Consider the following 71,521-nt stretch of genomic DNA (forward strand, 5'->3'; position numbering starts at 1 on the left):
AGGGTTATTGAAGGGGCTCGGGGAGCTGAAGGGACGTGTTTCTAGTTGTGTTGGAAAGTTCATGGAGTGTGGAGAAACATTTCCCCCGGAAAGCCTTATATAGAAGATGAAGACTGGTGGGAATTAATCCACACGAAGTTCGAAAAAAGAATTATCAGCGGTACTAATCCGGACCAAATCCCAAGGAGATCGTAAACCGTTGGATTTGTATCAATTCACGAGAATATTAATGAAGGCGTGTCTTGCGCATCGAAACGTCAAGCGCGGAGCGCGAATGCCCAAAGGACGCCTCGTAAGTGAAGAAGATGGGAACTCGAATTGAAGGTGAGGTCAATGCTGCATGTAAGATCAGAGTCCGAACCACCCCTGCCCAGAGCACCGTAGAGTTAATCGTCCGACCCGAGGAGGAACCGTTTCCAGTAAAGCGGTCCGAGAACAAACCCTTCATACAGAAGAATGGAAGTGTTAGACAGAACCAAAATATTGCATGGTCCAAGGACTCAAACCTATGGGAAAACTAGATACTTACAGAACAATGGAAGTGTTAGACAGAACCAAGGCATTGCATGGTCCTCGGACTCAAGCCTATGGGAAAACTAACTACTCGGTCATACCTGGGTACTAGACAGAACCAAGGTATTGCATGGTCCAAGAACTCAAACCTATGGGGAAACTAGATACTTACAGAAAAATGGAAGTGTTAGACAAAATCNATGAATTCCAGCTTCAAGGCTTCCCTCCCCCCCACCCCCCCAAAAAAAAAGAAAAAAAAAAAAGAAGGTCATTTAGAAGAGAAGAAGAAGTCGTTTGTGTTCACATCAATGGGTCCCATGAATTTTGATATATTTACAATTGGTAGAAAAAAAAAAGAGTTTTTTTTTTTTTTTTTAAATCTGGTACCGTTGTAATAAAAGTTTCTCATGTGTACTTTTAATTTGTAATTTTTTAATTAAAATATGCCACATCATTAAAATAAAATATCAAGTCATTATCCATTAGCCGCATAAGTAACACCGTTAATAGCAGTTAGTAAAAGCACTACAAACTTGAGGGACCAATTGCGCACGCTTCAATCTTGAAGGACCAATTGCGCACACATGGTAAACTTAAGGGACCAATATTGTAGTTTCGCCTGTATAATAATAGGTAAAGCTGAGAGAAAATTCAATTAGATTTTAAATTAGAATTTAATTAAAGTCTAATTTTGTGTCATGCGTCTCATCTAATCTAAGTTTTTAAATTTTTGTGCCAAGTGAGTTAATTCAATGTAAAAATTGAATTTCAATTAGAGTTTAATTTTATGACATGTATTCCATCTAATCTAAGTTTTTAAATTTTTGTACCAAATGAGTTAATTTAATGTAAAAAAACGAGGAGTCCAATATAAGTAAACCATAAAAAACATAATTTCTAAATGATTTTATATTTATGAGCTTTTTTTTTTTTTTTCCTAATCTAAAAACAAATCAAGTTTAAAAGTCATTTATATGTATATGTGTGTGCATGTGTGTGTGTGTATTAATAAGTAAAATTGAGAGAAAATTCAATTAGATTTTAAATTGGAATTCAATCAGAGTCTAATTTTACGCCACATGTCTCATCTAATCAAAATCTTTAAAATTTTAAATCAAGTTAGTTAAGTTTAGTGTAAAATTAGATTTCAATTAGAGTTTAATTTTACGGTACGTGTTCCATCTAATCGAAAAATTTTAATTTTTGTGCCAAATGAATTAATTTAGAGTAGAAAACGAGAAGTCCAATATAAATAAATCATAAAAACATAATCATATATCTAACACTATTTATAAAATTAGAGGAAGAGAGAGTTTGAATGATTTTATATTAATGAGCCCTTTTTTTTTTAACTAAAAACAATTCATTTGGCACAAAAAACAAAAATATATATATATATATATACACATATATTAATAGGTAAAATTTAGAGAAAATCCAATTAGATTCTACAATTGAAGCCCAATTTTGAGCCATATGTCCTAAATTATTTATTTTTAAAGAGTTTTATTTCTTAACTTTGGAATAAAATGTGGGACCATATCATAAATATTCATTCAAGTGAGTTATTGTGTACAAAAACCAAAGAGTCTAAAATTAATGAACATAAAAATATTTAAAAAATAAACAATTTATATTTTCTACCTAATAACATTCTCACAAGACTTTTTAAATAATTAAAAATAATAATAAGAATGACTATCAATAATATTTAAATTATATACGTAAGATTATTATACTATGCATCTTAATGTATATCTTTTAAGTATATTCATGCATATTTAAGGGGTTACAAGCTAGTTTATATAGTAATAGATTACTAAAACCAAACTCAATTCCTAATTAATTTGGGTCAAAGCTTGATTATTGAATTATAAAAATAACCTTTAACTCCAAGAGCTCAAATGAAATACTAATAACTTAATTAGCTAATATGATCTAAAATAAAATCTAATTGACCAATAATTGACTCTTAAAATTTAGAGAAGTGCTATATTCACAACATTTTCAAGACACTTTCACAACAAATCTCAGATTGCAAGTTATTACAGATTTTTAATTTCAACAAGGCATTGCATGGTCCTCGGACTCAAGCCTATGGGAAAACTAACTACTCGGCTATACCTGGGTACTAGACAGAACCAAGGTATTGCATGGTCCAAGGACTCAAACCTATAGGGAAACTAGATACTTACAGAAGAATGGAAGTGTTAGACATAACCAAGATATTGCATGGTCCAAGGACTCAAACCTATAGGGAAACTAGATACTTACAGAAGAATGGAAGTGTTAGACAGAACCAAGACATTGCATGGTCCTCGGACTCAAGCCTATGGGAAAACTAACTACTCGGCTATTCCTGGGTACTAGACAGAACCAAGGTATTGCATGGTCCAAGGACTCAAACCTATGGGGAAACTAGATACTTACAGAAGAATGGAAGTGTTAGACAGAACCAAGGCATTGCATGGTCCTCGGACTCAAGCCTATGGGAAAACTAACTACTCGACTATACCTGGGTACTAGACAGAACCAAGGTATTACATGGTCCAATGACTCAAACCTATGGGAAAACTAGATTCTTACAGAAGAATGGAAGTGTTAGACAGAACCAAGGCATTGCATGGTCCTCGGACTCAAGCCTATGGGAAAACTAACTACTCGGCTATACTTGGGTACTAGACAGAACCAAGGTACTGCATGGTCCAAGGACTCAAACCTATGGGGAAACTAGATACTTACAGAAGAATGGAAGTGTTAGATAGAACCAAGGCATTGCATGGTCCTCGGACTCAGGCCTATGAGAAAACTAACTACTCGGCTATACCTGGGTACTAGACAGAACCAATGTATTGCATGGTCCAAGGACTCAAACCTATGGGGAAACTAGATACTTACAGAAGAATGGAAGTGTTAGACAGAACCAAGGCATTGCATGGTCCTCGGACTCAAGCCTATGGGAAAACTAACTACTCAGTTATATCTGGGTACTAGACAGAACCAAGGTATTGCATGGTTCAAGGACTCAAACCTATGGGGAAACTACATACTTACAGAAGAATGGAAGTGTTAGACAGAACCAAGGCATTGCATGGTCCTCGGACTCAAGCCTATGGGAAAACTAACTACTTGGCTATACCTGGGTACTAAACAGAACCAAGGTATTGCATGGTCCAAGGACTCAAACCTATGGGGAAACTAGATACTTACAGAAGAATGGAAGTTTTAGACAGAACCAAGGCATTGCATGGTCCTCGGACTCAAGCCTATGGGAAAACTAAATACTCGGCTATACTTGGGTACTAGACAGAACCAAGGTATTGCATGGTCCAAGGACTCAAACCTATGGGGAAACTAGATACTTACAGAAGAATGGAAGTGTTAGACAGAACCAAGGCATTGTATGGTCCTCGGACTCAAGCCTATGGGAAAACTAACTACTCAGTTATACCTGGGTACTAGACAGAACCAAGGTATTGCATGGTCCAAGGACTCAAACCTATGGAAAAACTAGATACTTACAGAAGAATGGAAGTGTTAGACAGAACCAATGCATTGCATGGTCCTCGGACTCAAGCCTATGAGAAAACTAACTACTCGGCTATACCTGGGTACTAGACAGAACCAAGGTATTGCATGGTCCAAGGACTCAAACCTATGGGAAAATTAGATACTTACAGAAGAATGGAAGTGTTAGATAGAACCAAGGCATTGCATGGTCCTCGGACTCAAGCCTATGGGAAAACTAACTACTCGGCTATACCTGGGTACTAGACAGAACCAAGGTATTGCATGGTCCAAGGACTCAAACCTATGGGGAAACTAGATACTTACAGAAGAATGGAAGTGTTAGACAGAACCAAGGCATTGCATGGTCCTCGGACTCAAGCCTATGGGAAAACTAACTACTCGGTTATACCTGGGTACTAGACAGAACCAAGATATTGCATGGTCCAAGGACTCAAACTCATGGTTAAACTAACTATTTACAGAGGAACCAAAGCGTTAGCTAGAACCGAATTGTGATGCGATCCTTAGATTCATGCCTGAAGGATAGCTGATGGTCTCATGAGATCAAATCCAGAACGGAACCAAGGTATTGAGCAAAATATTAAAGTACGGCAAGAAAAAGGAAGCATCAATAATTAGAAGCAAAATAGTGAATATTCATTTCAAGTAGAAAGTATATAGTTTCGTTACAATGCCCCTGAGGCAAGAAGCAAAATGGAATGAAAAAGAAAGCAAATAACAGTGTCCTATGCCCTATGCCATTTCCCTCCAACACTCTATGGGGCTCGGCCCCCTCAAAAGGTCCGTCAGCTGCAGATGTGTCCTCAGCGGCTCCGTTATGACTTTCACTTGCCGCTAGTAATGCAAACCCCTCCTCGGAAGCAACAGGAACAACCTCGCAAATTGTGGAAGGATAAAATACTCTCTCCACCTTCATAAGGTCAGACGAGACATCAACCCCTGCTTGGTTGAGGGTTTCATGATAGGTCTCATAACAGAAGCGCCCGCACACTACAGGAATTTGGGCTTTGAGGGTGGCTTCAGTCTTGGCCACCCCCTCGGCAAAAGCCTTCTCTTCCGCCTGTCCTGTGGAGCGCTCAGCGTCTATCCTCGCAAACACCGCCTCGTCTTTGGCCCTCACAGCCTCGTCCCTGACATACTCGGCAATACCCCTTGCGCGCTGACTGCCTCGGCCAACTTTTTCTTCAGGTCGGCGACGTCCTTTTTGGCAGTTCATAGCTGGCCCTCGACATCCTGCCACCGCTTGGTCTGATCCTCGACCTGCTTCGTAGTCGTGGTTAGGTCAGGGGCCGCATTATCTCTGGCCTTTGTCATCTCCTCCAGATTTTCGATTCCTCATTTTTAGATCTGCCTCAGATCTCTTAAGGGTCCTCACAGGCTTCAAGAACTTGTCACGCTCCTGCGCTAAAGCGTTGCCTCGGCAAAAGCCTCCTCGTCCAGCCTGAAAAGGGCCTGGATAGCCTGCCAACAAAAACAGGTGCGCTGTAAAGAGAAGGGAGGTGCTAAGCAACAAAGTTCAAGTAAGATAAACAGGTACCAGGAGACCCACCATGCCTAGATATCTCTTAAGGTTAAGGGCAACCTCTGGCCCACTCTTGCTCCCAAGTTCAGCCATGTTGGCAAGAAGGAGAAGAGACTTCTCCAGGGCATCGGCCACGAAGACCTGTAGGTATCAAAACCCTCCTCCCTGTCCGAGGGAACGGGCAGCAGGATTTTGAAGGGCTATTGTGGGGCCCGTAAGCCTGGTAGCCTGGGCCCATCTTGCATTTGGCCCAAAGCCCATGCTGAGGAGGGATGATCGTTCGAGGCTGGTGTATGAGGACTTATGCTTTTTTGGACCCCGCCGAGGACATCCCTGTCCTCGGCGTACCGAGGTTAATTTCAGGTGGGGGACAGGCCCAGAATAGGTTGTCACCTCCACACTAAATGCGCTCGTCTAACCCCCCTGGCCGCATTAATGGGGATGTAACCCCCTGATAGGGTAATATTGATGATGGTGAACCACTCGAGTACTGATAAGGCCTCTGATGGGACGGGCAGTCAGAGAGAAGGCAAATGGATGATCAACAGAAGAAAGAAGGAGATAGGAGGAGGAGAACTATATAAGAAGGGCGAGCAAAGCAGTTGGGGGAGGGGGAAAAGGGAGAAGGAATCTCCTCGGACAAGTGCCAAGGAGCTACCCTTAGTTGTAAATTAGGTTCACTCCCCCTTCAATGGTGAAAAGGTGACTTGTGCTCTGTTGCTAGTCTGTTAGGGCCTAACCCTTCGTCCCACTCTCTAGAAATGTATTATTAAGGAACCCTTCTAAACCGAGTCCCTACAGTTTCATTTCCATAAATCTAAACTTAAAGATCAAAATAAAAAATTTGAAACTTAAAATTTCAAAAAAAAAAGAAAAGAATCAAATATAAATAAAAAATTTGAAACTAAATGGCAAATATGAACATAGAGTCAAATATGACTGACCAAAATTAAAATTTTGAAACATAAAAGACTTAAAAAAAAATAACATTAAATTTTATGGCATTAAAAGTTTACTTTGGTCAAGACTTTAATATGCAATCATAGGCTTAGATCTAAAGATTTATTTTAAATTTTATTATCAATGCTTTCATTTACCTAGGCAAGATTCCGAACTCTTCAACTTTTTGTCCCACTCTTCGAGTAAGAGACAACAATAAATAAATGCAGATTTCTCCACCGACGTTTTTTTTTGTTTGGCAAGTATACCTACTCTTTTTGTTTTTTAGCACCTGAGAGATACGATCTCATTAATTACTCAAATCTTAATTTGTATTCATCATTCTATAATTAATTAACTTAGCTTAGTCCCAACTCTAAAGCTAATAATGTTGGCTCATTTAAAAAAAAAAAGGCTAATAAACCTGGCTTAAGTTTTTTTTTTGTTTTTGTTTTTGTTTTTTTTTTTGAAAATACTAAGTTAACAGAGAGAGAGAAGAAGTTTGGCTTATAACTATATCACAATTTTTTTGTCATAATTTTGACATGACATATTATAAATAATTATCTATCACTTATATATGAATTAACAATTTTTTCTTTATCACTCATACTTTATTATATCATAATCATAATTGTGATAAAGAAGTTATAAAATAGCTTATGGTACTAGATTTAAAAAAAATATATTCAAATGCAAGCCAAAAAAAAAAGTCTAGGATCTTTTAACTTTTATTAAGATTTTATTTTATTTTATTTTAAAAAGAGCTTTTATTAAGCTTTGAGTGGTATACCTTTCATTTTTTTTTTTAAGTTTTTAATTTTAATGGGCTCATGTGAAATACCGTATGTAAGTGATATAATCCAATAATTTATAAAAATTATACGAAAATTGCGATTAAAGTATATATCCATAAAAGAACTTAAAAGAAAATGAATCTCCAATGTGGGTAATAAATTTATAATAATTAAGGATAATTAAGGAACTGGAACCAATAAAAAACGTTGACTAATGGAGTGGATTTCAATTGGTCCAATCTGGACCGCACATCACGGTGAAAAAACAAAGATCGGACGGTTAAAAGAAGCTTCTGATTGGTACATCGTAAATTCCCCCCAGAAAAAGAAGAAAGATTTCTATAATACTATCTCGTTCTTCTCCGATCTCGCGCTATATTAATAAATACGCTATCAAAATAAAGAAACAAAGAATAAACTCTCACACACACACACTCTCACGTAAACCAGTTGAGAGAGAGAGAAACACAGTGAGAGAGAGAGAGAGAGAGAGAGAAGGAGGTAGGTTAGGGCAAATCTTGGTGGGTCTAGATCTTTAGAGAAACAGCCATGGCGAGAGGAGCTCTCGCTTTTCAACAACAACGACGATGGATCTCTCTGTGTCTCTTGCTGTTCTTCTTCGTCCATGTCGATGTCGCTCGCTGCTTCTACCTCCCCGGCGTCGCTCCCCAAGATTTCCAATTGGTATATGATCATTTTATCTCTCTCTCTCTTTGTTTTCTAGGGTTTCAGTTTAGATCTTGGATCCATTTTTGTTTGGATCTGTGTTGTGCAGTTGATGCTATGATTAAATTTTCTGGATTTTCTACTGTAATTATTGTGAATCGCTGCGTTTTCTTTTGCTATAAACTTATCTTACATGTTAATCTATAAAAATATATATATATATCTTTTCCTATAGGATTTGATAATTTTTTTTTTTACTTTGTATGTGTGTGTGTGTGCGCGTGTGTGGAAGGAAATTCTAAACAGTGGCGGAATTAGAAACAGTTTTGACCAATATGAAATTACATGTTTTAGGGATTTAAAATTTAGCCTGGGGAGTTGTTGACCGATGATCATCGATTCTTGAACTCTAGATCTATAAGATCTGTTACGTTTGAAGACTTATGTATTAGAAATTTGTTTTCTTGGAGCTATTGAATTCCCTGGATACTTGCATACTTCGCTGTATCTACGAGATATGTGGACATATAGGGAGTTTGTCTCAAATCTGTAGATTAAGCAGCTTACGAACAAATGATCCCAACCCTTGGTATCTGTGTTTTTCGGTATGTTGGATTTTATTGACTTCCAAAGTTTTTTCTAAAGGGGTTCCATAAGATGTGTAGATTGAGCATGCTTGCCAACAAACCTGTTATATGAATGCGATTTAAGTTTAGATATATTTCATTGAATTTGAATGCTCATGTGTATACTTTTATAGAAAGAAAAAAGAATGTTGCATATACCGGCATGGGATTTTTTGATCCAATGATATTAGAAAGTATGAACTTTTTTTTACTCTGGTTACCTAGTACTCCTGCGTTGGTAGAAATCTAGCTGTTTTAGTGGTTATATGATGATAATGAAATCCTCACATATGTTATCTCATGCTTTGGATGTTTGCCAATTGATGTAACCACATTCCTCTGTTGTGATGCTAAAACCAATTTTGGATAAATTGAGATCCTTTTGATGTTTAAAATTTTATTTTACATTGGCTGCAGGGGGATGAGTTGAAGGTGAAAGTGAACAAATTGACCTCTACTAAAACTCAGCTTCCTTACTCGTACTATTCCCTCCCATATTGTCCTCCAGAGAAGATAGTTGACAGTGCCGAGAATCTTGGGGAGGTTCTTCGTGGTGATCGTATTGAAAACTCTCCTTATGTGGTCAGTTAGATTTTTTGTACGAATTATTTTTCCTCTTGTTTAGTCAATATGTTTGGCTATTGAGCTGCTGATCACTTTTGTTTGTTGTAGTTTAAAATGAGAGAACCACAGATGTGCAATGTTTTATGTCGAGTAACTCTCAATGCGAAAACTGCAAAGGCGTTCAAGGAAAAGATAGATGATGAGTATCGGGTGAACATGTAAGGCAGTAATGTAGAGGATTTTGAATGTGAATTATAATCTTATGTGAATAAACAGCTAACTTTATGACAATTTTTTTGGTTACCTTTGTTCCATATGTCAAGGATTTTGGATAATCTTCCTCTGGTTGTCCCTATAAGAAGGCCTGATCAGGAAAATTCTATTGTGTATCAACATGGCTTCCATGTGGGTCTGAGGGGACAGTATGCAGGGGTAAGAAGTGGAGCAATTACCATTTGTTTTAACTAGTAGGCTAAAACTTTTAGCAATGTAGTCATCCAAGCAATTTTTATTTTTTACTCTTTAATATAATTATTTGCAGAGCAAGGAAGAAAAACATTTTATCCACAATCACTTAACCTTTACAGTCAAGATTCATAAAGATCCAGTGACAGAATTATCAAGGATTGTCGGATTTGAGGTCAGACCATTCAGGTAAGATTATGATTCCTCTCCATATCATCTGTTTATCAATTTCTGCTAATTTCTCTTCAATAATATTTTTTGCCTGTATAATAATGATATTTTATAATTTTTCTAAGCACAGTATCAGGCATGTATATGATGGTCAATGGAATGAAAAGACCCGTTTAAAAACTTGTGATCCTCATGCAAAAGTCTTGGTTACCAACTCCGAAACTCCTCAAGAGGTTGAAGATAAGAAGGAAATTATATTTACGTATGATGTTAACTTCGAGGTCAGTTACCATACCTCTTAGTAAAGGAAGAACTTTGCTGTTTGCCATTGGGTTTATTATGATATTCTCTTTTTGATTATCTTGCCCTTTGTTAAACCCTGCAGGAGAGTGATGTGAAATGGGCATCTCGGTGGGATACCTATCTTCTGATGGCTGATGATCAAATTCACTGGTTCTCAATTGTTAATTCTTTGATGATTGTTCTTTTCCTCTCGGGCATGGTGGCTATGATCATGTTGCGGACACTTTACCGGGACATCTCCAAGTACAACCAGTTAGAGACTCAGGAAGAAGCCCAAGAAGAGACAGGGTGGAAACTGGTGCATGGGGATGTTTTCAGGCCTCCATCAAACCCAGACTTACTATGTGTTTACGCTGGGACAGGAGTTCAGTTTTTTGGGATGATCGTTGTCACTATGATGTTTGCTGTCCTTGGATTCCTCTCTCCCTCAAACCGAGGTGGATTGATGACGGCCATGCTTTTACTCTGGGTCTTTATGGGACTGTTTGCTGGATATTTTGCAGCCCGCCTCTATAAGATGTTCAAGGGGGCAGAATGGAAGAAAATTGCTCTTAAAACAGCTTTCTTGTTTCCTGCAACTGTCTTTGCGATTTTCTTCATCCTGAATGCTGTAATTTGGGGGCAGAGGTCCTCTGGGGCAGTGCCATTTGGAACCATGTTTGCTCTGGTTTTCTTGTGGTTTGGCATCTCAGTTCCCCTTGTATTTGTGGGTAGTTATGTGGGTTTTAGGAAGCCAGCAATTGAGGATCCTGTGAAAACCAATAAGATCCCTAGGCAGATCCCTGAACAGGCTTGGTACATGAACCCAGCATTCTCCATCTTAATTGGAGGCATACTCCCCTTTGGTGCCGTCTTTATCGAGCTCTTTTTCATCCTCACTTCAATATGGTTGCAACAGTTCTATTACATATTTGGGTTCCTCTTCATTGTCTTCCTCATCCTTATTGTCACATGTGCCGAGATTACAATTGTACTTTGCTACTTCCAGCTGTGCAGTGAGGACTACCTCTGGTGGTGGAGGTCGTATTTGACTTCGGGTTCCTCTGCACTCTATCTTTTCCTCTACGCTGCCTTCTACTTCTTTACTAAGCTTGAGATCACAAAGCCGGTGTCTGGGATGTTGTACTTTGGCTACATGCTGATTGCCTCATACTCATTTTTCGTGCTGACTGGTACAATTGGTTTCTATGCATGCTTCTGGTTCACAAGGCTTATCTACTCATCAGTGAAGATTGATTAGTTAATTTTTGCAAAGTGAGGAATGTGGCTGTTTGTTACCACCTGAGGAAGCGCACAGAATTACCACTTGGGATAAGAAACACGGTGAACCCTTCTGGACCTACCATTCGGGTTCAGTTTTGAATTTTAAAATCATAGAAATTGTTATTATTGTTTAGTCTTCTCTATATACAGGTTCTTTGGCAGTTCTTAGTTTCTCCCTTCCCTCTTCCCCCTTTTCCTTTTGTTTCCAATTCTTTGTTCTCATTGTCTTCTTGTTCTGTATTAAACATTTGCCCAAATGGCCTACTTTAGAAATGAAAAACAGATTCTTGTATCAACTGCCAGTTGTTTATCTGTTTGTTGTAGCTGCAGCCGAATTCCTTAAAACCAATCAATTTATGCTTTTTGATAATACAATAAAGATGGAAGATCAATTTATGGTGCCCTGTGCTATAATTGTCCTCAAATCTGTGTAGTTTAGTAGTATATCTATTCTTCTCTCTACACTACTATGTTTATTTCTATAGTAAAAATACTTTTGACCCTTGTTCGAGGTGGATCGGTCAAAGATTATCTATTGCAACTTTTAGCCAAGCATAGAGGCCTGAAGATAAAAGATGACACGGGCAGTTTAGCTGACAGGTTATTCGATTGAAACTGTTTAAGCAAAATGAACTCCTTACCTTTATAACTAGCTAAATTTAAGGCATATTGGCAGTTGTGAATGCCACTAAGTTATAGCAAAACACATGTTTTAAGCTGTTATTGGTAGTTGTCAAATGTTATACCATTATGTTATAGCAATACTCAAATGTTTTAACTTCAAACTGGGGCAGTACTTAGGATGGGACTTGAAGACCTTAAGACTCCTGTACTGACAATTACCTTGACTTTGAAAACACCTTCATTGCCAACACAAATTAAGGAGACAAAGGATCACATTGTCTCAAACTACCACCGAGGACCCCAAAATTCATAGGGACACCAAGAACAAATAGGCAATGTAAAGCTTAAATATCTTGAAATTGACTTTTCAACAACGATTCAGTCTTCTCCATCTCCCTTGAAATTCTTAGGTTCATGGTCGTGATATTTCAACGCTAATCAGTTTATTGTAGCATAATTTGTGAACAAATTTAACTAGTATGTGTATATGTCATACGAACTCGGATATCAGGACATCCTACTTAGATCTTACGTCCTCCCAAAACTTGGTGGTAACCTAACAAACATCATCTATTTTTGGGACTTGATTTTAACACAACCTTCTTTCATTTTGTTGTTCACCCTGGCCTGCTTCCCTTCCTTTTATTTACTTTAGTTATTTTAATTTATTTGAGAGAAATTCCACTTTAATGCTTTATGGGGGGTTTCAAATTAGATTCTATAGTTTTAGAAGTCACAAATTAAACCCTAAACCTTTTTTCAATTCAAACCCTATGCTCGTGCAATTAGTGACAAAGAAAGAGAAAAGAGAAGGTTTGAATTGAAACATATTAAGTTAAATTTAATTTGTAACTAATGAAATATTAGGATTAATTTGAAAATCCCCTAAACTATAGGGTTTAATTTGCACCTTCTAAAACAATAGTATTTAGCGTGCCTTTGGCATGCTGAAAAACAGTTGTGTTTCTATGTTTTGCTTAATTTTGTGAGTCCTTTTTCACTGTTCATGAGTCCCATAACTAAAAGAAAAAAACGCAGATTATTTTGACAAAATGGTGCGTTTAGCAACGGATAGTTTTTGAATTTGGCATTTCTCTTCAATCGTATCTTGCAAGAAGATCTCCCTTCTTCTTCCTCATCAATACCCCAAGTTCGTCCTCAAGCTCTTAAATTTTACATCTACCACCAATTGCCCCAATTTATGCGAAGTATCTGATACACAAAAACTCTCTGGAACAACCTTTATTCGAATAAAGTGATACAAACTCTCTGGAACAACACTTATCACTGTGATTTTCTTGGCTGTGAGAGTCTATCCACCACAAAACTAATGTTGCCGCTGTAAGGGTATCTCAGAGATACCGATGTCATACTACTGTAAGTTGTATTTAAATTTTTGGAGTTTTCTGATGTGTCGGTGTGTTTTCTCTTTTTGTTGGGTGTGGCCGAATTTTGCATGAACAAAATTTCAATGGAATTTTGTGGGTTTGTTTGTGGGTTTTGTATTTTTGTGTGACTTATTCATGGGTTCCTCTGTGTTTCATATTTTGTGGGAGTCTTCCTATCTTTGAAGTGGCTCTAATTGAAGTGCAATTAATTGTTTGTTGAAATGCCTCTATGAGCTATCTATGGAAATAAAATATATCTGTTGAAGTAATTGCTGGTTCATGGTGAAATTTTCTCTTTTAAGCATATTCTTTATGGCTTGGTTAGCAGGTTAAGTGAATCTTTCGCCTTGCTGGGAGAGTGGCTTTTCCTTTTCTAGTTTTCTTTCTCTGAACTTTGTATTCATAATCAAGTGCAATTTGTATTAAGCAAAAAGCAAAACGTAAATGTCCCACAAGTGGTCAAATGCTAGAGCAGCTCTAGATCTCTTATTAAGCAGAAAAAACTCCTTCAGCGTGGAAAGAATCCACAAATTTACTCTTAATTTGAAACCCTCCCTAAATATTACAATGCAATTTTTTTCTTTTATTTTTCTGCTTTATAATTTATTTTAATCGGGGAAAAAAAAAGAGAGTTAATTATTTATGCAACAATGTCTAGGAAATGTAACCAACCACACGACTTCATGATGTGTGGCACTAGCAAGCTTAAAGGTTTGATGGAAAGCAAGCAAGTAGCAACACAAGCATACAATCTTTTACATTTTCTTCCCTCAAACATACAAGCACTATTTCAAGTTGTATTATACATTGTTTTTTAGGCAGAGTATTATCACAAAAAAAAAATTCAGTCATCAGCGTATCAAACGAATTATTTTACATCACAAAGTCAGTCTGCATCATCAGCAGTAAAATCAGGCTCAGAAGGCTTCTGCAGTTTCACTAATTCCCTAGCTGTCCTTGCATTTCGATTTCGGTGAACACCACGAAGAGCATTTGCTGCAAACCTGGAAGCTAAGAAAGTGGCACCAATACTAAATGAACCTCCAACACTGCTGTGGCTTCCTTCTGATGCTTCTGCTTCTTCTTCTTCTTTGCGCCGAAGCTCGGCATTCTTCCTCTTGTGATATCTGCGCCATGCTGCTTGGATAAAGCATGCAGCCCAAGTTCTCCACTGCTGTGAGTAGAAACGGAAGGTGTGTTGAACCTGTCTACTGTGAAGGCGTCTAAATTGACTTGCCACAAATTTCAACTCTTCAGCTATTAGGGCAAAAGCCTCAACTTCAGTTAAAGCCTTCACTGTCCGAGTAGAAGATGGGAGGTTAGCTCCCGATTTGGGATCCAGTGCCCAGGTCAGAAGCTCCTCCCCACAGAAATCACCTTCTTTAAGAAAACTGCGGTTGAAAAACCCACTCCTCCCACCATCTGTGGTTACACTCTCGAGGCGACCACGTATGATAAAAAGCATCTGATCAACTGGATCTCCTTCCCGGACTATGTAAGTACTCTCTGTGAATAAACATGGTTTCAGTCGCTCACAAATGGCATCAAGCAATCTCTCGTCCATATTGTCGAATAGAGGAACCTATGATTACCAGCAAAACAATTAATGACATTCACAAAGCCACATGCCACAGCTCCAATTATGAAGAGGGTAGTAGGATAAGAAAAGGCAAAGAGCACAGTCCCATAGAGTGACAACAAAGACAGACACCACTTCTCAAGAACACAATATATCCCTCCTTAATAACAAACCTAAGAACAGTTTGTTATTCAGACAAATAGACAAGTCAGCTCAAGAAAACCCTTGTTCAATTACTTAGGGTCATGAATTAATTGGAAAAGAATTAAGAATAAATTGGTAAAAAGCAATTCACATTAGGACAAGTAAAGAAGCCTTTATCATTTGATGATTCATTTGACATTTATGAAATTACTGAGAAATTATTACCTTGATGCAAGCAAAAAATGACTTGCCAAGAAATTTGGTTCCAAAATTTTTGGTATGGTTGTTTTACAATAAAATTGTCACAATGCTTCGTTAAAGGATCTGCAAATAGGTATCCTCACCGTTGAAAGGATACAAAGATGCCAAAAAGGGATAAAAAATTTACCCTCCTCACTAAAGCGAGACAGAGGTGCCGCTTGATATCTCTCCTAAGATCCTTTGGTAGAGTCTCAACTAAATTCTGTTCGTCTACCCCACGTGTTTCCAACCACTTGTACTGATCATAACGTCTAACCCGCTCTCTTAGGTCCTGTGGGAGTAAGCGATGATGCATCCACTGTTCTGAATCACGCCTTTTAACTCTCATCTCCTCGAGCCGAATAGTTAGTGACTGAAGATAGGTCTGTCACAATAGCACAATACCCAAAGTTAAATATTCTGCTTTTCATATTACTATTAATACCATGCCGTTGTGATGCAAGGACTGAAAAAAAATGATAACCAAGCAAAATACTTTAGTGACATAATTGAAATTGAAGAATAAAATAGATACTAAAAAAAAAAAAANAACAAGTTAGTAATCAAACAAACCTTATCTTATTCCAATCTCAATTAGAGTTGAAGAGTTCTCTTCTGAAATTTAATTAAGACTCACAATTTTCATAAATGATGAAAATAATTTCAGGCATGGGATTTGTGGAAGCGAGGTGATATACTTAAATTGATGGATCCATCACTGGACTCCTCATGTCCCAAAAGTGAACTGTTCAGATACATCCACATTGGTCTCCTATGTGTGCAAGAGCGTGCAACGGATAGACCAACGATGTCAGATATCATCCCCATGCTCGCAAATGAGGCTGTGTTCCTGCCTGATCCAAAACAACTTGAGAAAACTGAAGCTGGGTTAACATTGCCTGGTGGCAAGATGGACATTGATTCGGTAAATTGTGTATCTGTAACTGTTATGGAAGCCAGATAGAGCTACTAAAAAAAAAACGATGAAACTATAAATTCTGAGGTAGAATTTTGTATATGTTACTTGTAATCCACGTGATATTTGTTACACACTTACACAAAAATTATAGGACTCTAAATAATTATTACTTTTTCAGCATGGAGATTAACTACGCCCTTCTTTATTTTCTTAAATCAATACTTCTACATCAGGATATGTTTTTTTCCACTGACGAATACTATAATCTTCTTGCTCTTTCTCACAAGCGTCAATTACTCAAAAAATTTACCAGAACAGTAATCGAAGCTTACTCTTTAAAAAATAGCCTGAAAAAGTTCCCAGTAAGAGTTTTAGGTGATTCTTTCGGTGCAAACAGTGAAAACCAGTTAAGCAACATTCACTTGGATGACTATCACATGTAATCTGCTTTGCATGTGCAGTACATAAATAAATTGGTTAAGGGTGTCCGGGGTCAGGTTTGGGGTTAACCCGGCATCCAACCCGATCATGTCAGGTTTGGGATTGTGAGGCCCAACGCCAACAGCGAGGAGTATGGGTCATCGACCGCCAAAGACCGATTGTTGTGGCGGCCAAATTGGTCTTGCCTATAGGCATGTGGTGTCAACACATGGGGGAAACGCTTCCAATTCTAGTGAAGTAGCACTGGATCTAACTGTTATCTCCCCAAATATGGCTGTGATACGGTGGGATCTCGCCAAATTTGTTAAATAATGCTGACATCAAGGGGTGAGAATGACAACTTCGAAGGAGAATAGCGGTGTTGAAGAGGAGAATGGCGGCTTGAAGGTGGCATGTGAGGAAGAACATTGGTCAAATCGAGTTTCAGATAGTGAAACCTGCTACTCGACCCACTAAGTATGCGTTTGGCATGGCTTAAAAAAGTTAGTTTTTTTTTACTATTCAACTTATTTTTGCTATTATTTATGAGTCTCATTGCACTTTTGGTACTATTCATTAGTCCCACTATACTATTTTAGCTACCTTTTAACTTTATCTATAGTATTTTCAGCAAAAAGTTTTCAATTTCAACTAAATAAACTATTCCCAAACAAACACAAAGATTGGTTGTTTTTGACAGAGACCTACTATCAACTGCCACACTGCTTGAATTGAGCCAATTTTCAGACCGATCGGCTCCAAATTGGACGAATTTATTGGGTTTGGGTTGGACAGCCCTAGAATTGATAACTTAAATAAAAACTAATTGAAAGATAGCTTCAAGGCCCACATTAAAAAAATTCAGTAGTTGCAATTAGAGGAGGGAGAAGTGAGATTTAAAACTTTGATGTTTTCGTTGGAAACTAGAAATGAGTCAATTAAGTTACAAAGCTTTTGGCATAAGTACAAAGTTATGATCTTTCAAAGCTCTAAACAATTAGTATATTGTCATCTCTAATTTTCAATATTGTTTTAATAAAATTCTTTTAAAAAATAGGATTCTTCCAATAAATAAGATTATCAAGGCAACATTATTATCTTCAAAAAACAAAATTCACCTCTACAAATTACAAACAAATTAATTTGTGAAATCCCAATAATGCATAGGGCATCTACTTCCTGAAAGTAGTAGGAACTATTCTCTAAAAGACCATAGGCTGAATCAAACTATTGACAAAGATGTAGCCATATTAGAGTCATAAAACCGTTTTGCAAAATTGAACAAGAATGTTTGGCGTCCAAAATAGTCCTAATCTATTAGGGTCCATAGATGTGTTTGCAAATCCTATTGTCAAAACACACAAAAAATTGTGTTAAAGTTAAGTCTGGGTCAAAAACTAATCAAAGATGACAAGTTTCAATCTGCTCGAAGATGGGAAGTTGACAATCTTTTACCCATATCTTTTGCATCATAATGAATTTCTAAGAGTAACCTATTTCATAGGAAAGTAAACATTCAAAGTTTCAAAACGAACACAAATTTGACCCAATTTGATTATAAATGAGGGAGATATGACCATCTAAAGTTGACACAACAATTTTGTCCCCAAGATTTCGCTCAAGTGAAAATGTTTACACTTGAGCAAAATCACGAGGTCCTAAATTCCGAATTCTACTAGAAAAAATGATTCTTGCTCAGTTCTAACCCTACGTTGTGCACCTAGGCAACATGTGCACAAATTTTAAAGGGAAAAAAAGGATGCCATACCAAAGCTAAATGCACTTGAGAGAAACTGAACCTTTCTCTATTTTCCTAATAGAAAACTCAACCACAAGTTATGCTTGTTTCACCAGAAACCTACATGTTATTTTTTCCCCAAATGGGTAATACTTGTGTCTCACATTGTACAACCTGCAGCCACAAAGAAAACAACAAGTCATCTGCCACACAGACCAAATGACTTGTCTTCATACCATTGTATGCTCTTAGGCACGAATAGCAATTACTCCACTAAACAGAAATTCGAGGACCATATTTTATTGAGGGTCTAGACAATTATTTTAAATAAGCAAATCAGTGTATGCAACCAAAGAGCCATGTTAGCTTGCAATTTTATCATGAAAAGCAATCCTAGATTTTGAAGCTGTTGAGGTAAGCCAAAATGAAGGTACCAAACAAGTAAAGAAGCAAAGTCAAAAAGGAAACAGTCAACCTAACTCCCCATATCATAAGTAATCATTCCTTCAATCCAATCTCTTATATATCTCAAAATTCCATCAAATAAAATAAATTTCAAAGTACTCTTCATAAATAAGCCTGCAAAAGGTCCCAACAAGGGTTTTGCATGATCCTTTTTGCCCAAAGTTAGAAGAAAAAAAAAACACTTAAGCAACATTCTAACTGGATGACCATTACATTATTATCCACTATATATAAGCACCACATGAAGCAAGAGGTAACATGAACTAAGAGAATAAAAACAAAATTGTGAAAAATGTCTAAGGCCCATACTTTGCCACTGAGAGAGTTCTACTGATTCTCAGGCTGATCTGGCTCTTCCTTTTCAGGATCATCCTCCTCCTCCTCTTTCTTCTCTTCCTCTTCCTCATCTTCTTCTGGAGGATCATATGGCAATGGAGGTGGTAATGGTGTTTTCATAGGGCTAAACTGGGGGAATATATCAGGTCTACGCCCCGGTTTTGGCCTCTCCCACTCCTGCCAAGTAGATTGAACTAGATTATTTATCAAAATGCCACAGACAAAAAACATTCAGAGTGAAAAAATAGACCAACTGCAAAAAAAAACTCTTAAGAACATTACTTGCTATAGGAAGTTCATGGAACCAATACTCAATCAACAGGAGAGAGGTAGCATACAAATAAAACCATCAAGTAACCCCTATGTTTAAGAATTGATGTGCAGTAAAGCTTCAAAAATGAAGACCTCATCTACTTTCAGGAAGCAGCAGGACCATTCAGTGTTAACTGAGATATAGCAACATTAGAGTCATCCAACAATTTTACCTGATTGACTTAAAATTTTAAAGCTCACTCATCAGCCAAGTCCTAAAAGAGGGGGACAACGGAAAGCTGATATCTAAAATTGCACAATCAAATGAAGTGATTTGAAGTTAGGCTTGTTAAACATGCTCAAGTAAGCCAAAACCATGATGTCCTAATCAGCATTATCACTCCAAACTTATGGTTGAAGTCAATGCACATAGTTTTCACAAATTTCAATTTTGATCTATTTAGGCCCTAAAATGTAGCAGCAATATTTATAAATTAAAAAAATTTACAAAGACCGCCACAATATACAAGCAATATTCTTTCCCAAGAATATTTATTAGCAGGATAGTGCTTACAGAGACAGCATCTTCAATTGATACATCGATAATCATGCTGACTAAAAGAAGGAACAGCAAAGCAATAAAGCAGAAAAGGGAGTCGGTGGAATGTTTGATTCAGCAAGAAAATTACGGTGGAAGATAACAGATACAAAATGACATATGCATCTAAAGCAAAACTGATTTTCTATTCTTTGGAGGCTGGATTTTCTTGCCTGTTTCCCAAGACTTGGACGCCCTGCCCATTCATGCTCGTAACTTCTTCTTTTTTTTCAAGCTGCTTTAACCCTCAACCTCACTCTGCACCTTACTCTTACAAGGGGAGATGCCATCTGAGCTAGAGTTCATAGGCATCCATCTGCTAATATATATATATATATATATATATCACAACTTACAAGGTGGTAAGTTGTGATTACCTAGCCTCCTCCGTCCCTCGGGACCAACAAGGGGCAGTACAGGAATATTCACCAGTTGTCCATCAACTTGACATCACTTTCAGATGGGCGCACCACCACCATCACTTGACAACTAGCAACCTCAGCAAGTTATGAAAAGTTAACCGAAAAATGCATGGACATAGAATCATTTTATCTATAATCTAAAACTCTCGTGAGCTCGCCACAGTCGGATAAAATTAACATCAGGGGCCGTTAAGGTGAAGTAAACACCGGGCCATAGCTGAGATTAGAACAGTGGATAACTACTCCCTCTCAAACAGGCCAAACAAACATGTCCTACCCACACTCAACGAATTAAGGACCTGTTAGTCTCTCATAGTCATAGACACAGACCATGTATGTACCTATTTAAAAGCATAAAACTTTCGAGGATATAGCTCAACAGACCTCGTTTTCAACGAAGCAAATATATATATATATATATATGAACTAGCTAATTCTAAAAACATAAATGAATTACAAAAAGTTGGCAGTAATTTCACATTTATCTATACAAATAAGGGGAAGAGAGAGAGAGAGAGACATACGATGGGGAAATCGAGAGGATTACGGCGCGTGAGTTTCTCTTCATCGGGAGCCATACGGACCACTTGCCTCTTTGCCCTCAAACGATGAGTTGAAACCACGCGCTGAGAATCGAACATTGGAATCGAGCATCTGCAGCGAACGAAGCACGCGTGGCCCACAGAAGAAGAAGAAGATGGGGATGAAGTCGAAGATGTGTATGATGGAGATAGGATAGCTAGGGTTTTGAAGCTCGGGATTGAGAGGCAAATCGAAGCCATCAATTTTTTTTTTCTACTCTCTCAATCTGTATCTGTATCGTAGTTACGCCTCTTCCTCTAGGCTATAGCTTGGTTCCACTTCCACAACACAAACCCAGCGTCGGAAAAACAAAAGCAAAACCGAACCGCCTCACCACAGTCAGTTTATTAGCGGTGAGCCAGCCAGAGCCACCCAGATTCTCATCCTTTTTGTTTTCTTTATGGCCCAATCTCAACCGACCTCAAGTACAGGTGAGATAAGGTTTAAAAAAGAAGCCCCAAAGCCCAAACCCAATTTTATCCTACTAGTTGGAGTTTTTCACATTTCGTTTGGGTCTAACCTCGGAGTCCATGATTTACAAGAGTTTTTTTTTTTTTTTTTTTTTAAATTATAAATTAAGGAAAAAAAATACAAATTGCATACTTTAAATTTGATCAAAATTCACTTTAAGACGCTAACTTTACTTTCGTACAATTGAGTCATCTAAATTTCAAATTTATTCAATTAAGACCTCTCATTAGTCTTCGTTAGTACTACTCCGTTAAGCACCCAAAAACAGTCTTTGAGTGATTTTCTGAATATTTAAGCAATACAGTATTGCTTAAATATTCAAAAAAACCACTCAAATGTTGAAACAACGCCATTTTTGGATGCTTATTGAAGCAATACTAAGAGTATCCGCATTAGTTCGCACAATTTTTTTTTTATCTATTTTAACATAATAATCTACTTTTTCTATTTTACACAATTACTTTTTAAAAACATGTACATTAGATCATGTATTATACACTCTATTTTACTTAAATAATTATTTTTCTTTACTATTATTATTTTCATTAATATATATCTCTCTCATCTCAAATGGGTCTCTCTCAACTCACAGCTCCTGCTCCTCCTAGCTCTCTACCTCTGTCTCATCTCAAACCCACACACACTCACACACAAGGGCGAGGCCATATCAATAGGAATGGCAATAGGTCCAGCGTATTTGTACGAGGTGCTTTTTTAAGTTGATTTGAATTTTTTGTTGGGTTTGGTTTGGAGTTGATTTTGAGTTGGGTTTTTTTTTATTTTTTTTTATTTTTATGGTTTTAGTTGGTTTTGGTTTGATTTTTTGTTGATTTTGGGTAGATTTTGTGTTTGGATTATCAAGCGTTGTAATGGGTTGTAGACTTGTAGTGGTGGTGGTGGGTAGAGAGAGTATGATGAGAGTGACAAGTTAGAGAAAAAAAGATTAAAATCATAGGATAGACAGCTACAATAATAGTATAAATATACACAGTCACTAAAGTAAACACATAAATATACACATTTATAAACTCACTCATACAAGTAGTTTTTGTGCAAAAATGTGTAAATTTGACACATTTTTCTATTATATATCCGCTAATGGGAATGCTCTAATAGAGACATAATAAAAATTAGCCCCACTTTTCTAGCATTCTACTTACAATAAGGACATAATAATAGTAGATTCCAATTAGCTCAACCGATAAAATCTCTAATGATTAAGCAAGGGATCTAAGGTTTAATCTTGGCCTACTCCAAACCGACTGGTATCTTGGTCTGATAATAAAAAAAACTATTATCAAGAACGAATGCCTTTAACTGGAATAAAAATATTTTCTATCCTCCCAACATTTTCTATCTTTTCATTTTTATCAATATTTTCTATCCTCAGCAAAGACCACATTTAGGATGCACCATTTTGCTCTCTCAAACTATAATTGTTCAAAAATAAATAAATAATTGGTCAATATTATACGAACGTTAAACAAAGCTAGCTCCATCCAAATTAATGAGATTATCTTAAATTAAGCAATGTACCTAATGTCTCATAATTTTTTTAAAAAAAAAAGTAATATGCCTAGTGCACGACTTTGCATAGCTCGGAGAGATGCTTGCAAGACACAAGCTACAAACTGCATTCAAGTGAGTACCATCACAAACTATGTCTCATACAACGACTTTGCTGGTTTAGGGTTAATTGACTTTCTTTTTCTTTTCTTATTTTCATTTCAAAAGAAGTGTTAGGGGGGGAGGCTAAAGCAGAATCTAAGCATGAAGTAACATTCCATTAGTTCTCTCCATAGCTTCCTTAGCAGTTAGCACTCACATTATAAATAGGGGATTTAAGTGATCAAAGAAAGGCTTCCTTGATGTGTCCCCTAAGAAGAGCTACTAGGGCTCCCACAACATCAATAATAAATCGCTTTCTTGGTCTTCTCTTTTAGATTGGTTTGAGCATTGTAATTTGAGAAGTTGATTGTATTGTTCCAATAGTATACTCCCTGTTAAGGCAAAAAGAAATTTCTTATGTTATAAACCACCATACTACATTTTATCACGAGCATAGAGTAAATTAAAAAAAGTTCATCCCTGTCAGCTCACTTGAAAGTTTGAAACTGACAATTTTCAAACTTTAGCTTTCCGCTTCCCTATCCGCTTTCGTGCTAACAATGATTTCCTCAAAGATACATACCCTTCATCCTCACTATCTTCACTATCCAGAACAATTACCGATTCAGAAACTGGTGATTTGTCTTCTGTATTCTGTTGCTTGGTCCCCTCATCAATCTTCACATTGTGATCGTGATTCAACTTCTGCTTGTTATCACACCTGTAATCCCGTTGCAAGGGCAGGTCCTTGGATGGATCTTCAGAGAGTTTCTGGGAGCGTGACAGCAACTGCCTGTTATCATCATTGCTCCCTTGTAATTGAGTGAGGGGACCAAGTGACAGCTTTCGACCAATTCCACAATTCTTATAACTCACATTTAAGCCACTAATCTCTGATCCGCTTTCAAAATGCTTCCCTACCTTTGATACCATTGAGGGCATAGATGAACTCAGAGAAGGGCTTTTGGGATGTGGAAGTGGTGTCTGGTGAACTGGAACCACATTTTCCTTGTTATCCTTTTCTTGAATCTGAGATAAGCCCCTGAACCCCAATGAAAGCTTCTTGCCAACAGAACAGGGCTTCTTAGAATTTATACCATGGTAGCCATTTCCCATTCCATCGATAAAACCCTTATGAGGCAGTTCAATATGTTTAGCAGCCATAGGAAGTGGCAAGGTCTCATGAGAAGCATATGAATGGAACTCAGAGGGTGATGGTTGAGGGATCACAATCATTTCTTCATTACAACCATCTCTTATCTGACAGGTGTCCGAAGATATTCCCTGTGGCTGCTTTTTGCCAGCAGTCAGCTTCTTTGATCTCATGTTTATGCTGTCATTTATTGATTTACTACCTTGCTCTTCATGATCATAATGGTTTCCAACCTTCATCATTGATGACCCTGAAGAAGCCACAAAAGGCTTCTGAGGGTTAGGTGATGGACAGCGATTTAGTACCAAATTCTCCTTGTCATGGCCATCTCTGTTCTGGAATTGACCAAAGTTTTCCAGTGATAGTTTCTGCCTGGTTTCACATAGCTTATCCTGACCCTGATTGTACTCATCATTCATGTCTATTGGCCCTTTTCTGGTTCCTTCTAGTTCCCTCTGGTCCTTGTAATTAGAAGGTACCGTGTGGTCATTAGGCACCTCATTCAGTTTCCCATCACCATCCCTTTTCAGGGTAGAACCTGAGGACTCCAGTGACAGCTTCCACCTAGTCCCACATAACTTCTTATGGCCTACACCATACTCATTTACTTCATGTCTTGACTCCATTCCAGCTGTTTTTACTTCCATCTGGAAAATAAATTTACAAATGAAAAGGCGCTTCAACTTGGGTAACGAAGGGAAAGAGAAAGCAAGAGAGAATTTAACCAATTGTATACTAGTACCATGCTTGTATTTGTGTTAGTTGGAATGCTTTGACTGCTACAAGCATTCCCACTGACTCCAACCCTGGCATATTTCTCAGTCATGGATCGAGCTTTTTGGTCAAAGGCTTGTCTGTTATATTTGTACTCCCTACTCTGCACGTTTACTCAAACATAAATAAAAACAAGGAGACCTCATTAGCCAGTACTAGTTCTCCAAACATTTATGTGAAAAGAAACTTACTGCTTCACACATTAAGCCATCATCAGGATTGGGTTCACTCAGTAGCAACCCTATGCTTGTAAGCACAGTTGAAATGTTTAATGATGGTTGCCATGCCCCCTGCTAGGATTACAATGAAGACCAATAAATCACAACATCTCAACAGTATTTCACCCATTAAACATTTCAATGAATTAGACTATTGGATATGGCACAAAACACATCTTGCTGCTGACCAACCAAAAAAAAAATACTCCCAAGCAATTACATTTGTCAATCAGTTTGTCAATAATAATTCAACTATTGAGCTAAGGTCGTCTTTCAGAATTATAAGCTTGACCACCTGAACATTAACTCTTGGAGTGTAATTCAGAAAATATGAAAGATACAGATCATATAGATTGGTTTTTACTAAAAGGTGACTGCAAGACAAATTGATCAAATATCTAGAATTTAGATATAAAGCTACAAACTAATCCTCGATCTTTGGATTTATGATTCAGTCGTTTACCTAGTAATGCATATATATATATATATATATGCATATATGCATTACTAGGCAACGGCTAAAAGAACTCAAAAGCTATCACATTGAATAAGGACAGCCATTTACATATTCAGATGACCGACTAGAAGCTTCCTAAATAGAGTCATCAAGTACTTAGATCTAAATTACAAAAGTAGAACACATCTATAACCAAAACCAAAACATGAATGCAAACAACTTCAGAAACTTAAACAGCTTAACTCATTGAAACATTCTACAGCGCCTCAAATTTTTCCTACAACTATCTAATGTAGAATATAGACATTTGTAACACTAAATCACAAGCATCAAACGTTTTCAAACCCAATCTATGTTCACAAATCTGAGAAACTAGTAAGGAATGTCCATTAGGAACAACATTGCAGGTTTTTGCGTTTTTTGTTTTTTTTAATATTGCCATGTAAGCAAGAATTATAACCACAAGACTACAGAATGACTAATTTGGTATGTATACAAATTTTAAGTACTAAAATTTAGACATCACTTAGCATAAATCTACACTATGCGTAACCCTAATAAGTAACAGTCAATTTTTACAAATTTTAACATGCAATTAGAAAGCTCACCTTGGGGGGAAGATTAAGAATGTCAAGGCAAATTCGGCCTCCGTTGTCGATATTAGGGTGGTAGATGGGTGTCACAAACGTCACACTTGGAGGCTGAAATGGGTATCTGCAACTCCAAGAAAACAAATAGAAATCCACAATTGTCACTAAAAAAAATATATATATATACCCAATTGAACAAAGCAATTAGAAACCATGTTTTAAGTATAATTTGACAAAACCTTTCTGGTATTTGAATCTTAATGTGAAACATCCCTTTGGCGTATACAGTCCCTTCAGGACCTTCAATCTCTAAAAACACCAACCCACCACCACAAAATTAAACCCAAAATAGAGAAAGTAAGAAAAAAAAAGAATTAAAGATTTAAGAAATGGAAAATAGTATACAAGATAGCCAAATAGGGACTTACGGGCATCGATGGCGGACAAGGAGGGAGAAGAAGAGGAGGAGAGAAGTGGGAACGACGCGCCGGGAGGAGGGTCGGTGAGGAGGAGCTTGAGTTCCTTTTGCATTCGGAGGTCGAGCCTCGCTGCCTGAGCCATTTTACGCTAATTTTGGTGTAAAACTTGCTGATGGGTTTTTCGTTGTTGTTGTTGTTTTTTTTTTTTTTTCTCTGGGTTTGAAATTTGTCCAAAAAAAGTGTGTGGTCTGTGAAGTAAAAAAAAAAAAAGAAAAAAGAGCGGGAGGTGGAATTGGGATGAATGTGCACCGTTGGATTTGTAAGTCTTATCTAGGACGATACAGTGATTAGTGATCTGGAAAATATTTTGGATTAAACATTGACGGTGGAAATCATCTGATGTCGTTGAAAAGGGTGGGCTCCGCAAGACACTGGCAAAGTTTAAAAATGAAAAATGGTTTTTGTTGAGAGTGGGATTTGAACCCACGCCCTTTCGGACCAGAACCTTAATCTGGCGCCTTAGACCAACTCGGCCATCTCAACTATTTTTTTTTTTTTTTCTTATCCAAAAAGATGTTAACTATTTTTTTTTTTGAAACAAACTCTCGCGCGCACACAAGAGAGAGGAAAGAGATTCTAACACGAATGCACACCACAATTTTCACTAAAAAAATCATAAACTTTTAAAGGAGGGTTATTTAGTTTTGGAAAGTTGCTATGGAACTTTTAAGGTAACACCAACTGTTATATATGTTACCAAAAGTTTCATCTTTGAGTAATTAAGGTATTGTTGAAAGCATGAACTTAACTATGACTAGAATTTTATGTCTAATTATGGTTCTTGAGATTAATTAATATAGGAAAATGAGTTGATATGAAATAATTGAGTGTTACCTTGTAAGTGAAGGTTCCTACTGAAAGTTTAGTTTCAGACGTATACAGAATGTATATGAAGTTAAATTGATGCTAGTGTCCCTTTATAACATTTTTAGCATTTTGATTCCAATGGTATCGAATGTTATATCTTAATGCCTCTTGAAATGGAATGTTCAAAGTGCAAGTTGAATTGATATATTGTGATAAATATTAAGAGCATTAGAGCGGTGGCATTAGGGGGTGTAAAACCCCCAAATTGCTATTTTAGATTCACACAAGCCTAAAACCTAGTTTACCCAGGTTGTTATTGCTAAAACATTTTAGCATCTATAAACAATAAGTTTGTATATATAGGAATTACTAGGGCATGTATGTAATACTAAAATAATATTATTTTATTCTCTCTCTCTCTCTCTCTCTCTCGTGGTGGTGGTGGTGGATTGGCGATGGGGTTAGTGGGTTGTGATTTGGGCGGTAGTGGGTTCAGTGGTTGTGGTTGGCCGAGTTTAGGTGGAAATTAGGTTGGTGTTTGCAATTTGCAATCTAGGTTTTGGTGGTGTGAGTTGGTGGTTGTTTGTTTGGGTTTTATGTTTCAATTCGGTGTTCCAATGGTGGTGGCGGGGGTTTGGTGTTTCAAGGGTGGTGTTGGTTGTGTGTTTCGGTGGTTAGTAGTTGTTTTGGTTGGGTGTTTCAGTGGATGGTGGCTATTTAATTTGGGTGTTCTAGTGGTTGGTTTTGGTGTTTCAGCGATGGCTAAGTTTCAGTTGTAGGTGGTTATTGGGTTTGTTGTGGTGGTGTAGCAGTGACGTGGTGATGGGTTTGGGTTTGTTGTGATTTTTCGGTTGGTTTTGAGTGATTTTGGTATGAATTTGTTGGGATTTTGCTATGTTGATTTTGGGTCTGAGATTGCTTGTTGATTGTGGTATGGGTTTGGTTGCTATGGAGGGGAGAGGAAAGGAAAGGAAGACTGGTTATTGGTAGTAGATAAAGAGGAAAAAAAAAAAGATAGAGAGGAAGAGAGAGAGAAAGAATAAATAAATGACTAATATTGGTTGTGATGTGAGAAATAAGAAATAGGATGTAGTGTAAGTTGTAAAATGGTTTTTTAAATAGAAAAAGTAGGTTTTTAGATAGTAAAATAAATAGTTTTTAGATAGTAAAATTAATATTTTTTACGGTACTAATTTAGACATGTAGATGCTTTAACCGGCTAACAGGAAACAATTGTACTTCATTTTTGTTACTTTATCTCATTTCATTTTAAGGATTAGCTTTTACAGTACTAATTTACCCCAATTATATAATGAAAAATTATTACTTTACATGGTACTTACATAATTCCACCTAATGTAGCACAATTTATCTTCAATTTTGGTTTCCTCTCAATATGTCTTGTGATGTATTATGTGTTCTATTATATTTTTTGTACTTCTTTCTTATATAGTCAAATTAATGTCTTATTTAATGGTGCAATTTCTAAGCATTTTAACACTCAAATGATTATATTGTTAATTTGTGTTAAAAATGAATTCTAAATCTAACCTTAACTATTAATTTTTATAATGGCTAGCACGAATCTTGCACGTGCAACCCAAACTAGTTAATAAGTAAATCGTGACTTGTGTATAGTGTATATTAATTTTAAAAAAATAGCATGTGGTCTCTACTCATAAAAGCACTAGCATCAAGTTTTAGCATTTGACACACCAAACAAAAAAAAAAAGGCCATCATGAGGTGTGTCAAATGCCAAATAATTTTAGCATGTGCTACAATAGGATGCTATGTTTGGAATGGTATGGAAGGAATGCCATTTCTTTTTTATTAATTTTTTATTCATCTTTCTCTCTCTTCTCAAACAAAATATCTCATCTTTTCTTCATCTCAACCACATGTTCACTTCGAAAAATTATTAGGTACTCTCGGAGTATCATAATTGCGTACTCCCCCCTCTCATATAAGTAGTGGGTCCCACCATGAATTTAATTAGTGGGACCCATCATTCATGTGAGATGAAGGAATATGCATTTATGGTACTTTGGAAGTACACAATAATTTTCCGGTCACTTCAGCCTTTCACTTAGGGATGGCAATTTTTGCCCGACCCGCTGGTACCCGGCCCGACCCGACCCTAATGGACCGAGTTTTACCCGGTCCGATTAGAAATAGGGTCGGGTATGGGTTTTTTAAAAAAAAACCCGAAGCGGGTCCGGGTCGGGTTCGGGTTTTATCAAAAAATCCGAGACCCGACCCGAAACCCGGCCCGGATAAAAACCCGGTACACAGAAATTACAAAAATACCCCCTCTTTATATATAACTATAAGCTAACCCTAAATCCAATCCCTCATTCTTCAGCACAGAACTCACGCCTCCCTCACTCAGTCCTCAACCTCACAGCCCTCACTCCCTCAGTCACGCCTCCCTCACACGCCCTCACTCCCACTCACTCTCCTCTCATGTCTCATGCCGTCAGCCACCAATTGTCAGCCGCGCCTCTCTCATGCTCTCAGCCTCTCGGTCTCACTCTCTTTGCCAAAGAAGACGAAGACGAAAATCTAAGATTCTCGCCGTAAAGCCTCTGCGATCTCACCCACGAAGACGAAGACGAAGACGAACAACCATGGTGATATACGGCAATGGTTTTTTATGTTCTTATTCCATTTTTTTCTTTATTTGATTAGTGGGTTTGGGGATTTTAGATTCTTTTGTTTAACCTGTGGGTTTGGGGATTTAGATTTTGTTGTTGAGATTTGATTTGGTTTCTGTGAATAGTTTGATTTCAAATGTATTTTGTTTCTGTGAATAGGAAATTTGAATGGTTATGGTGGATATGATTTGAGATTCATTTGGATTAGTTGTTTGTGCTGCACTGCTGTGATTTTTTTTCTCAGGAAAACTTTTTTTTTTTTCTAATTGATTGGGCCACGGATTGGGCCACTGTTAGGGGCTGAAGATTGGGCCCTGAAGTGGCCTTGCTGGACGGGGCCCGTGGGGCCCGCGGGGCCCGGCGGGGCGGGTCTGGGCCCCGGCAAAAAAATCCGTTTAATAAACGGGCCGGGTTTGGGCCACGGGTCCTGACCTGCGGGTCGGGTCCGGGTATGGAAAAACCCGGCCCGAACCCGACCCGTTGCCATTCCTACTTTCACTTTCATAGACTCTCTTGTTGTCTCCTCTTTCCTTTCATGAGCCACCTCTTGACCAATTTCCTATTTACTATCTCATAAATTCCAGCATCATTGATCTATACAATCTCCTTCACTATCTTCTTTCTTTCTTTTCTTTTTTTTTCTCTCTCTCTCTCTCTCTCTCTCTCTGTGTCTCCTCTCTATTCTAATCTCATAATCAAAACTATTTACGGTTCGGTTTAGGTCATCTTAGAGCAAAGTGCTAGAGTTTCGTCTTAGTATCTCAGCTGATTGGGTTTGTATTTCGGTGTCACCGATTCTCTCAAGGTATTGCCGATTCAATTTCAGTTTTACTGATTCGCTCATGGTTTTGCCGATTTGTTCTACGACTACTACATATAGGTAAGTTCTCTATCTTCTTCATGATTCTCTCAGTATTTTGATTTCTACTTCTACTCTCTCTATCTTATTTTGCCGATTTGTTCTACGACTACTACATATAGGTAAGTTCTCTATCTTCTTCATGATTCTCTCAGTATTTTGATTTCTACTTCTACTCTCTCTATCTTCTTAGTTCATATGTGCTATGTCATGGTTTTTTTTTTCAATTCTTTTGTATTATAGAATAATTACTTGGATGCAAATTGTGAGACACTACGGATTCTAAATTCTTATCCACTACTTAGAATGATAATCTATTTCTCTCATAAATTCTGGCATTCAGAATAAAACCATATCTCTCACAAATGGTTTTACATTTAGGAATTTAATCGTGAGAATAAAAAAATCTATACCAAAGATCTAATTCTAGCATTTAGAATAATATATCTCTTGCATTTAGAATTTATTTCCAATTTTTTGTGTATTCATATATGCATTTGATTTTTTTTTTTTTTGGGTTCTCTTTGGATTGCCTAAATTGTTTTTATCTACATATCTATTTAGAACATGGACTCAGAAGGAGACATTTCATTGTACACTGATATCTTACGAGGGGATATTAATTTTGAGGAACAACTTTTGGGTGTATCTGAAAATAATCCCATGTTAGTCCAAGATTCTCTACTAAGGGTCTGTTTGTTTTGGCTTCAAATGGTTTTCGGAAATCATTTTCTGTAAAATAGTCGGTTTGGTTGGCTTTGAAAATAGAATTTTCCGGAAATTATTTTCATTTGACCGTAAAAAATAAGCTTTGATCCCATAAATTATTTTCAGTTCCTATTTTCACTTCAAATGGTTTCCGGACCGAGAGAGAGAGAAAGAAGGACCAGACGCACAAAGAGAGAAAGAGAGAGTGAGTTGAAACGAAAATCGCGCCGTTGATTGCGCCTCAACCCCAGACACCGAAGAGAGAGAGAGAGAGAGAGAGCATGAAGAGAGACTAGAGAGAGTGAGATCGAGCTCGCACTGTCGAGCTCAACCCACCACCCCAAGCCCAGAAGCACCATCAAGCTCGCACCGTAGAGCTCACGCCGTCGAGATTGCGCTGAGGAGATCGTCCTATCGAGATCACACCCCTATAGATCGCACCGTGAGATTGCATCGTGATCACTCTCTCTTTCGTGATTGCACCGTGAGATCGTCCCTTTCCCTAGATTTGCAATTTTGCTTGCTTGCCATCGGTTGTAGCTTTTGATTGCCGGAGTTTGCCGCCATAGGTTGAATTGGAGTTTCGATGGTGTGTGGCGTTGTTTCGGTGGTGGGTATAAATTTCGGTGGTTGTGGGTTATTGTTGGTGGTTGCATGTGATGGGTTTTTGGCTGTGATTTGTTTTGTAGATTGGGATTGGGATTTTTCTGTAATAAAATTTGTTTGGATGCTAAGAAAATGGATGAGAAAATGTGAAAAATTTGTAGGAAAATAGCATTTTTAGATAGTTACCAAACACCGAAAATCATTTTCCGGATTATTTTCCATTGCATAACCAAATAGCCTGAAAACATTTTCCTTTCCTGAAAATAGCATTTCCAGAAAATATTTTACAAGAACCAAACACAGCCTAAATGTTGAAGTTGTCACTTCTAAGACAACAACAAACGCGGTATCAACTTTAGTCCTGAGGAAGACAAGCTGCTTATAGCAGCATGGCTCAATACCAGTGACAATCCTATGTATGGTAATGAGCAACATATAACAACATTTTATGGCAAAGTTGCAAAATACTTCAAGGACCATAGTACTGATTTTACACGAAGTATTTCATCCCTAACAAGTGTAGGGGCCAAAGAGTTTGTCTGTGTACCACTTACCCTCGCTAGACAAAGGCAAGTTTGTTCGTTTGTTAGTCCGCCGTGGCAATTTCCTGCCACGGTGTAAATGCTTTCTCTCTCTTTCCATCATGGCATGCACATAGCGATTCCCCCCTCAANCTTTTTTTGCGTTGTGCGCTGGGCTGGGCTGCTCCTGCGGTAATAGGCCCAAGTATTCTGAGTATAGAGTGAGCCGGCAATTGTAACTCACTTTGGCGCGGCTTGCGCAAACTAGCCTCAGTCTGCCAGGAGTGTACTTAGGCAGCAGAGAGCTGTTTCAAATGATTTACGGCAGGCAGATATGATAATACAAAGAACAAAATATAGTGACCTTTTCTTAATGGAAAATGATTAAGTAATCCTTATTTATAACCAATCATAGTGATAACAATAGCTTTTACAAAAGAGATAAAAGGATAAGTGACAATATGAGTTAATCGAAGAAATAATATCAAGTCAAGTTTTGGTCCGTAAAGGCAAAACCAAAGATGAAGAATGCCTCCTTTCAATGAAACTAATCTCCCAGGAAAAAGATCCTGCCGTAGGATTAATGACTTTAAGGGAACCAGACCTAATCGATTAGTGCCCAAAGGAATCTCTATTGTTTACTAGCCTCAAAGAGGGGATTTCAAGGGGAGAGAAGGAACCGATCTACTAGTGCATGCTCATTATATTATATTTCTTTTTTTCTGTTTTCCTCTCTATCTTTTTTCTCCTATTTTTTTTTTTGTTGTTTTTTCACTATAGTAATACCTCTGTTTTCCTCCTCTCTCACAGGCACGCAAGGGTTTTCTTATAGGCCTGCTGTGACCAAATTTTACCTCTTTGCCATTAACCGCCTTTGTCTGGTCTGGGCGTACTTGCGATCTACAAAGAGTTTGTCTGTGTACCACTTACCCTCGCTAGACAAAGGCAGTTTGTGTCGTTTGTTAGTCCGCCGTGGCATCATTTCCTGCCACGGTGTAAATGCTTTTCTCTCTTTCCATCATGGGCTTGGGCAGGAGCCGTAGAATAGGTCTTTTCCCCTCTCCTCACCATCAAACCATACCGCCTTTACCTCTTACCTCTGACCCATGACCCCACCACGTCCCATATTGGCTGGGTACAAGCTGGTGGTGTCTGGGCCTTGCGCGTGCTTCCCTGTCATGTATGTCCAAAATCTGCCTACTGCTCATGCATTTGTTGCAGTCTAGAACTTTGTTTGCACAGTCTGCCGCACCTTTTTGCTATTTTATGTGGGCCGTTTTATAATTCACTGTTCCCTTTAAGGCCTAGGCTTTATTTGATACTGGGTTTTACATTTCTCTTAGCCCATTTCTTGATTGCCATCATTTCTTGCCATACTATTCTATCATTCCTACTGTAATGACTTGGTCCTGCTGGTCTTCTTTTAGACCTGCCATTTACTCTCTTCCCCAAATAGCTTTGCATGGCCATGGGCTTTCTTACTTAGGGGCTCCTGTGTCCCCTTGGGCATCCTCGGCCCATTTACTTGTTTTGGGTTTTCTCGGCCCTTTTTCTAACTTTGTGTTCCCATGGGCTTTTACTTACTTCATTGGGCTTCCTTGGCCCAATTACTTCATACTCATCCTTGGTGTTTGTGGGCCTGCCAACAATCCCCTACTTTTTTTGTTTGCATTACTTTGAGCCTGTCGTGGCCCATTCTTACTTTTTCACATCATACATTGCCCATGGGTTTGTCATTCTCTCTTTCCGAGCTTTTTGAGCCTATTTGCTTTCTCAAGGCCCGTTTATTTATTTTATGGACCTGTGACCCATTATTCCTGCTACTTAGGTTTAATGGTTTTATTCTATGCTTGCCATTTCTATTTGCTGCTTGCATTGCTAGGTTGGACCTCCTTCCTTCTATTTGTGTTTTACAAAAATGACCCTCAACAACAAGCTGGTGGGGGTGATTAATAGGGAAACAACTAAATTTTGTGGGTCCTTAGCTAAAATTGAAGCAAAGAATGAAAGTGGAACCATTGAGCAAATGAAGGTATAAATTTTGTGTGATCTTCAATTTTTTTAGATTTACAACACAAATGAATTGTTTAAAGAAAATAATTATGTTATATATATATATATAGGGGAAATTGCACTTTACCCACCTGTGATTTGACCCGTTTTAACAGTGTCTACCTATAGTTTGAAATTTGTCACTTAACCCACTTGAGGTGACCTCCGTTAGACCCCCGTTACCCACCTTTCCCTTTTCACCGTTAAAAATAAGGGTAAATATGTCTTTTTCATTATGTTTTATGTCTCTCTCCTCTTTTCTCTCCTTCTTCTTCTTCTTCACAATCAAAACCCAGAAATGTTCACATTAACCAAAAAAAAAAAAAAAAAAAAAAAAACCAGAAATGTGCATTTAACGTTCTTACTAATACCCATTGCAATTGCCAAACATATTTTTACAATGACAAAAAACCAATACACCTATAGTCACAATCAAACACAAAATCCATGTGAACATATACCCACAGAGATTGCTAGCCTTCCACTGCTAATCCAAAAAATTGACTACATAATTCTTCATAGAACAATCACAAAATAAAACTACTAACCCTTTTCTTTTGCTGGGCTCTTTTAAAAAACCCAGATTTGCAAGTAAAAAAAAAATCTACCAAAAAAACCTAGCAATCTGTTCAAATTTTTGGGTTTAATGGATTTCTCATTTCATTCAATCATAAGAACAACCATTAATTCTACATTTAACATTAAAAAAAAAAAAAACAAAAACAAAAACAAAAAACAAAATCAATCTTTATTCTAATACCATAGTGGCACCCAACTCCTTGAGCTTAACGAGAATGGGATCACCTCTTCTTTGGTGAGACCTTTCTTCAACACCACAGGACTTTCTCGACTCAATTCCTTGGCCTCCTTCAACCCCAAATCCGTGAATGTCCTCACCTCCTTTATGATTTTCTTTTCCTTTCTTTAGTTTCTCATCAATCAAACAGAGAATGAAGAAAAAGATCTCAACCCCTCACTCTCTGAACTGATTCTTGAAGCCCTAACTCGAGTTGACTTCAAGTTCTGCACATCGTCCAAGCTGCCACAATCCACTTACCTGTAGCTACAAGGACGTACTCGTCGATGTCGCCACTGCTCTAGCAAAACCCTAGCCTTCGTGGTCCCATGGAGATCCTCCACCGCAACAAAACTCCTCCTAAACCAAACCAGGTTCGAATCAACTAAAGCAAGTAAACTAATCACATTTAAATTTCATTGACACAGTAACATTTTATTCCTTTTCCTCCATTTTCTCGGGAAACAAACAGAGAATAAGGAAATAAAATTTCCAAAATCTCCCCAGAAACTTTGAAGAAAGCGACTGAAACTAGCAACTAATCAAACTTAAATTCTCACTGACACACACTAACTTTCTATTTTCCTTTCCTTCAGTTTCTCAGCAACCAATCAAAGAATAAAGACACCGAATTTATGCAATCTCTCTAAAAGCTTCTGTTGAAGTTGTTGGTAGATGTTGCAGGAGTAGATGAAATCGGCAATGGGGGCAATTTCGTAGTTAGATTCCAAGTCCATGGCCGAAGATCAAGTTGATATAGAGGAAATTGGTTTGAGGCTCCAAGGTAGAGAAAGGGAGAGAGCTCCTTCCTTTTTTTTTTTAGGGTTTTATTTGGGTTCTAATTTTGGCTTATACAGTAAAGAGGATTTTTTAATGGAAAGGGCAGAGGTGGGTAACGGGGGTCTAACGGAGGCCACCTCAGATGGGTTAAGTGACAAATTTCAAACCACAGGTAAACACTGTTAAAATGGGCCAAACCACAGGTCTGTAAAGTGCAATTTTCCCATATATATATATATATATATATTTATATATTTAGATTGAGAAAGCAAAGAAATTGTTTAAAGAAATTCAGAGTGGCCATTTTCAATATGAACATTATTGGCTATTTTTGAAGGATTTTCCCGAGTGGGTACATAGCGCCTTGTGAAAATCCAAGAAAAAAAATACCTCAAACTCTAGATTTAATAGATCAAAGGGGGAGGGTAGATGACACTACGGATTTCAAGAGGCCAATAGGTAGAAAAACTAAAAAGGCTAATTGAAATAAAAAAGATGATGAAAAAGATTTTTTAGCGAAATATTTGAAAAATAAATTGAAAATTCTTGAAGAATCATGTGCATATGAAAAAGAGAAAGTGCGTATCAAATCGGAAAAATGTTCGCTTGCAAGAGTTGAAAAAGAACGAAAGAATTATGATGCTAGACACAAGTGTTATGAACAAACCACAAAGACTTTTATATGATATACTCCAAAAGTAAATCCTTGCAAAACAAATTTTGAGTAGTTCGTTGGGTTGAGATAATGTTGGCGATGTCTTGTTTCAACCTTGGTAGTAGCTTATTTTAGGTCTTAATTTGTATTCTATGACATTTTTTTATAGTAGCTTATTTTAGACCTTAATATGTATTTTGTGATCTTAACAAAAGGTCTTGACTCTTATTATGTAATTTCGTTGTATATTCTATTATGCCATTGCCACCTAAGTAATCGTAACATTTTAGCTTTATATAAAATACCACAAAGACTTTTATATGATATACTCCAAAAGTAAATCCTTGCAAAACAAATTTTGAGTAGTTCGTTGGGTTGAGATAATGTTGGCGATGTCTTGTTTCAACCTTGGTAGTAGCTTATTTTAGGTCTTAATTTGTATTCTATGACATTTTTTTATAGTAGCTTATTTTAGACCTTAATATGTATTTTGTGATCTTAACAAAAGGTCTTGACTCTTATTATGTAATTTCGTTGTATATTCTATTATGCCATTGCCACCTAAGTAATCGTAACATTTTAGCTTTATATAAAATGTCTTGTGTATTTTCTATGTTTGATTTCATATTACTATAGAATTTATGTTGCCTATAATTTGGAAATGGCTTTTTTTGTTGGATACTAATAGCCTTTGTACATTTCATTGTAGGAAACATCTTTGTTTCTAGGTTTGTTTGTCTTTTCTTGAGTATATATACTTACTCGTCTTCCTGAAAAAATTAAGGTACAATTAATTATCTCTTGTTAGGCCATGTTTTTATTTAAAGAAAATTTTATATTCTATACAAAATGATCAAATCTTCTTTTAAAGTTAGCGATTTCATTTCATATTATATTTCTTGCATCTATAATGATAAATGCTTTCCAATGTTTTCTTCTAGTTTATCTCCATGAGTCGTTTTTTATTTTATTTATTTATTTATGTGAATTGCTTGTTGATGACTCAGATGAAGATGAGATAATCATACAACTTCTCATGGGTTCGACATCACAACATAAGTGTCGTCAGTATATCGAACACAATCATTTGGCAAGCCATAAAAGGCTTTATCACGACTACTTTGCTGAATCACCAAGATATCCTCCGAATCTATTTCGAAGGAGATATCGAATGAGACATTCTCTTTTTCTCCGAATTCTATTTAAGGTAGAAGCTTATGAACCTTACTTTGCCATAAAAGAAATAATGCGCTTGGCCTATCTTCCCTTCAAAAGATGATCATTGCACTTAGGATGCTTGCTTATGGAGCAACAATTGATTTTATAGATGAATATGTGAGAATAGGAGAAAACACTGCAATGATAAGTCTAAAAAAATTTGTTGCAGCAGTATTTGACATTTTCTTAGAGGAATACTTGAGGTCACCAAATAATGAAGACATCGCTAGATTGTTAACCAATGGCCAAAGCCGTGGATTTCCAGGCATGTTGGGAAGCATTGATTGTATGCTTTGGAAATGGAAAAATTGTTTAGTTGCATAGAAAATGAAGTACCGTGGTCATATTCGTGAGTTAACTATTATTTTGAAAGCAATGGTTTCATATGATCTTTGAATATGACACTCATTTTTTGGGTTACCTAGGTCAAATAATAACATTAACGTATTGAAGCAGTCTTATATATTCTTTTGAGCTTGCATAAGGATGTGCCACTGTAATTAATTAATGAATCAACGATAATGACTACACAATGTGATACTACCTTGCCGATGGCATATATCCAAAGTGGTCAACATTTGTAAAGAAAATTCCAACTCCACTAGGACAAAAGAGAATGTTATTTGCAAAAGCCCATGAGGCATATAGAAAAGATGTAGAGTATGCATTTGGAGTGCTTTAAGCATGATTTGCAATTGTACGTGGACCTACACGGTTTTTCCATCATGAAACACTACAAGACATTATGAAGGTATGTGTAATTCTCCATAACATGATTATTTAAGATGAGCGAGATTAAGCTGAAGTGGTGGACTTAGATTATGAACAAATTGATGAGAGTCCATGTACACCAATGTCATGCGAGCATACAAATGAATTTATGAAGTTCATTCATGTTTACCAATGCATTAGGGACCAAGAAATTCATTTTCAAATCCAAATGGACCTCGTTGAACATTTATGGCAATTATATGGAAAGTTGTGAAAACTTTTGGTTTGGTTTATTTGTTTCCTTTTCTTTTTGAAGCTGCCATTAAAACTCATTGGCTATGTTGTTGTGTTAAGTTTAAGTACCATTTGTCATCAAAGGAAGTGGCAAGCTTAATGGTTGTTGAATTTGATGGGTTTTCTATGTGAGTTAATGTTATTGGATATGAGTTATGTATGTAATTTTTTTATGGACTACATTGGTTGTTTAGTTCAATTGAAACAACTTCAACTTGACAAGTTGATATTTAGATTGCATCTATAAATATGTTTTATGCTTTTGATACGAGTTTTGACAAGTTTAGAGTTTAGTTTATATTTTATGTATATAGTTTTTAATGGATTTATAGTTTAGTTTAATTAAAATGGATATGAGTTTCTATTGCATTTATCATACTCTTCAAAAAAAAAAAACCCATGTGATCGTTAAGGGAAAAAAAAAAATCAAAAAATATGATTGTCACAAAAAATAGATTTCCAGAAGTATAACCATTAGAATAAATTTTTTTATTTAAAAAATGCTTCTTAAGAAAATTCAAAATTTTGAAAATTTGACCATTATAAAAGGATGATTATTTGAAAAAGTGACTGTTAGATTAAGACGAATATTTGAAAATATGACATTTGAGAACAAATAATAAAGAATAAAATAAAATAAGAATAAAAAAAAATTAAATCAGGTAACTTGATAAAATATCTAATGTATGATGTATTGTACGCTTTGTTTGTTTCAACGTAAAATATTTGCAAAGGTAAAATATTTTACATGCAAAATATTTTATTGAAAATATTTTCATTTTATAGTGTTTGGTATGCATAAAAAGAGAGAGTATATTTCAGGAAAATGAAAGAATTTTACAATCTCACAACCACCACCCAATTTGGCAAAAACCAACTCATCGCCACTCCACCAACCACCCAAACCACCATTAGATCCACACAAGCTCTTCCTTTATCAATTTCCAACTCACCCATTCACTTTTAGACACACTCAATAAATTGATTGTTAGTCACTGTGATTGTACAACCCATATAGAGCACTACAAAGTAATTGATGATACCAATGATTCATTTGAACAATTTGACCTCTCACTAAGGAGCTGTTTTGTCCATCAATTTAAGTTAATTGGTTGTGCCAATGGATTATTCTGCCTTTTAGAAAAATACTGCTTTGTACTATGGAACTCCTCTATCTAAAAATCTTTTACCCATCCTGAGCCTTCCATTGAGGCCACCTAACAACTCAGCCATTAATGGACCCATAAACCATACCAACCACCCAAAAACCCAGCCACCCACTATAACTCAAAAACCTAGCCACCCACCAAAACCATAAACTAGCCAAAAAGCCCAAATCAATAAACCCATGCAGTGGTAAAAAAAAAAAAAAAAAAAAAAAAAAAAAAAAAAAAAAATCTGAGAGCTAGTGGGTGAGTTGATGAAGGTGGAGGTAGATTCGGTATGATGGAGGATAAAAGAATCAATGGAGTTATAATCGGTGTATAGTCGGACCAAAAAAAGAATCTATGGATTTGAGTGGTCAAACCAAGAATCAATGGGTGGAGGTGTAAAGCTGATAATGGCAGAGGTGGAGTAGGCGATGAGAGCCGCCGAAGATGAGTGGCGCTAACGAACCTAAGGGTAACTTTGTGGCTCTGGTTTGTGGGGAGGGAGAACTTGAGAATGAGAAGGGAGAGAACGTGAAAGGGATTGATGTATTAGGGAGAGAGAGTATCGAGGTGAGAGCTTGAGAACAAATGTAAAATATTTTACCAAAATTTTAAGTGTAAAATATTTTACATAAATTTGTCTAGTTGATTTGGTTGACTGAAAATATTTTACTTTTGAATAAATATTTTACTGCAAAACAAACATGGTAAAATGAGAAAATATTTTTCTGAAAATATTTACGTCAAAACAAACGGAGCAGTAAAGTGGTGTGTTAAAATCAGGGATGGACTCAAGACTTCAAGCTAGAGTGGGCTGGAGATAAGCAATAAAAAAAAAAAAAAAATCAAATAAGCATCTATATATAGTATTAACAAACTATCAACCAAGACAAATATACAAAATCATTTTTTTTAAATTAATAGATTTACAAGTTTCAATTATAAATTAATATAATTTATAAATATTAGTTATAGCATTATGTGTTACCACTTAGCAATGTCGGCAAGTGACAATTTTATTTTGATGAATTTGTGTCACATATTTATTATTATATTATGTATTTCTTTTTGTCTTTTATATCTGTCTTTTTGTCACTTTTTATGTGTGTCACTCACGGCCTAACCCCCACCACTAATTTATAATGCAATAACCTTTTATTTTTTCATCCATATTTGTTACCTATTCCCTAATATTGGCTCTCTACCAACAAACAACAAACAGTCAAAAAAATCAAAGTACCAAATGATTTATATATATAGTTTTATTATAACTATATCTAAATCCAACTCAAATCTCACTGTCTCAACTTAGGCACTCCCACTTATTAGCTACAACAAAAATTATCTCTGAAACAGACAGAGACTCCAAGTCTCAAACACAATCACAAATTCAAATTCAATTCACAATCATCCTTAGCAACACACACACACACACACACACACACACACAATCAGAGATTCACAAACATTATAAAGGTATCAATGTTATGTTAGGTTTTGAAGTTTAAGGAGAGAAAAAAAAAAAAAAAACTTGAAATGGCAAATCAGGATTTTGGGATGGAGGTGGAGGTTGTAGCGGCAGAAAGACGACGGTGGGTTAGGCAGATTAAGATGTCGAAGGTGCTTAATCTGCCTAACCAACTGCCGTCTCTCTCTTTCTCTAATTTTTTTTTTTTTTTTTTAATTTGAATTGGTTTGTAGGGTTAAGGGATTATGGGCTTTTAAATTTTGTTTAGGCTGGCTTGGGCTCTGGGTCTGGGTGGTACTGACTACGGGGACGGTCAGGCTTGAGTTGGGGGGCCGGAAAGGTGGGCTGGCCTTTGGGTATTATATATACCTAAATATTTTTTATTTTTTGGGCTAGGAAGGGCCCGGGCCCCTACTAGGTCTGCTTCAGGTTAAAATAGAAAAAATAAAATTTTGATATTTTAAAATAGCATTTGTTTACAACAATAGATGCTAGGTGTCCGTTTGGTAGCATATTTTAAGTCTTATTGGTCAACTGCAGTGTAAAAAGTAATGTGAAAACGCATTTTTAAAGCATACCAAGCTCTAACAACAAGTCTGGAAGCTCTCAAATCTCAAGTGAGTCTTAAAGGCGAATCATGATGTAGGACGTGGGTTGTGGGTTGTGGATCCCAGATAGTCACAGGTCGTGTTTCATTCAATTCATTGAAGCGGGCCACGTACTCGGCGACGACGTGAGAGGACTAATAACAAAGCCTGAGAGACAATTTGAGTGAGTACAGTACACAGTAGTGACAGTATACTGTACACTTTAACGAGTCCAAATTCTCTGTCTCATTAATTGTGCTCTATTTCATACTCCACCAATAAAATTTGAACAGCTAACCTTTTTTATTAAATGAGATATCTCATTAAATAAGACAGCTAGTCTCTCTCATTAAAGTCAGAGTTATCTTATTTAATAAAAAAGACTAATTATTTAAGTTTTATTAATGAAGCATGAAGTGAAGCACAATTGATAAGACAAAAGATTAAGACTCCACTTTAACCAAACCAGAAAAACACGATAGCTCCTACATGACCACTTCAGAGGGAGCACGGGGCAAAAAGCTAAAAAAAATCATGCGCGATTGCAACACGCGCCATTCCAAAGTGCGTGGTTCAGAAATCCCGTTTCAAATCGCATAAACTACAAAGTCAAATCATTCTAAAGCCCTTTGCCTCTTTGTATCATATTTAAAAAAAAAGTAAAAAATACATGGACCAGCGCCACTCGTATCTCCCTCCTCCAATAACAAGTAGAACACACGCGCCCCTACCCTTTACTCCTACGTGGCTCTAGTACCCGGTCTTTCTTTTCAAAGTTTCAAAAAAATCATTTCCTCTATCACACTGACACAGTACTGTTTGTTCAAACTTCAAACAGATAAAAAAAAAAAAAAAAAAAAAAAAGAAAAATTTTCAAAAAATATCTTCCGAGTTCTAACAACCACCAACACTATATCATAAGCTCCTTCAGCTACTCAAAACTACTCAACAAAACGGTAACAGTTAGAAATAGCTAGATCGAGAAGATGAATGTGGTTGGGAGACAGATGTCGCGATCTAATTCGTCGTCGCACCACCAGCGTCAGTACTCCGATCACTTAATCGACGCTTCCTCTAAGTGGCTCCAATCCTCGACAAGTCTTTCTCAGGTAAATGCTTTTTTCTATTTTGATTTTGTTAATTATAATCGCAGAGTCAGACTACTGGTGCCGAGTGCAGGATTTCGGGTTCTATGGAGGTGGAGTTCAGGGGTCTAGAATGAGCAGGAACATTGTGGACCCTCCGACGCCTCTGGGTTCGAGGTCCATGAGCTTGAGAAGGAATGGTGACGATCGAGTCTCACCCACCAGTGAGTTCAGTCCCGGCTTGCTCGATCTACATAGCTTCGATACCGAGCTATTGCCTGAGGTTTGCTCTCACTTTTTTCACTTTCTGTTTACCATTTTATCATATAACTCTTTTTTTTTTTTTTAATTTTTTTTTGTGCAAAATGTATGTTATAAAAACAGTCGCTTGTGTAATTGTATTGCTTTGCTCGTTGTGTTTTCACGAATTGCTTTTAACTATAATTTTATATGTTTCAATGAAAAGTTAATGAAAAGTAACTTGCGATGAATGTCAAATAATAAATTTCATTTTGAATTCAAAAAGAAAATTCTTGAATTTTTTTTCCTTCACATTCATTTTTTATTCCCTAAAAATTAGCTTTTAAAAAAAAAAATATTCTTTTTTATAATAGATACAAATTATTAACCTTTATCCAAAAAAACAGAAGAGCCTTTGAGCACGCATGTGCTTAGATGCTAGTAATCGATTATGATCATAGTGGTTACCATAACCCAAAGCTACCAATAAAAGAAGCTTCAAAGATGGTAAATACTTAGACCATGGAGAGATTTGTTCAACTTGCAGACAGACTTTAGACTCCCTGTCACTAGCAAATTCAGGTGGTAACTTCATGTACAACTCCTCATCTATATCCCTGTGAATTTTGTTGTGTGATATTGAGTGATGATTGAAAGATTTACGTTGGTTCGGCCTAACGGCCTTGATCCACAGTGAGAAAGCCCTCTATGTATTATATTAAGTATTTGTGTTATAATGAACCCAATGTAAGGTTTACATACTAGAGAATATATAAATAACCCTAGGCTAACCATAGACTAACTTAACGTTAATATGCTTGTTTTACACGTACATGGGCCTACAATTGATTTGGGCCACTTGGGCCATAATATATCTAACAGTCCCCATGCAAAAAAAAACATTATTCATATTTGATTGGATCAAGTGCTATAGCAAGAAGACACCGAACTGTAACAAGCTTTGCCACACGAGGAAATGTCTTGTAGCAGTCAAGACCCACTTTTTGAGTGTAGCCTTTGGCTACCAGCCTTGCTTGATTTTGTAGACCTATTTACAACCAATGAGTTAGTTTCTTTCTAGCTGTTAATGCCGTAACAGTCCAAGTATTATGAGCCTTTAGAGCTGTAGCTGCCATAGCATCCCTCCAATGTGGATGCTTAATAGCCTGATGAAAGAACTTAGGCTTATAGTTGGAGGAAATGGCTGGGGTGAAGGCCTTATGAGCAGTGGACAACTTAGAATAAGAAATGGATTGCTCAAGGTCATGGGGCTTACCTTAGGGAGGAGTAGCAAGAGTAGAAGATGAATGAAGTGGGATGTCTGTTGAGGAAGCTAGTTGACAGTATTAGTCAAGGATAGTATCATTGGATGAAGGGATTGATTGAGAAGGAGTGGACAGTGAGTGATGCAGGTTAGAAGCTAAGGAATTCTATGGAAACACATTCTCATAAAATAACAACTCTAGACACAAAACTAGTTTTGGTAAAGAAATCAAGAAGCTTATAGCCTTGTTTCTAGGATCAAACTTTGTTCTGTGATGCGCAGGTGTAGAGGCATAAGTCATAACACAGGCAGCCAAAGACCTTTAAATGAGAAATAGGATGGGAAAACCTTAAAGAGACACTCATAGGGAGAGTTATTAAACAGAATTGGAGATGGTGACCTATTGAAGAGGTGGACTGCAGTAAGAACACAATCTCCCCAAAATTTCAATGGTAAGTTGGATTGAAACCTAAGACCTCTTGCCACATTCAATATGTGATAATGTTTCTCCACAATTGGATTTTGTTGTGGAGTGTCAACTCAGCTTAACTGGTGGATCTAGATGCAAAAAATTTTGTCATAGAAAATTCATGGGCATTATCTGTTCTTATGCACTTAATCTTAGAGAAATTAGGTTTCAATCATGATGAAGAATGATTGAAGTAATGTGTTAGCATCTGACTTGAATCTCATTGAAGTCAACCGAAGTCCCCATTAGGCAATTGAACAGGAGTATGAGTGATTGCTGTGGCAGAAATGAAACACGATACTGAATGGACCACATAGTCTGTGTCCCCATTATCTATGATCCAATCATGAATGGAGAAAATTGATTGGCTGATTCTTCTTGAAGAAAAGATAAGAGCATTTGAGATCAACAGGTGGTAGAATTGACAAAGATAAAAAAACTACTTGATAGAGTTGGAATGGACTGAGACATGAAGCATCACATTTACTGCTTGTTGATTGGTGTGAGGCTGAGAAATCACATTTACTGCTTGGCGATTGGAATCCACTTGGTTTATAGAGACTTGTGATTTGATGAAAGCTGATAATTGTTGACATTGGGCTTGAGACAAAGGCAGGTTGGAAATTTCATCTGAACCAGAGAAAGACTGGGGCATGGAAACAGACACTTGGGTTTGCTATTGGTCCCTTCCCTTTGGCTTAATATCTTGGAGGATATTCATGTCGCTTGCAAATTTTGTCAATTACATGCCCTGCAAACCCACAGTGGGTGCAAATTGATCTCTATTTGTGAGGTTTGCCTGCTGATCTGGAATCTTACTTAGTGTAATCAGACTTGGACATAAGGGCTGTGTGCTCAATAGTAGGCATGGGAATGGAACTTGACCCTATCTCTATCTGTCTTTCCTCTTGTACAACAATAAAACCCTCTTGATGGATGACAAAGTATCCCTAAGCACAATTTGCTCTCAAAAGTTGGAAAGTGCTTAATTCTGTCCCAACAGAAAGCACATGACTACTTGCGTTGGTCCTCAACCAAACTGCTTAGTGCCCCCAATTGAACCTTTAGGATGTGGGCGATAATTCATCAGCTCATCCCAGAGACGCGCCAGATGTTTGTAATAGGCACTGAGTAAACGGGTTTCTTGGTTGAGTGATGCAATCTCCTTCTGAAGCTGAAAGATTCTTGGTCCATTGCTCTGTAAATATCTCTCTTTGAGATTCAGCCATACATCGCTAGTTGTATCGATGCATATGACTGGCAGAAATCTCCTTAGGCAGAGAGTTCAAGAGCCACGTGAGAACAATGGGTTGCACCTAGTCCACACATTGAACAAAGGCACATACATGTATGATGAGGGGCAAAATAGACCCATTGATATAGTCTACTTATATTCCTAGGCGTGAGAGCCATCATCATAGACTACTCCAAGTGTGGTGATTATCACCTGTGATTGGTTGAGGCACAAGTGGAGTACCAGGGCTATCTCCATGGTGAAGGAAGTAGGGGATAGAGGGATTTTGGGAGATTGAAGTAGCAAAAGACCCAGAGGAGGAAGAACTTGAAGCATGATAAAAGAAGCGCAATCTTATTAATCCTCTGATACCATATTAAGAGATGGACTAAGAGCTTGCTAACAACTTAAGCAAGAGGAAAATGGGGAGGAAAATGATTTATTATTCCTCTTGATTAATCTGTACAAGTGAGCTTTGTTCCTATATATTAGAACAAAGCATTTCCAAAACTAACTGAAATCAAAACTAATCCTAATGGCTAAGATGTTCAGCATATTTGGAATAACTATCTCTTAACTCCACTAAAGCAACTAATCATGCATTAACTTATTGGCCTTCACATGTGACTTGCAGTATTGACGGAGTTTTACTAGAGAAACTATATGACAGTGAGGTTAGTGCCTGGTCTTGCTGTATGACTTGTTGTATTGATAAACTGATATAAAGTGACTTGTCTTAAATATCAACCTTCACTGATATGCTTGTATCTTCACTGCTGCAGTTCTTTGCTTTGTAATACTGAGCATGAAATTTACGGAGATAACAGCTCTATAATCACTTGAAACAGTGACAGGTTTTTGCTTTGATATTTTTCAGGTTCCATTTTCCAGATTAGGCTGGACTTATACATTTATACTTGCCTTGATGCAAATTCTTCATTGTTATTGTTTACACACTTCAATGGCAATGATACTGGCCTTTTTTAGGGGCAGGTCATTGCATGGCTTAATTTTCCTGTAGACAGTTGGATTTTCATGTGTTTTTATTGGAAAGATGATCCTGATGTGGGTGATGAGATGACCCATCAATCATAACAACACCATAAATCCCCCCTCCCTGATTTAACAATTTTTTTTTTTTTGGTTTTTGATTAATAAATATGTGTTTTGTGGGTAAATTTATGACAACTTTGTTGGACCTAAGTTTGAATAAAACTTTTTAAGTGATGTTTTTATGTATCCCATATCTAGATGCCGGTCCCAAGCCTATATGGTGGATCGCAACTTCATCAACCTCTTCACAACAGAAGTTTTGATGACTCTGAGCCGTTTCTTTCCACCAACAAGCTTACAAACAGATCTGAAGGGTTGCCTGACAATAATCTTCTCAAAAGTTTCTCAGCAGATAAAGAAAGAGCCAATAATGTTGCTAAGATCAAAGTTGTGGTATGTCTATTTGATACTGTCAATCAGAATGCTTCTGTTACTCTTTACTGTGTGGTGAATGGTAGTTTTGATTCCTTGGACAATTGCAATACCATCTAGATTAGTCAAGGTTGTCAGCTGTGTATTTTCTACAGAAACTTCAAAATGAAGGTGTATATTACAGGACTACCGCATAGAAGTAGACCATGCATTTGTGCTATGTTTAACCGCCTACTTTCTTGTGATAATAATGCTAGTGATAATTTTCACTGCAGGTGCGCAAGAGACCACTAAATAAGAAGGAAATAGCAAAGAAAGAGGAAGATATTATTACCATAGAACCAACTTCCAATGCTCTCACAGTTCATGAAACAAAACTCAAAGTGAGTACCTAATGCTGGGTCTCTTTCTGTGTAGGCATTTGTGGTGAGGTCAATATCTAGATGGGATTTTTTTCCTTGTCTATTCTTATTTGGTCATATGATTGTCTAAGCCCCCGTTCATACTTACCTGCACAGCTACCTTTACCCCTTTTATTGAATTCCTGGTGGGACTGTGGTGATGTTTTGTGGAGACTAATGAACTTATATTAGTAAATACCGTGAAAGTTTAAGATAGCTGAACTTGTGTTTAGAAGTTAGAACTTAATTGTGAGGAATGTTTTGAATGCCTAAGTAGAAAGGAGATATGGTGGCATGATTTCTGCCTTATATATATATATATATATGAGCAAATGACATGGATTTGTTGTTTTTAACTCAATGTCTGTATCTGAAATTGGAACTGAAAGTGGGAGAGTCTTGAATGCCTAAAGTAGAAAGAAATGATTATTAAAGTTTTCTACTCTAATTGTGGCAGTATCTGCCAGTTGGACTCATTGTCCAAACCTTAAACTATATTCTGGAGCTGAAATTCTATATCTGATGAATGGGCTCTGTGACCTGATTTCTGCCAAAGTCTAATTCACCACTTTCTGCAGGTTGACTTAACAGAATATGTTGAGAAACATGAATTTGTTTTTGATGCTGTGCTGAATGAAGATGTTTCAAATGATAAAGTGAGTAAATGACAAGACTTGGCTTATGTTACAATAATCACTCAGCTAGTTTCACTAGTTCTCTTATTTCTACCGTAGGTATACTCAGAGACTGTGGAGCCAATAGTTCCCCTAATTTTCCATCGAACTAAAGCAACCTGCTTTGCATATGGGCAAACAGGCAAGTGGTTTAGGTATTCTTAATTAAAAAAGTATATGTAGATCATATATTCATATGAGATGCTTACTGTTTGATATTTACAAACAGAAAATAATTTCTCTCCACATTTAGCTGTCTAACTGCATTTGTAAAGATTTCTTTGCAAAAGGTTTGACAGCATGGGAAATTAATGTCTTGTTATGTCTTTCCTTGTGCATGGGACATGCTATATGTTTTGAACAAATAAAGATGACTTTTTCTTTTTCATATATTGTGCATTGACTTGGTTCTGTTTCCCAATTGTTGTTCTTCTTTTCTTCTGCCATATTATCTTGCATCGGCTTAAGTTGATCATATTTGCTTGTTCAGGGAGTGGAAAGACTTACACAATGCAACCATTACCCCTCAAAGCGTCCCAAGATATTTTAAGCTTAATGCATCACACCTACTGGAACCAAGGTTTTCAATTATTTGTCAGTTTCTTTGAAATATATGGAGGGAAACTTTTTGACCTGCTCAATGATCGGAAGTAAGTCCTACACAACAGAAACATGTGTTCAGGTTCAGGTTCTTCACTTCCTTTTTCCTGAATGACTTCTACATTTTGCAGAAAGCTTTGCATGAGGGAGGATGGGAAACAGCAGGTCTGCATTGTAGGTTTGCAAGAATACAGGGTATCAAATGTTGAGACGATCAAGGAGTTCATTGAGAAAGGAAATGCTACAAGAAGTACTGGTACTACTGGTGCAAATGAGGAATCTTCGAGATCACATGCTATACTTCAGCTTTGTATCAAGAGATCAGCCAATGGGGCTGAGTCAAAGCCTTCTCGACTTGTAGGCAAGCTATCTTTTATAGATCTTGCTGGAAGTGAACGTGGTGCAGATACTACCGACAATGATAGACAGACAAGGTAGGGATTTATTATATGGACATCTCAGCATACTTATGATATGGTACTTCAAAGCAGTAACACTGCCTCAGATAGTCATGGTTAAGGAGTTATAGGTAGGAGATATTCCCTGCCAGAATTTGGACTGGACTATTGACATTTGTTTTCATTGTATTTAGTTTGTGAATCTGTAACTGCCACTGTTAGAAAAGCTTGAGTTGCAGTGAGTTACCTAGACATGTAATCTTTGTTTGTTTGTTTGTTTGTTTGTTTGTTTTTTTTTTTTTTTTTTTTTTTTTTTTATAAATTTCTTAAATTTTTATTTATTTATTTTTTTAAATTGTTGCAGAATGGAAGGTGCTGAAATCAATAAAAGCTTACTTGCTTTGAAAGAATGCATTAGGGCTCTTGACAATGACCAGGGTCACATTCCTTTCAGAGGGAGTAAGCTGACAGAAGTTCTTAGAGATTCGTTTGTTGGTGACTCACGCACTGTTATGATATCGTGCATTTCACCAAGCTCAGGATCATGTGAACACACTCTCAACACACTAAGATATGCTGACAGGTACATTGTTTTTGTCCAAAAATGGAAGTGGGCAAGTGGCTCTTATTATTATTTATATGTTCTAATGGATATTTATATTCTAGAGTGAAGAGTTTGTCGAAAGGGAACATTTCAAAAAGGGATCCGTTGTCTTCGTCTTCAAACCTGAGAGACTCAACTGCATTGCCCTTTTCAGCTTTACCAGATGAAGCAACCTTTGAGGATAATATAACTTATGTTTCCAATGACAAGAACAAGTTTGGCTGGTCCAAACATATTGAAAAAGAATCCTCCCCACCATTTAATGTGGATCGTGTTCCAAGTGGGAGGATAGAGGGAAGTTTGCCTGCTGCTGTATATTTAGATTATCACAAAGGTCATAGAGGTGGTCAAAATGACATGGATGAAGATGATTTTGATTACTCTGAGCATAACTATGATCAAGAGAAACCATCAAGGATGAATAATAAAAAGGTTGAGACCTACCAAAAATCAACTTTGGAGGAGAAGAGGAAGATTGACTTTCAGATTAAAAGGAGGGATATGTCTGACATTGCTGCTAACAACTCTCATTCTGATGATGATCTTAATGCCCTACTTAAGGTAATTAGAGTGTCGGTATATGGTTTTTATTTTCATTTCAATTGGCAAGTGAAATCCTGATGTGCCTGATGGCAGGAGGAGGAAAATCTTGTAACTGCTCACCGGAGACAAGTGGAAGAGACAATAGACATTGTCAGAGAGGTCACTGCAATCTCTTTTTAAGCATATTTACTAATTTTTCATGTTTCCTATGTTTATATTTGGTATGATTGGTAGTTTATTTGTGCAGGAGATGAATCTGCTGGTTGAAGCTGATCAGCCAGGCAATCAATTGGATGAATATGTCTCCAAATTGAATGCCATCCTTTCACAGAAGGCTGCAGGAATTTTTCAATTGCAGACCCAGTTGGCTCAATTTCAGAGGCGTCTGAAAGAGTATAATGTTTTGGTATCTTCTGGTAATTGAATTTATCCAGGGGACTCTGCTGATGAAAACCATTGTTTAATATGGTGTGGATTTTGTTGGGCAGTAGTTTGTGTTGCTCAGTTTCTTCCTTGTTGGAGGTTTGGTTTTCGCCATAGGGAGCCTAGTTCCTTCTCTCTTTGGTATCACCGTCTCAACTCAGTTGTGAGCTATGACTTAGAGGAGCTCTGATACATATGCACATCTGCTCATTTGCAGATTTTGTAATGCCTGCAGTAGTATAATTTTATTAGTGGAAATTAGAAACGCCCTGCTTGGGTTGTTAAGTTTGTTAATATAGAGCTGTAAATCTCTATTGATGTTTTCTTTGCTGAGCGGCTTTCCTCTAATGGACGTGGGGAGTGATGCAATCAATTTGCTTGTTGTAGCACATTTTTGCCCACTGTATCTTTGTTGTTTTGTTGTTATTATATTTGCTTCTCAATTGGATTGTTAATTAATTTGGTTGGAGGCTTCTTGTGGATGGCAGGAATTGGCTGTGTATCTCTAGTTCTCTATTATATAAATAAGTTCATATTACAAAATGACCATTTCTTTTATAGTCCCAAAGCTTGACGATTTCATAAATTACCGAAATCAGATCATTTATAACTTTGATGTAAATCAGAGACATCATCTTTAAAAAATAGCATGACTTCTCTTCATAAACTTCTTCTCATAAAAGATTATAACTTTTATAGTCACGAAACTTAACATTTCATAAAAAATAGATATCTAATACATTTCTAAAATAAACTTTTTCTTTAAAGAATATTAAAACATTTCATTAGAAACATTATCTTTAAAGAATAATAGGATTTTAGATATTTTTATCTTTAAAGAACAACATAAACTTCTTTTCATAATGCATTTTAACAGAATCATTCTCTCATTTTTATAAAATAACATAGATGTTCATAAATAATATATTGGTTAGTTCATATTTGATAAGTTTGTACCGATTTGGGAGGCTTTCAGCACATTGTGCTTGACATCTAGCATTCTCCACAATGCCATGAATTCTTAGGATCATATCATAACATATCACACTCTTTTCGGCATGCTCAGATCATCAACCATGGAATTGGTTGACATCCTCGATAAGTTGGCCATTTCCAATAAATGTGAGTACAACAGAGTTCTCACCACTTTTAATGGCCAATCAACTAATATTTTCTATAGAAAACTACTATTTAACCCCCTATTGGCCGAGTTTAGATCATACCAAAGGACATAATTTGAAAACATTTCATATTTATATATCATATTGAAATGCATACTTTTACATAATATTTCATAACAATAGCCTTTCAACTATTTTCTTTAAACGTCAGGTTCATGAAATGAGTAATAGCATCAATATGCTTCAATCATACTCATAAGATTTTAAAAGCTCACGAACATATTTTTGTTTGAAATATGATCATATGCCATATCTTTAATAAAAAACATTTTAATGCATAATATATTTTAAAATAATTTTATGACTTACCAAATGCCCATATCACTTATCTCAAAGCTAAAAGCAGAGGAAGCCGAGAGTCTAAAATCAAAAGGCCTCAGACTTGGGTTTTGGTAACACCTAAAATAGTTATCAAAACTTGTTACTATCAATTCTACCTTAGCATAAACTTATAGATACATCTAAAATCCTAGCTCTTAAAAGTAAGGAAATCCTAATCCATCTCAAAGAGGTTCCCAAAACATAATTTACATTCATTAAACAACATGATGTACCAAATCACAAAAGAAAAAACCATTATTCGTATGTTCATATTTATATCATGTCAAACAAAGCTAAACTCAATTCATAATGTGCTTGAGATTGAAAGCAATGGTGCATGCATAAAAATAAGAACCTTAGGTTCCAATAAGCACAACGTAGATATACAACCACATACACTCATAGGGCAACATACAACACATTGAGCAAAACAACTGTATAGAAACAGCAGTAGTATGGTTTAGAACCCCTCCTTTGGATGAAAATTTTTCTATGATCTTTACATACCAAAAGATGAGCATACTAATTTATAGATCAAATTATTCATCCTAACTAATAACTATAGAATCAAATCCTCAAATTTAGATATATCACTTACTGTTCACTACTCATTCTAAAAGCATATCATTTTTAGAGCCAAAGCATAAAACCATAATTTATTAAAAATCATACAAGCCAACATACCCAAATCTGCCCTTAGAGAAAATATTCTCAAGTTGATCAAGGCTTTTCAATCCATCCAAACACCCGTAAATGTTTTTTGAAAAACATGTTATGTCAACCAAACATAGCATAAGAAAAATGCTGCAGTTAGACAAGCAATGCAACATGTTGCACATATAATTAGAGAGAATTTTTGCTATCCTAGATATCATACCCAGATGCAAATCTTAGGCTGGAACCAATATTCATAATCCAATTTAATAGAGTAGTTAAGCCACTCCAAGAGCATTTAAAAAAAAAAAAAGTTTTGCTGTATTTAAATAAGAAAATTGTTATGAATGATTGATATTGTTTTTATAATTTGACATTCTTAATTGTTACATGATTAAGAATAGTTCTAACGATTTTTCAATTTCGACTATGACAAGTGGATCATAATGTTTTTCTATGAGATTGTGGGTACGGGACAACGACTTGTTCACATCAAATTTCGATCCGCGAGATTTACATTAGTATAATGTACACAACCATATTTTTCATGAATTAGTAGCCCAAATATAAGTCCTAATGATTCATAGTTTTATTAGAAATCTACATGTAGGGTCTATATTTGTGGCCCAAATCCTAGAGGTATGGAATATGAGCTCAACAAGCTCAATACAATGAATTTGTAGAGAGTGGGTGAAAAAGCTGGGCTGATAGTGAACTAAACAACGTCTAACAAAGGTTCAACCGGTAAATAATTGCAAGAATAAACTTGAAACTTGAATGAATTGTTGTTCGAGGAGACAAACTTTCGTTTATATAGTTGTTAGAGCTACAGTAAATCTTCATTCTCTCTTCCTCTCTCTTTTTTTCCATCCCCTTCTCATGAGAGGTCCTTTACATTTATATAGTTTTCTTTTTGTCTATCTTCATCGTACATTTGTTCTTCATCTAAGCATTCACTTGAGAAAAATCCTAGCTCTTAAAAGTAAGGAAATCCTAATCCATCTCAAAGAGGTTCCCAAAACATAATTTACATTCATTAAACAACATGATGTACCAAATCACAAAAGAAAAAACCATTATTCGTATGTTCATATTTATATCATGTCAAACAAAGCTAAACTCAATTCATAATGTGCTTGAGATTGAAAGCAATGGTGCATGCATAAAAATAAGAACCTTAGGTTCCAATAAGCACAACGTAGATATACAACCACATACACTCATAGGGCAACATACAACACATTGAGCAAAACAACTGTATAGAAACAGCAGTAGTATGGTTTAGAACCCCTCCTTTGGATGAAAATTTTTCTATGATCTTTACATACCAAAAGATGAGCATACTAATTTATAGATCAAATTATTCATCCTAACTAATAACTATAGAATCAAATCCTCAAATTTAGATATATCACTTACTGTTCACTACTCATTCTAAAAGCATATCATTTTTAGAGCCAAAGCATAAAACCATAATTTATTAAAAATCATACAAGCCAACATACCCAAATCTGCCCTTAGAGAAAATATTCTCAAGTTGATCAAGGCTTTTCAATCCATCCAAACACCCGTAAATGTTTTTTGAAAAACATGTTATGTCAACCAAACATAGCATAAGAAAAATGCTGCAGTTAGACAAGCAATGCAACATGTTGCACATATAATTAGAGAGAATTTTTGCTATCCTAGATATCATACCCAGATGCAAATCTTAGGCTGGAACCAATATTCATAATCCAATTTAATAGAGTAGTTAAGCCACTCCAAGAGCATTTAAAAAAAAAAAAAAAGTTTTGCTGTATTTAAATAAGAAAATTGTTATGAATGATTGATATTGTTTTTATAATTTGACATTCTTAATTGTTACATGATCAAGAATAGTTCTAACGATTTTTCAATTTCGACTATGACAAGTGGATCATAATGTTTTTCTATGAGATTGTGGGTACGGGACAACGACTTGTTCACATCAAATTTCAATCCGCGAGATTTACATTAGTGTAATGTACACAACCATATTTTTCATGAATTAGTAGCCCAAATATAAGTCCTAATGATTCATAGTTTTATTAGAAATCTACATGTAGGGTCTATATTTGTGGCCCAAATCCTAGAGGTATGGAATATGAGCTCAACAAGCTCAATACAATGAATTTGTAGAGAGTGGGTGAAAAAGCTGGGCTGATAGTGAACTAAACAACGTCTAACAAAGGTTCAACCGGTAAATAATTGCAAGAACAAACTTGAAACTTGAATGAATTGTTGTTCGAGGAGACAAACTTTCGTTTATATAGTTGTTAGAGCTACAGTAAATCTTCATTCTCTCTTCCTCTCTCTTTTTTTCCATCCCCTTCTCATGAGAGGTCCTTTACATTTATATAGTTTTCTTTTTGTCTATCTTCATCGTACATTTGTTCTTCATCTAAGCATTCACTTGAGGAACTGTCCCATCAGGTATCTTCTTTAGTTCTCCATGAGTGGTGGTAGCTGAGACTGCATTGTTCAGGATCTTCTCCACATAAATGCGGCCAGAAAAGTTACTGCAATACATTTAATGCGGTGGTAGCAGCTTTTCCCTTAGATATTTCTCTGTTCTTATCATCTTTATACGTGCATGAAGTTCATCTTTACCGTTGGAACTTCGTGGAAGATTGCCCAAGCCGCCCAGGTATTTGCTTGACAGTATTCTTCATATCCGAGAAGGATAATCTCCTCGGACGACATTTCTTTATCATTTCCTTACGTGATTTTCCACTTCAGGGTCTTTTCCAATTATTTATTCCTTTTCGGACGGACCCCCATTCTCATATAGGGCCCAAGGCCCAATATGTGAATTTGAGCCTTTATCCCACAATAGCCCCTCAAAATTTTAATTTTTCCCTCGCATTCGAGGAGAAAAAATGGTATTTTGAATTATCAAAGAAATAAAAGCTAAAAATGTAAAAAAATACCTGAGTTTACATGTGTGGGAGCATAGATTTGGGTGCTTCATCATTGTTGCTGACATTTCAGTGTTTTCGAAGCGCTATTAATTACTCTAGGCGGCGTTATGTCTTTGACATCCAATGGCGGAACATTGATCCAACGAATGAAATTTCTCCTTAGAATTTGAGCGGGATAACTCCTACCTATTCGCTGGCCACTATATAAAGCCTCGAAGGAGATTATTTCTCCTTTACTTCACAATTTCTTAGACTCCCCAGCGAACCCAAGCACTCAAGCTCATCAAGTTTTTCAAATCATCTGTCTCATTTCTTTAAAAACACACGAAAATCCTTCCAAGGACTTGAGGATCACTTCCCAGCCCAGTTTGGGTAAGTTCTAATTTCCTCGAAACCTTCGTTCTCTCTTCGGCCAGCTTCCTAGGCCCTTAAACTCTCATTTCCCAGTTATTCTCAACATTTCCTCCTTTCTGCTTATCCAAAATTGGTAGATTTAAGTATATGGTCGATAGTCCTGCCTTAATAGAGACATTTAAGGAAACATATGACATACCACATGGAGTCAACCTGAGGAATTGTCCCCCGGAGGGATTATTAACCGACCAAAGGGTGGGAGAAGTCATAATCCCTATGATAGCGTTCATAGAAGGGGGAATGACTCTCCCTATGGGTCCTGTTACAAGAGATTATCTTCGTAACCATAGGTTCTCCCTGATCAGTGTACACTTAACGTCTTTAGGATCCTAGGAGCGGTTGACGCTTTAAATCGTCATGTAGGCCTGGAGCTCACCTGGCTTGACGTAGTACATATGTACGAATGTCATAGCCAAAAGGGAGCAGGATATTATCTTAAATCTCGATCCAACGTCGTTAGGCTCATTTCCTATCTTCCCAAGTCTAACAAGGGGATGAAAGATGACTATTTGATCATCTCGGGTGCGTGGTATGACGGTCTTCATTGCCCAACCCAAACAGGAGAGCCAGGTGGGATATCTTAGATTTAGGTTTCCTAACAATAGATTTAGGGTCTTCATCACTTAACATTGTTTTTCTTTTCTTTGTATCAATGTCTTCGAGTTTCTGATTATGGTTAATTCTGTTTTGATGTCAACAGATAAAAGGCACGTTGCTTATCGGCTTAGCCTAACTAACATTTTCACGCTTAACTATCTATTGAGATCAGAAATTTTTATAAGTGAAGATGGGCAACTTCAGGCTGCCCATCTCATTCTCGGTTTCAAGCCCCTCTCGGACGCTTTTCAACCGGTCGGCAATGCTATAAGACAAGGAGACTATCGGATTAACCGAAAAGACGTTTCTCGGCCTAATTTTCTAGCGCCGTTCGATCTTGCCGCTGTGCCACATCCAAATTTGCAGGGTGTGTCGCAACTCATCCAGCCAGTTTAACAGGTTCCTTTGGAAGCGGCCGCAGAAAGGGAAAGAGTTGCTTCTTCGACCTCTTCACTTGAGAAACAAATTGATCAGTTCCAATTTGAAGAAGAAGTACTAGGAGAAGTTCAAGTAATTCCAGTTTCGGACGCCGAAGAGGAGACTGACAGACAGTCTAGTGTCCGCGACCCTGTTTTAATAACTGCCATTCCAGATGGTTCTTAGGAAGAAGAAGAAGAAGACATGGCAAGCCTAAGGGACTTGATGAAGGCTAGAAAAAAGGCGCCTGAAGCCAAAGAGACTGGTCCGTCCCAACTAGCTATTAATCTTCCTCTACTACCTCCTCAGGTCCCTTCTGATCTTGGTCTAAAGCCATTACTAGATTTGAAGAAGAAAAGGCCCATTACAGATACTGAAGAAGGGGAGGTGGTGCCTCCAAAAGGAGCTAAGCAATAGAGAGTGGTCAGGGACCAATGGAGCAGAAGAGCTTCATCTACTGAAAGCCGAGAAGACCTTCTCGTTACTGAGGTGCGACGAGGAAAGTGCACTTGGTGTCCCAAGCTGGAGTTGGATGGTACTCCTTTCCCTTGGGACACCTCGGTTAGAAATTATCAAGGGGGAAAGGCAGGTCTCATTGCTGAAGCCTTGGAGCAGCCACTTCTCCTACCCAAGGATATGGAGACTTATAGGCACTTCAGCCAACATGAACTCTTCCTATCCCTTAAGAGGGATTTAGCCATGGTAAGTGAATTAATCAACTTCTTTAATTAAGATGCTGATCATGTTTATTCGTTCGTTTTCTTTGTTTTATACTACAATTTTTTAATTCTATTGTATAGATTACCCAACAAATTTATGTGGCCGAGGAGTGGAATAAAAACGCTCACAGTGAAGCCCAGGCGAAGGCCTACTCTCGGTCTGAGGTTGAAAAATCTCTGGGTAGATTGAAGGAAGATTATTCTCTGTCATGTTTAATTGCTGGCGTTGGTCTTCGGCCTACTTCTCAGCATTTTAAGGCTTGCATTAAGACTATTCCTTTACTTCTCAGCATTTTTTTTTTTTTTTAATGTAAGGAACTGCCAAGTACTTTCTTTTAATCAATGAAATTGTTTTTCTTTTATTTTATATATCTTCATTGCACATATTATGAGACTTATTGTTGTTGCAAATGACACTTGACCGATATCAACTGTAACTTGAGCAGATTTAACAACAATATCCTACTAGTGATGCAAATAGCTTATATGAATACTGGAAAAAATGGATCATATAAGAATTTTTAATGAACATAAGAAACAATGAATGGTATGAAGGTTTTATATAATTTCTGGTACTTAAATAATTAAATGCTTTACTTGAATTGGTTTTTGTATAACACTTACAGAGAATATTACTGAGCACTGATTCTGAACTAAGTATATGACCGAAGAGGCCTATCATAAGTTAGAGTTTATTTAAATATCTCCAAGGGCTTTACGTGTAATTGAATTTAAGTTTGAATACTAACAAGAATTGTAAGGGAGTGTTGAAACACTTACGAGAATTGTAAGGGAGTGTTAACTAACCCACATCATCTGGTCCGAAGACTTCAGGCATGATTGGATTTAAGTTTAAACACTTATGGGAATTGTAAGGGAATGTTAACTAATCCACATCATCTGGTCCGAGGACTTCAGGCATGATTGGATTTAAGTTTAAACACTTATGAGAATTCTAAGGGAATGTTAACTAATCCACATCATCTGGTCCGAGGACTTCAGGCATGATTGGATTTAAGTTTAAACACTTATGAGAATTCTAAGGGAATGTTAACTAATCCACATCATCTAGTCCGAGGACTTCAAGCATGATTGGATTTAAGTTTAAACACTTATGATAATTGTAAGGGAATGTTAACTAATTCACATCATCTGGTCCGAGGACTTCAAGTATGATTGGATTTAAGTTTAAACACTTACGAGAATTGTAAGGGAATCTTAACTAATCCACATCATTTGGTCCGAGGACTTCAGGCATGATTCGATTTAAATTTAAACACTTTTAATGAAATCTTTATGCAATAAATAAACATTTTGATCAAAGAAAAAACTTGATTAATAATAATACCTTTTAAGGTTGTTTACATTCCAAGAGCGTGGTATTATATGACCATTTAAATCTTCCAAAAAGTATGCCCCAATGTCAGCCCCTGAGGTAATACAGTATGGCCCTTCCCTATTAGGTCCTAATTTTTCCCAAGCTGGATTCTTCGTGGTGCCTACAACTTTCCTGAGCACTAGATCACCAGGTGTTAAAGGCCTTAGCTTTACGTTGACATCATAACCCTGTCTGAGCTTTTGTTGGTAATATGCCAATTGAACCATTGCATTTTTCCTCATTTTCTCAATCAAATCCAAACTCCTATCTAACAGTTCATTATTACTACTCGGACTGAATGAGCTAGTTCTTAACGTTGGGAACCTCGTCTTTAGAGGGATAACAGCTTCAGTCCCATAAGTCATTGAAAATGGTGTCTCCCCAGTAGACCTACGAGGTGTAGTTCTGTATGTCCAGAGTACATGTGGCAGTTCTTTCACCCATTTACCCTTCGCGTCATCTAGCCTCTTCTTCAGTCCATTTACTATGACCTTATTAATAGCTTCAGCTTGCCCATTTCCCTTGGAGTAAGCAGGGGTGGAGTATCTGTTCGTGATTCCTAATTCGCAGCAATAATTTCTGAACGCTTTGCTGTTAAACTGAAGACTATTGTTAGAGATGAGGGTATGATGAATCCCAAACTGAGTGACAACATTTTTCTAGACAAATCTCTTTGCGTCTACGTCTCTGATGTTAGTTAGAGGTTCAACTTCAACCCATTTGGTGAAATAATATGTGCCGACCAGAAGATATTTCTTGTTTCTTGCTGCTTTAGGGAATGGACCCATGACATCTAAGCCCTATTGAGCAAATGGCCATGGATTGGATATTGGGTTCAGGATTCCACCTGGTTAATGTATATTTGATGCAAACCTTTGACACTGATCATACTTTTTAACATATTCCTGGGCTTGTTTTTGTATATTTGGCCACCAATAGCCTTGTGTGATAGCTCTATGTGTCAAGGATCTACCTCCAGTATGGCTTCCACAGATTCCTTCATGTAATTTCTTAAGGAGCAATTCGGCTGCTCCAGAATGTATACACAACAAATACGGTCCTGAATAGGAGCGTTTGTACAATTTCTGGTCCTCAGATAGCCAGAATCTAGTAGCCTTCCTCTGAACTTTATCCATTTCTGACCTTGCTTCAGGCAAAGTATCCTCCTTCAGAAACTGAATTATAGGGTCCATCCAACTTGGCTCAACTCTGATTTGATGAACTCGAACTACCTCTTTTCTTTTCTCTGTTGGTTTCTGCAAGTCTTCAACGAAAAAAACCCGAGGCAAATTCTGTGCCGAGGAAGTTGCAAGCGTGGCCAGAGAATCAGCATGCACGTTACCACTTCTAGGGATATGTAGCAAATTAAAAGATTCGAACTGTGACTGGAGACATTAAACTTGGCTCAGGTACTCTTGCATTCTTTCATCTTTCGCCTCGAATTCCCCTTGTACTTGGCCAATGACTAGCCTCGAGTCCGAGAACATTTCCACTGACTTTCCTCTCATCCTTTGGACCATTGCCATTCCCATCAGTAGAACTTTATATTCTGCCTTATTATTTGTAGCCATGAAGCCTAGTCTTAGTGACTTTTCAATAATGATCCATTCTGGGGATATTAGAACTAACCCTACTCCAAATCCTTTTTGGTTTGCTGCACCGTCTACATATACCTCCCAGAATGAGGGGCCTTTCTGAGAAATTACGCCAACCGATTTTTCATCCACGCTTTGTGTTGGTGTTTGTTCTTCTAACGAAGGCTTAGTGAACTCGGCTACCAAATCTGCGAGGACCTGTCCCTTTATAAAGGTACGGGACATATACTTGATGTCAAAAGCCCCTAGGACAGTGCCCCATTTAGCTATTCTCCCTCTGTAATCTGCACTTCTGAGTATGGTTTTTAGCGGAAGCTGAGTAAGAACAACAGTCGTATGTGCTTGAAAATAGTGAGGCAACTTCCGTGTACCAAGTACTTCTGCCAGGATGGCTTTCTCCAATGGTAGATAACGAATCTCGGCCTCATGCAACAACTTACTCACATAATAAACTGGCCTTTGCACACCTCGGTCCACTCGTATCAACACTAAACTTATAGCATAAGGAGCTACAGCAATGTAAACAAACAAGACTTTATCTAGCTCAGGACTGGACATGATTGGTGGCTGAGCTAAATAGTCTTTAAGTTGCTGGAAAGTTAAAGCACATTCTTCAATCCACTCAAATCTCTTTCACTTATTGATCAACAAGAAGAAATGCCTACATCTATCTGCCGATCGAGAGATAAATCGGTTCAGAGTAGCAGCAATTCCAGTAAACTTCTGGACCTCTTTGGGATTTTGAGGAGGCTGTAAATTGTTGATGGCCTTTATCTGATTTGGGTTGACCTCAATTCCCTGTGAGTTACCATGGAACCCAAGAAATTGCCTGATCCCACACCAAACGAACATTTAGATGCATTTAAATGCAATTTGTATCTTCTGAGAACTTCGAAAATGTTTCAAAGATCTCTCATATGCTCAGAAACAATCTTACTCTTCACCACCATGTCATCTATGTAAATCTCAATACTTTTATCCAGCTGTGGCTCAAACATCCTCGTCATCATCCTTTGATAGGTGAATTCTGCGTTTTTCAAATCAAATAGCATCACTTTATAGTGTAATTCCTAATAGGGGTGACAAAGGTAGTCTTCTCCTAATCATCCAAGGCTAATGGTATTTGGTGATAACCTTGGAAAGCCTCCAAAAAACTCATCTGAGGATGGCCAACAATTGCATCTACTAGCTGGTCTATTTTAGGTATAGGGAATGGATCTTTGGGGCAAGCTTTATTTAAGTCAGTAAAATCTACGCATACTCGCCATTTCTCATTTTTCTTCTTTACCACCACAGTATTTGCTAGCCACTTAGGATAAAAAACTACTTTGATAACTCCAGCTTGTTTGAGCTTTGCTACTTCCTCTTGCACTACGTCAGCATGCTTCTTGGATGGGCGCTGAGGAAGCTGTTTCTTAGGGGTGATCAATGGATTAACCTTCAGATGGTGACATATGAATTATGGATCCACTCATGGGGTTTCGTAAACATTCTAGGAAAATACATCAATATTTCTTTTGAGGAACTCCACCAGCTCTTCCTTCTCCTGAAGAGGTAACTAAGATCTGACTTGAAAAAACTTCTCGGATCATCTCCGATAGCAATTTTTATCAACTCTTCACACCTTGCACCATCGGCTGAATCAGTGATGGGCGATGCCAAGGTTTTAATTGCTATTAATCATCTCCAGCATGAGCTAAGGACTCAGCTTCGGGCTTATATTAGATGGCAGCCATTAAACATTGTCTCGCCATAGATTGATCTCCTAGGATTTCATTAACTTGACCTTCAGAAGGATATTTAACCTTTTGGTGTAGAGTAGAGGAAACAGCCCCTAGCGTATGAAGCAAAGGTCTAGCCACAATTGCAGTATATGGCGAATACGCGTCCATGACAATGAAATCTACCTTTATCACTTTTGTACCAGTCTGCACAGGTAATCGTATTTGGCCATTTAGGATAACAATTCTTCTTTGAAACTCACCAGGAGAAACTATATAGAGTTAAATCATTAGGTTTTAAATTCAGCCCCTTATAGAGATCAGTGTACATTATCTCTGCTGCGCTCCCTGGTCCACCATTACCCTCTTCACATCATACCCTCCAATTCTAGGGTAATTACTAAAGCGTCATTATGGGGTTGGATGGTTCCAATCTTGTTCTCATCCGAGAACCCTAAGACGATGGAGTACTGCTTTAACTCTCTTCGGATCGTGATTAAAGTCTTTTGTGGGTAACTGGGCTATCGACATTACCTTAGATGGTCAGGATCCTGTTTTCCTGGTGCAGCGAAGATGAACTAATAATTCCGAATGGGGGCCTTGAAGCATCATCCCTTCGGGATTTCGAGTTCATCTGACTTCCTCTACTACTAGAGTGATGCAAGAGTTGTTTCAATTTCTCTCCGGACAAGTTGGTCCAAATGATCCCAAGGCTCTTGTAATCCTCTGTGGTATGTCCATGGTCCTGATGATAGTGGCAATAGAGATTAGGTTACGCTTTCAGGGTTTCCCACCATTTTATTCGGTCACTTGAAGAACGGTTCATTCTTAATCTTTTCCAAAACTTGATGTACTGGCTCTTTGAATACAGCGTTGACTGCTTGAAGATTTGCTGATCCTGATTGTCCAGCAAAATCCCTACGCGGCTTATTATTATTGTATCTATCTGACCTGAAATCCCTCCTCTCTTATGGGATAACCTTGTCCTTTCCCTTGCCTTGTTACTGATCTTCTTCAACTCTCTTATACTTATCATTCCTGTCTATCAGTTGACGCACACTGGTGACAGGTTTTTCAGTCAGAGATTTTCTTAAACCATGGTCGGCGAGAAGGCCGAGCTTAAATGTATTAAGGGCCACTTCGTCAAAATCCCCTTCCATTTCATTGAACATCTCCTAGTACCTATCTGAGTACGTTTTCAAAGTCTCACCTTCTTGCATGCTCAAGGATGGCAATGAAGCTAAGGGCCGAGCGACTCTTCGACAGGTGACAAAACGAGAACCAAATGCTTGAGTGAGTTCTTTAAAAGAATTAATGGAATTTGCTTTCAAACTGTCAAACCATCTCATCGCAACTGGTCCTAGACTAGAGGAGAAAACTTTGCACATCAAAACTTCATCCTTAGAGTGGACTGCCATCCTCTGGTTGAAATGGCTCAAATGCTCCACAGGGTCTGTTTTACCATTATAGATAGTGAACGTCGGCTGATGAAAACGACGAGGAAGTCTCGCCTCTTCAATCCTGTGTGTGAAAGGCGATTTGAAGATTTGGTTCAAGGCCTTACTCATAACATCGTTCCCTACGCTTCCATGTGATGGACTTCGAGGTTGCCGTTTACAATAATGTTCTTCTTCATAGGAAAAGGATTCACTAATTGGCATTCGAGATTTTCGTTTATAAGTGACGTCTTGTTCATCGTCAGAATTGTCATCAGAGTATGAAGAAGTTCGCCTCCTCTTTGCATGGCGCAACTCCCTTTTCAATTGGTCAATCTCTAGTTGCATGTTTTTATTCTTCCCTGCATGAGACACGTGACTTCCACCTCGTGGCTGGCTTTGGTTAGTATGCATAGTATGTACACTACCTTCACGATCATGTCTTTGCTCCAAGTTGAGAAAGGGATCAATGTGTTGGGATGCCCTGGATTCTGTTGGTTGTTGCCCTGGTTCAGCCACCGTCAACTGTTGCTTCCACTTTCACTCAAGCTCTTCCCACAGACGACGCCAATTGTAGGGTCTATATTTGTGGCCCAAACCCTAGAGGTATGGAATATGAGCTCGACAAGCCCAATACAATGAATTTGTAGAGAGTGGGTGAAAGAGCTGGACTGATAGTGAACTAAACAATGTCTAATAAAGGTTCAACCGGTAAATAATTGTAAGAGCAAACTTGAAACTTGAATGAATTATTGTCCGAGGAGACAAACTTTCGTTTATATAGTTGTTAGAGCTATAGTAAACCTTCCTTCTCTCGTCTTCTCTCTTTTTTCGCATCCCCTTCTCATGAGAGGTCCTTTACATTTATATAATTTTTTTTTGTCTATCTTCATCGTACACTTGTTCTTCATCTAAGCATTCACTTGAGTATTTGTCCCATTAGGTATCTTCTTTAGTTCTCCATGAGTGGTGGTAGCTGAGGTTGCACTGTTCAGGGTCTTCTCCACATAAATGCAACCAAAAAAGTTGCTGCAATACATTTAATGTGGTGGTAGCAGCTTTTCCCTTAGATATTTCTTTGTTCTTATCATCTTTATACGTGCGTGAAGTTCATCCTTATCATTGGAACTTCCTAAAAGATTGCTCAAGCCGCCCAGGTATTTGCTTGACAGTATTCTTCATATCCAAGAAGGATAATCTCCTCGGACAACATTTCTTTATCATTTCCTTACATGATTTTCCACTTCAGGGTCTTTTCCAATTATTTACTCATTCTCGGACGGACCCTCATCCTCATATAGGGCCCAAGGCCCAATATGTGAATTTGGGCCTTTATCCTCACACTACATATATCAAATATTTTTTTAATAAAAATGCTTCAACAATAACTCCTATGGTGAAGGAGTCTCCAACACATCCGAGGTGTGATCAGGGCCAGAGGGGGTGGGAAGGTCATTACCTATGAAGCACGGATACAAATACGAATATGATGAAATGAGTAATTTTTGAAAAATTATAACATAAAACGGTCAGTATGACAAAACACTTGTATGACACAACTACGATACAGAGAAATGAAGTATTTGAGCTTCCTAAGTCATCACCACCCATCCAAACCAATTATCATTATCTTCCTCTTCTTCTTCATTATTTTTATACAATAACTATAAAGCTTATATTAAGGGTCCGTTTATTTTATTAAAACTGAAAACTTTTTTCAGAAAATATTGTAGATAAAAGTAAAAGTTTGCTGAAATAGTACAGTGTGACCCATGAATAGTACTAAAATTATACAATCACTATAAAGCTTATATTAAGGGTCCGTTTGGGATTTGTTTATTTTATTGAAACTGAAAACTTTTTTTCTGAAAATACTGTAGATAAAAGTTAAAAGTAGCTGAAATAGTACAGTGTGATCCATGAATAGTACTAAAAAGTGTAGTGAGACCCATAAATAATAGTAAAAATAAATTGAATAGTAAAATAAGTAGGCAAAAATAATCTTTTGCAAACCGAAACGAGCACAAAACAAATTTTTATACAGAAATATAAATTTGATTTAAACCGCAATAAAAACAATAATATTTAGAGCTAGAAAGAAAGCATGACTCTCAGTAGATGAATTGACTATTATTGTAGGTCGGTTTGTTAAGCCCAACAAAGCTAAAACCAACCCGCTCACCACTTTCTTTTGATTAGACATTATAATCTTTGTGATCGTAACAATATAATCTTGCCTCTGCCCAAGTTTCTGTCGCATCTTCTTTTGATCTCAAGAATGCTTTAGCACCAATTTTGACCTTTTCTGGGTTTCTCCTTAAGATATTTTTCCTTATCCTTTCCTGATGTTTGATACCTTTTACTTAGGCCAAATCTATCCAATCATAACAGTGATGAAGACCCACCAATTACTATAGATCACGTTTACCCACAATACAGGGTATGAATAAGACGGTGACGAGTTGAGATTTTAATTGCAATTTCAAGTCGGCTATTTGTTAAAAAACTAGTGGATATATAATCTAGTGGTGGTGGTCCTTTTCATGACAAATCAATCAGATGAATGAGCAAATTGGTCTTAAAACTTAAAGATGATTGGTGGACTATCTAATCTTTTTTATATGGTAGAAGCGTCGTTTTGGAGTTGTTTATCAAACTTGGACCTTAAGAAAAAACACACTATTATTTATTGTCTACTAACTTTATCTAATTACTTAAACTGACCAATTAGAGACTCACTGGTTACTTAAACTAACCAATCAGAGACTTATTCCTTCACTCCTGTTAACACTGTTTCTAATTTAGGTAATAATTCAAAGAAGGGTCTCTATCTTATTTATATTAGCTTACATAAGCATGATTTTTACCTAGACTGATACAAGTAAAAGGTTGATTAGACGTAAAATAATATTCTTATAATCAACGTGATCTTGCTTTAGATTCCATTGAATTAGAACCAGATATATATGGCAAAGAAAAATAAGAGTCAATTTATATTGTCATGGTTCTTGTGTGCATGATTCGTTTTATGGGTTCTTGTGTGCATGATAAAGACACTTCAAAGAAAGGGCAAATCTCAGTATACCTGGTAGGATCGACTGTCTACCCCAGTTCATACCTAATTGAATAAGTAAATGGGTAGTAAATATTATGTTGGTTAGCGTGGGACATTGCATTAAGGTCCAGATATGTCAGGAACATTCATGGTGAAAATCTTATTGCTGAAGAAATGTATAATATATATATATTTTTTAATAGATAGTTAGATCCTATAAGATTTGAATTTATAGTGTCTTATCATTAGGAATACATATTTTTTTTAGGTGTGGGATTCGAATTCAAAGTCCCTTATTTGACCTTTTTATTTTATTTTATTAATTTACTTGACTAAACCCATTGTTATGAGCTTTCATTTGATCAATACTTGTTTGTCTTTAATTTGACGGTTATTCAATTCCTTGTATCTCCTATTCGGAGATTTTCATTCCCATTCAAGTCTAAGAGTAGATAGACAAATACATGCTTTTTCCATTTAGTTCCAATTATTTTAACAATAAGTTCATGCATACATCAAAAGTCTTATAGTTTAGTAACATTGACTAATCTCTATTATAAAGAGAATTATGGTTCAAATTTCTCATCCTTCACTTTTTGTAATAATTTAATTATTAAAAAAAAATCTAATTTTTATTATTATTATTAATTTTTCATAATTGTTTGAGAGATGTCAAATGGTAAAATGATATAAGTAATGGTTCGATGTGAAAATTAATAACAACTTGTCACCTTAATATGTTCTAAACAAATATTATGTCTATAACCTAAATCCTTTTCAATCAGTAGAGTGACAGTAGCAGTAACAAGCCATTATAGTTGTTTTAATTACAGATAATGGTATTGGCACCTAAAAGCTACAAAAGATGTCAAATGGTAAAATGATATAAGTAATGGTTCGATGTGAAAATTAATAACAACTTGTCACCTTAATATGTTCTAAACAAATATTATGTCTATAACCTAAATCCTTTTCAATCAGTAGAGTGACAGTAGCAGTAACAAGCCATTATAGTTGTTTTAATTACAGATAATGGTATTGGCACCTAAAAGCTACAAAATTGATTTGCAATCTAATATTTATATATATATATATATATATATATATTGCAATGAAGTATTTGTGAATCTTAATCACCAAAATTGTTAATTACTATTAAATTACCGATGCTCCTAAAAGATTAAGCTATTAGGATATGGTAAATTTAATAATTTAACCAATACTTCTAACAATTACTATCTTACTTGTGACCAATGTGATAGTTATAGTTTTCTTTATACAAAATTAACAAATTTCTCACTTTTCCAAAACTGAAGTTGCTGTCTGATGGACCATGGTAGTGTTTTAATTATTGGTGAACAAAGATTTATATATATATATATATATATATATATTACGGCCATGCCCACTTTTTGTTGGTGAGCAACTGAGCATGTGGGTCAAGACGTCAAGTGCATAAAATATTAAAGTGGTTTACTGGATATTTGGTCGAATTAGTGACCCCATTTTCTGATTTGGGCAAGAAATTAATGGATCATACATGCTTTTGTTTTTAATGGAGGATCATGTTTTTGCTAAGGAAAAGATTGTAATTTTCATTTGGAATTCGATTGTGTACACATAGTTGATTACCAGGGGCTATCGTCACTGTCCAAGATGCATACTATACAGGGCATTTTATATTTATTCATTATTATTGTAATCATTTCATTTTGTATTGTTATGTTTCATTTATCGTTCTTTTCGAAGGTGGATCTCGTCTAGAAATTCGTAAGACAAAAAGTAAGGGAAATTCTACTCTTAAGATAGTACAATGCATAAACAAATAGAATTAATATGTCCAAAATTGAATTCTTTTTGACCTAATACTATGAATCTTTCCCCTTTTGAGGGAGGAAATATGATTAATGATTATAAGAGAATGATATATTTTAGATACAGTTTTATTAGTAAAAAAAAAAAAAAAATACAATTTTATGTATTCTATCTAAGTTTTTTTCAATTAAATTCAATCATTATAAAATTTTTATTTTTATAATTAAGAAAATCATATGGTTGAATTTAATTTGAGAATTTAAAGTACAATACCTAAAAATTATATTTAAGTTTTATCCATAAAAAGTGCTTATATATATATTTATATTTATATAATGATTTTTTTTTGGATGGGCTTTATGTTATTATAGCCTATGTTATTGGTTGTTTAACAAAGACGTCTTGAGGATATATTAAGAGTTCAACACTTGGAAATATATCCATCTTTTATTGGTAGGTTTGTTTTGGCTCAACTGCTAATTGAATAAAAAACCATAACACAAGGAGGTGTTTGGCATATTATAAGATTGATTACCTAATTTAATTAGATTTACTTCTTTTCAATTTGATAAAATTTTTGGTTTAAGAATTGGTTCGAAATTGGACCATATATATTTCTGTAGGGTTAGGATTTGTGGCCCAATCCCAAAAACAATAAATTTATAGAGCGTGAATGATAGAGCTAGGTTAACTATGGAGCTTACAACAGTTGATCACAACATACAAGTATAAACCAGCATGAAAGTACACGTAAAGATCAAGTAAATTCAAGTCCGAAGAGACTTATGATAAATTGAATACAGGTTACAATTATTTTTTTACAGTTTTCACCTCTCTCCTTTTTTTAGGAGCCCTTCTTCTTTATATAGCATCCTCCCCCATCATCCCCATCGTCCACTTGTTCTTCATTCAACTCTCTACTTGAGTGCATGTCATGTCATGTATCTCTCTTAGCTTTTGTGAATGGCGGTAGCTGAAATTGTACTGTTTGGAGTCTTCTCCACATAAATGCGGCTAGAAAAGTTGCTGTAGTGCATTTAATATGGTGGTGGCAACTTTTCCTTTTAGATATTTCTCCATTCTTATTATCTTCAGGCGTGTCCAAAGCTTATCTAGACTGGCGAAGTCACTAGTAAGCTCATTTGAACCCTTCAGATATCTATATGACCCAGAATCTTTACATCCAAGGATAATGATCTTTTCGGAACACTGATGCTCTCTTCAGACGGAG

At 36.7% G+C, this 71,521-nt stretch overlaps 5 protein-coding genes and 1 non-coding gene across 7 annotated transcripts; 2 read left to right on the forward strand and 4 right to left on the reverse strand.

The window, feature by feature from the left end:
• Positions 1-7,698: 7,698 nt before the first annotated feature.
• On the forward strand, positions 7,699-11,656 carry LOC136068877 (transmembrane 9 superfamily member 10). The gene is made up of 7 exons (XM_065776678.1): positions 7,699-7,986; positions 9,012-9,176; positions 9,267-9,376; positions 9,482-9,590; positions 9,700-9,812; positions 9,925-10,075; positions 10,180-11,656. Exons 1-7 carry the CDS (start codon positions 7,852-7,854, stop codon positions 11,335-11,337), a joined length of 1,941 nt encoding a protein of 646 aa, XP_065632750.1. The 5' UTR covers positions 7,699-7,851; the 3' UTR covers positions 11,338-11,656.
• Positions 11,657-14,104: 2,448 nt separating this feature from the next.
• On the reverse strand, positions 14,105-15,747 carry LOC136068878 (probable cyclic nucleotide-gated ion channel 6). Its single transcript, XM_065776679.1, has 2 exons — positions 15,484-15,747; positions 14,105-14,954 (listed from the first exon to the last, which is right to left on the reverse strand). The coding sequence occupies exons 1-2, from the start codon at positions 15,682-15,684 to the stop codon at positions 14,259-14,261; spliced, it is 897 nt and encodes a 298-aa protein (XP_065632751.1). The 5' UTR covers positions 15,685-15,747; the 3' UTR covers positions 14,105-14,258.
• A 3,123-nt stretch (positions 15,748-18,870) lies between these two features.
• Positions 18,871-21,492, reverse strand: LOC112013915 (uncharacterized). Its single transcript, XM_024046293.2, has 2 exons — positions 21,010-21,492; positions 18,871-19,390 (listed from the first exon to the last, which is right to left on the reverse strand). The coding sequence occupies exons 1-2, from the start codon at positions 21,265-21,267 to the stop codon at positions 19,205-19,207; spliced, it is 444 nt and encodes a 147-aa protein (XP_023902061.1). The 5' UTR covers positions 21,268-21,492; the 3' UTR covers positions 18,871-19,204.
• Positions 21,493-23,541: 2,049 nt separating this feature from the next.
• Positions 23,542-26,988, reverse strand: LOC112013930 (uncharacterized). Of its 2 annotated transcripts, none has more exons than XM_024046311.2 (6): positions 26,767-26,988; positions 26,578-26,647; positions 26,357-26,462; positions 25,265-25,363; positions 25,042-25,176; positions 23,542-24,946 (listed from the first exon to the last, which is right to left on the reverse strand). In XM_024046311.2, the coding sequence occupies exons 1-6, from the start codon at positions 26,897-26,899 to the stop codon at positions 23,663-23,665; spliced, it is 1,827 nt and encodes a 608-aa protein (XP_023902079.1). In that variant the 5' UTR covers positions 26,900-26,988; the 3' UTR covers positions 23,542-23,662. The 2 variants fall into 2 exon arrangements, with proteins under 2 accessions (XP_023902079.1, XP_023902078.1); XM_024046310.2 differs by having other exon boundaries at positions 25,265-25,366.
• Positions 26,989-27,219: 231 nt separating this feature from the next.
• On the reverse strand, positions 27,220-27,300 carry TRNAL-AAG (transfer RNA leucine (anticodon AAG)). The gene has a single exon. It is a non-coding gene; the product is annotated as a tRNA-Leu (tRNA).
• A 16,202-nt stretch (positions 27,301-43,502) lies between these two features.
• LOC112040848 (kinesin-like protein KIN-13B) lies at positions 43,503-52,500 on the forward strand. Its single transcript, XM_065776681.1, has 12 exons — positions 43,503-43,794; positions 43,865-44,053; positions 48,229-48,423; positions 48,678-48,785; positions 49,382-49,459; positions 49,538-49,623; positions 49,972-50,127; positions 50,209-50,511; positions 50,840-51,058; positions 51,142-51,640; positions 51,716-51,781; positions 51,870-52,500. Exons 1-12 carry the CDS (start codon positions 43,672-43,674, stop codon positions 52,044-52,046), a joined length of 2,199 nt encoding a protein of 732 aa, XP_065632753.1. The 5' UTR covers positions 43,503-43,671; the 3' UTR covers positions 52,047-52,500.
• The last annotated feature ends 19,021 nt before the right edge of the window (positions 52,501-71,521 follow it).

Source organism: Quercus suber, unplaced genomic scaffold (assembly GCF_002906115.3).
Source record: "Quercus suber isolate HL8 unplaced genomic scaffold, Cork oak 2.0 scaffold_138, whole genome shotgun sequence".
Taxonomy (NCBI): Eukaryota; Viridiplantae; Streptophyta; class Magnoliopsida; order Fagales; family Fagaceae; genus Quercus; species Quercus suber.

What these genes read in the sequence shown, in the direction of transcription:
- LOC136068877 (XM_065776678.1), top strand. Translation starts at nt 7,852, where the DNA reads ATGGCGAGAGGAGCTCTCGCTTTTCAACAACAACGACGATGGATCTCT. An exon ending in CTCCCCAAGATTTCCAATTG is followed by an intron (nt 7,987 to 9,011) that starts GTATATGATCAT and finishes CATTGGCTGCAG; the next exon opens with GGGGATGAGTTGAAGGTGAA. An exon ending in TTTGAGGTCAGACCATTCAG is followed by an intron (nt 9,813 to 9,924) that starts GTAAGATTATGA and finishes TTCTAAGCACAG; the next exon opens with TATCAGGCATGTATATGATG.
- LOC112013930 (XM_024046310.2), bottom strand. Translation starts at nt 26,899, where the DNA reads ATGGCTCAGGCAGCGAGGCTCGACCTCCGAATGCAAAAGGAACTCAAG. An exon ending in AAGATTCAAATACCAGAAAG is followed by an intron (nt 26,463 to 26,577) that starts GTTTTGTCAAAT and finishes TTGGAGTTGCAG; the next exon opens with ATACCCATTTCAGCCTCCAA. An exon ending in TTCTTAATCTTCCCCCCAAG is followed by an intron (nt 25,367 to 26,356) that starts GTGAGCTTTCTA and finishes TTGTAATCCTAG; the next exon opens with CAGGGGGCATGGCAACCATC.
- LOC112040848 (XM_065776681.1), top strand. Translation starts at nt 43,672, where the DNA reads ATGAATGTGGTTGGGAGACAGATGTCGCGATCTAATTCGTCGTCGCAC. An exon ending in TTGCTAAGATCAAAGTTGTG is followed by an intron (nt 48,424 to 48,677) that starts GTATGTCTATTT and finishes TTTTCACTGCAG; the next exon opens with GTGCGCAAGAGACCACTAAA. An exon ending in CAATAGACATTGTCAGAGAG is followed by an intron (nt 51,782 to 51,869) that starts GTCACTGCAATC and finishes TTATTTGTGCAG; the next exon opens with GAGATGAATCTGCTGGTTGA.
- LOC136068878 (XM_065776679.1), bottom strand. Translation starts at nt 15,684, where the DNA reads ATGAGAGTTAAAAGGCGTGATTCAGAACAGTGGATGCATCATCGCTTA. An exon ending in GTCTCGCTTTAGTGAGGAGG is followed by an intron (nt 14,955 to 15,483) that starts GTAAATTTTTTA and finishes TGGTAATCATAG; the next exon opens with GTTCCTCTATTCGACAATAT.
- LOC112013915 (XM_024046293.2), bottom strand. Translation starts at nt 21,267, where the DNA reads ATGGCTTCGATTTGCCTCTCAATCCCGAGCTTCAAAACCCTAGCTATC. An exon ending in ATCCTCTCGATTTCCCCATC is followed by an intron (nt 19,391 to 21,009) that starts GTATGTCTCTCT and finishes TCTACTTGGCAG; the next exon opens with GAGTGGGAGAGGCCAAAACC.